The sequence below is a fragment of the Genypterus blacodes genome, unplaced genomic scaffold (assembly GCF_046128005.1).
Source record: "Genypterus blacodes isolate CSIRO-AG114 ecotype Tasmania unplaced genomic scaffold, CSIRO-AGI_Gbla_v1 ptg000260l_1, whole genome shotgun sequence".
Lineage (NCBI taxonomy): Eukaryota > Metazoa > Chordata > Actinopteri > Ophidiiformes > Ophidiidae > Genypterus > Genypterus blacodes.
In genome coordinates, this window is record NW_027467053.1 from 492,277 (window position 1) to 564,365 (window position 72,089).

At 43.9% G+C, this 72,089-nt stretch overlaps 3 protein-coding genes and 2 pseudogenes across 3 annotated transcripts in view; all 5 read right to left on the reverse strand.

Annotated features, from left to right (window-relative positions):
* Nucleotides 1-2,120: 2,120 nt before the first annotated feature.
* Nucleotides 2,121-6,063, reverse strand: LOC143017028 (ankyrin repeat domain-containing protein 46-like). The gene is made up of 4 exons (XM_076171638.1): nt 5,782-6,063; nt 5,082-5,258; nt 3,621-3,779; nt 2,121-2,699 (listed from the first exon to the last, which is right to left on the reverse strand). Exons 1-4 carry the CDS (start codon nt 5,817-5,819, stop codon nt 2,483-2,485), a joined length of 591 nt encoding a protein of 196 aa, XP_076027753.1. The 5' UTR covers nt 5,820-6,063; the 3' UTR covers nt 2,121-2,482.
* Nucleotides 6,064-14,573: 8,510 nt separating this feature from the next.
* On the reverse strand, nt 14,574-16,475 carry LOC143017035 (ankyrin repeat domain-containing protein 46-like; annotated as a pseudogene).
* Nucleotides 16,476-21,737: 5,262 nt separating this feature from the next.
* LOC143017040 (ankyrin repeat domain-containing protein 46-like) lies at nt 21,738-23,586 on the reverse strand. The gene is made up of 3 exons (XM_076171644.1): nt 23,276-23,586; nt 22,838-22,996; nt 21,738-21,954 (listed from the first exon to the last, which is right to left on the reverse strand). The coding sequence occupies exons 1-3, from the start codon at nt 23,584-23,586 to the stop codon at nt 21,738-21,740; spliced, it is 687 nt and encodes a 228-aa protein (XP_076027759.1).
* Nucleotides 23,587-28,487: 4,901 nt separating this feature from the next.
* On the reverse strand, nt 28,488-30,499 carry LOC143017036 (ankyrin repeat domain-containing protein 46-like; annotated as a pseudogene).
* Nucleotides 30,500-71,892: 41,393 nt separating this feature from the next.
* Nucleotides 71,893-72,089, reverse strand: part of LOC143017024 (ankyrin repeat domain-containing protein 46-like) — a 315-nt gene continuing 118 nt past the window's right edge. Inside the window, exon 1 of the mRNA XM_076171632.1 lies at nt 71,893-72,089. This exon is cut by the window's right edge and continues 118 nt beyond it. Coding sequence (XP_076027747.1) covers nt 71,893-72,089 — 197 coding nt within the window.

Here is a 72,089-nt window from a genome sequence, read left to right on the forward strand (position 1 = left end):
CCGGACACTGCGTGGCATCCCGACGCCGATGGCTCGATTTCATGACGGAATTTGGGAGCCAGAGGACGGATTTAAAGACAAGGTCGCTCCAGGCTCTGCTGTCGCCCTCAAGTTCACGACTTTTAACGATAACGGGGTGTACGAGTTGTGGTGCGGGGCTGGCCACATCCTCAGCCGCTTCCAGCTGGAGGTCGTGGCGCCTGTGGAAGTGACAGCGTCTGTTGGTCAAAGCGTCAACCTCCCATGTTACCACCATACTGTGGGTCAAACTTCTGCGGGGTTTATACGATGGAAAAGGAACGACGAGCTTGTGTTTGAGCTTGATCTCAAGTCTGGGGGGCGCGGGTACGGGGCTGGGTTTAACAGGAGCGTGTCTGTGGATGGTGCCGCACACGGGGACTTGTCTCTGGAGGTGTTTCGGACTAAGCAGGAGGATCAAGGCGTGTTCTTCTGCTATCGTGAGGAGGCGAGGGAGGAACACAGGGTCGCTGCCGTGCGGCTGACGGTCACCGCGAACCCCGAACCGACCAACTTAACCGTTTCGGTCCCGGTAAGTGCCGTCCGCACCGGAACACAACACTTATGCAGTGGGCAGGGGCGTGCGGTTAGGGGAGGCAGAGCAAAACTAATGATAATATAATCAAATAATATTACTATTTTATTTGGGACTCCTAAGTATCAAACGTACAGTGTTTATACTCATAACCTGATTTTCTTCTTTTCTTGTCCTCGGTAGCCAACACAGTGCAGCACTGAACAGACACCGACGTGGGCCATCATCATCATCGTCATCCTCACCATCATCACCCTCACCCTCACAGCAGCATTAGTTTATCTGTGGTGGCGTCGCAGAGGCGCATCTGGAGCCGAGAGCGGAGGATCTCCTACCACAACCCCCCTCAACAGCATTGAGCAGGGCTCCTCTAGACCTCCTGACCCCCTTTCAAACGGCCACATATATTGAGCCACCTGATGATTGTGTGGGTTTCTCATGCTTTAATCTGATGTCAGGGCGATAAAGAGCCCACATGTTCATTATGTAAACCAGCAGGGAGCTTTTATACACATTAGCCTTAACATGAGTGTATTTTCTTTTATTTAATAAATATAAATCTATACAAAACAAGAATTTCTCTTTATGGCACTTTCTCTTGTTGCTCTCTGGGCCAGATGATTGCTTGTGTGTTGTTGTATTCAAATCTCATTTATGTCTCTTTGGATACAAAATAAATGCACATTTCTCTATAACTGTGTTGGTCTTTACTTCTTCTCCCCCTTTACCACCGTTTACTCTTCCTTCCATCCATCCATCTACAACTCTATGATGTTGAGGGTCACAGGCTCTGCAGGGAGAGGAGATGTAGATCCTAACGTTATACAACACAGAACGAGTGAGGCTCTGTTCTAACACAGGCAATGCAAAGCAGACGGAAGATTAGAAACATACACAGGTGTGATTTTATTTATTTTCCACTTGAAATGAGGATTTACTTCAAATGAGTTACACACAAAATCAACAGGGAATCTACAGTTACAAGGTTTACAGTTGCATTTTAATAGAATGAATATACAACAAAGTAAGTAAGAAGCATTAACCTGCTGCCATAATCCTGCACTTCAATTTCAGCGCCTACATGTGACGTATACAAAGTAAACACAAAGCGGCATGCTTGTGGCAGGAACGTCTCATGAAATGTAACCGCTGTACTCTGCATGTAGCCGGCGACACTCCGACCTTCCTGCACCTCTTCAGTGAATCCCTGTCCAGTTATCGCAGCGCTATAGTTTCCGGTGTGAGATGTTTGTTAGAATAAAAGCAGAGGGGCTGCAGCATCTCAATAAGACGTGTGTGAAGAAAAGAATACTAAACCAGTTAAGTAGTTTGATAAATAATACAGTTCATAGAGATCAGACAGGGAAAAAAACAAAGATATAAAACATATTGGCAATTTACAACTTGTAACAGAACACATGAGAAAGGAATGAAAGGTGGTGTACAGGGACAGAGACGTGTGAGCGTCTGAGCCAGCGTCACTCTGTGGTTTACATGCTGCTCTCTCAGTCTACCTGCTGTGTTGCATGTGGAGGTGGTGGTGAAATAAAAGATGTACAGTGCCATGATCCAGGTCTGTTCATCGCAGAGAGCATAGTTTGATCTGTGCCCATTCTAAATGCATAAACCTCAGGTAGGTAGGTTAGAAAAACTACATTTCTCTTCCTAATTGCAGTGTAATTGAGATGTTTGGAGTGTAAATGTTTTGAGTCTTTCCTGGCTTCTGACCTTCAGGGCAGGATTACACAAATAAAAGTTATTTTTAATTGAAAGTTTTCCGCTCAAGAAATTGCGACCTTTTCATCGACTAGACCTGGAAAAGTTCCAGACTGCAAATAATGAAAAATGTGATTTTGGCGGTCAGACTTTTGCTCGTTTGTTCCTCTGCATGGCTCCTCTGCTGCTCTGCTCTGGCCTCCCTGCCCTCCCTCAGTGCACCAACTCCAGCTGGCTGGTGGAGAAAGGCAGGACTCCGCTCACGTAGTAGGCGATGCCCAGGGAGAGGAGGGCGATGACCACCAGCAGCAGCAGGACCCGCCAGAAGCCCAGGTCCTCCACAAACTCCTGCCAGGTGGTCCTGAAGCTGGACAGGACACCCTCGCTGCTCTGCAGGTTGGGGTTTAGCAAAGAGTGGCTCTCCATCGCACTGAGACACAGGCACACAATTATAGGGGCAATCAGTCAAATATCTACCTGATAAGATAACATGAAATCCTCCTCTGTGTCTCTGAATGTGTGTGTGTGTGTGTGTGTGTGTGTGTGTGTGTGTGTGTGTGTGTGTGTGTGTGTGTGTGTGTGTGTGTGTGTGTGTGTGTGTGTGTTTCTGTACATTCCATTTTTAACAGACACCAGTAAATCCTCTGTAACGTTGGTACATTGTGGCGTTTAACCACACCTGAGTCAATATTTACAAAAAAGTCTACACCTCCAAATTAAAATTGCACTTCCTGAGAGAAATCATGGAAGATCTCAGAAAAAGATTGTTTCCTGAAAAATAGAAAACTCTTTGCCGAGTCTTTGCCTTTATTGAAAGGTGAACTGTAGAGACGGCGCACATCAGCCCCACTCTCTCCTAACTGCGTCCGGTGCATGTAACCCTCTGACTCTCACAGAATTGATGAACAGACTGAATGCAGGTGAAGAACAGATGAAATTACAAGAGTTACAGGGAATGTGAAAGGAAATTGTGATAGTGATGTGACAGAAAAGGTCAAATAGGAAAGGTATAGTATTAGTAAAATAGTAAAGAGTGTTGGATACATCAACATTTTGCAAATATTCACACAAAAGACTCTTATTCAGCTGGTTTGGGTGGAGAATCAGCCATGTGGATAAATGTTACTAATAATGTTAAACACAAGAAGCTCTCAGACACTTTTATTTTGTCAAATTAGCTCTCAGAGGAAAAAAGGTTGGAGACCACTGACAAAGGGGAAACTCGTAACCACAGCTGCATTATTGTACCAGACTGCACTCATGCTTTCACGCACACACACAGCACTGTCGTCATGTTTGCAGCCATTATAAATCATCAGGCTGCTGTCGGGGGTCAGGTTAAAGCTCTCACCTTTCACTCTGGGCCATCTGCATGGTCTCCAGTTTGGAGTGGGGTCCCCTGTTGAAGCCTTTCACTTCCTGTTCCTCCAGCCCCTCCAGCAGGCGGATGGCATCCTTGTTGACGCCGCGTCTCTTTGCCAGCACCAAGGGAGTCGATCCGTTGTGATTGCTGTGATGCAGGAAGAGCAGAAGCACCAACAGTTACAGTTAATGCTGGAGAGAACTGCACTGTGGACAAGTAAGAGCAAAAACAATCGGCTCTGCTTTTACCTGAGCGCTTCAACTTGGAGCGGTGAAGTTGACTTCAAGTTGAACATCAGTGTATAAATGAGGATCAGTAATAACTAGGGCTGCACCCAACGATTATTTTAACAATTAATCTACAGATTATTTTTTCGATTAGTCGATTAATCTATAGATTATATTTATTACACATATCACAATTATTTTCCCCAAAATAAATGTCTAATTAATATTTCAATATTTTCTTCAATCATCTTCTCTTGGAAACAAGCAAATGTCAAAGGATTGCAATGCATTATTCCACAACTAGCCACCTTTTGACTGATAATCTCCGTTTTACAAACCAACACATTGCTTCCAACACATTGCTTATTCAATTCAAGTAAGAGTGATCGAGCGCAATCTGCATTCAACAACAAAAATACATGAGACGCACACGTCAGTTTGCGCTGCAATCAGACAGATAAACAGTTATTTTATTACTTTGAAAGGAATTCTGTAATGTAGTTTTGATTTTATGTTCAGAAAAAGGCTGCTTTAAAGACCAAAACGTAATGTTAATGTCAAATCTAAATTTTGCCATTCAAACATGTTTATTTGTAATTGTTATGCTAAACTGTTACCATGGAAACATTTCAATGCATATTTACACTTTGCATTTTCATCAAATTTACATCACATAATACAAAGTACACACTAGTGCAGAATAGAACAGCGCAGAACGCGCTTGCAATGTGTAGACAAATACAAGCTCAAAGCAAACAACACTTAGTAGTTGTAGCTGGGGTCTGGGACATTGTGAAAAGTTATTTGAATGAAACTTCTGCAAAACTCTCTGCTCAAAGCAACACCACCTCCTGCCTATAAACATTTGTGTCATGGTCTGATACACACACAGTGCACTGTAGATATATACTGTATACATGACTATTACCATACAACATGCTGAACCCATCACCACAAGCCTCAAATGACTGCACATGAGAATTTCATGGTAAAGGGAGTAATAACATTTATGAAAGTGTACTTCAGACCAGATGTGACATAATAGCGTCATAAGTATTTCCATTGACTTCATACTTTTTCTCCATCGGATTAATGAAGTGTTTTTGTGTACATTTTTCAGGTCATATACATGTGTTGTTTACACCACCCACCCCTACAGTGACCCATATCTTTGACGATCTTTTGTGTGTGTGTGTGTGTGTGTGTGTGTGTGTGTGTGTACCTGTACTGAGAGTTGTGCGCCCAGACCCCAGTGCCCACCGAGGCCCCGATGATGACCAGGAGCTTCCACAGCCATATTGGGGCAAATACGGCCCAGTAGCTCCACTGGATGACCCCATCCAGCCTCAAGGACAGCAGCACAGAGAACAGCAGCAGACACGAGTCGATCAGGAACTTACTGCGAACGGAGGAGAATGTTTACTCACAATGGTGTGTGTGCTAACGGACACAAGGTGGTCAAATTGGTCAACTGTTTGTACATTAAGCAACTTTACAAAGTGATTATTAAAGAAAAGAAGGGCATTTGTTAAGAAGTGAGAACTAAACTGACTACTGCTTCGACGGCTAACTCCGTTTTCAACCTGCCTGCCGATCGGCGCTAACGTTAGCGTCTATACCATGGCTGCCCGTAAAATTTACCAGCTAAATGTACAAATACCCCACACCGACTACGGAAATGTATCGCTTTATGTTGATGTTAACTCGACTACCGCCAACGTAAACACGACTGGGGCTAGCAAACACCTATGCTAAATCTGCTAGCATCTTTAGCTAGCTTCACCAGCTGACTAGCATTGACGTTCTTGACTTCAAAATGGTTGTTTTCGATAATCTGAGGAACGTAGCACCGCGTAAAACATACTGACTAAACTGAACCCCACACATTTAACACAAAACAAACGTATCCGCGCAAAGCTTACCTGGGGTTGAAGTCCTGAAAGAGGCCTCTCAGATTCATGGCGTAAACCCAGGCTCGTTAGCTGGTTAGCTCTTTAGCGTCTGCATTGGCTCGTCTGCTGAGTCATGTTAGCTACACATCGCGGCTCTATGGCGCTTTTAGGGTCTCTGTGCTCGGTTTACTGCCCCAATAACCCCGTTTGTTTTGGCAGTGTGGTCGAGGCAAACCGTACGAGTGATGCTTGGAGCTTGGGGCGGACACTTCCTCATGGATCACACGGGGATGATTGGACAACCAGTCGGGTTGTTATTGGCCCAGTCTGACCTCACTCAGCGGGGACACAAGGGGGAGAAGAACGGAGTGATCAAATGGAAAAGGGAGAGAAAAAGCGAAGAAATTCAGTTTTTCTAACCTTATCCTCCATCACAAAAATTTAACATGTTTGTGTATATCATAGCATATTTGTAAAAAGCTTATTTCTATATACCTTGGCATGACATAGATGTTGATCACACGGTCACACGTTTGATTCTCACCCTAGCCAGTAATCCGCCGTGATTATTTTACCTGTTTCAATCTCTGTCTTGATTACCTACCTTAACATTTCTTTAAATATTTAGACACATCTCAATTCAACTCATTCAATACAAATGAAAGTATATACAATCGGCGAGAAAAATACAAGAGCATACCTTTATTAAAATGAAGTGTATAATGCAATTGATTAAAGTTCGTTGGATGGAAAAGCTAGAGTATCAGCTCTGTGTAGAAGAAGGGTGAATTTGGTGCCGTGTGTTGGGACTATGGGGGGTGGAGTACTTTCAAGCATGCCTTGGGGCGGTGTGTTTAAACTTCGTGTGGTGTGTTTCAGTGTTACTAAATATTCTGTTGAAGTGTTAGTAGCATAGAAGTAGTTTTATCCACATTTAGATGTAGTTTACCTTCTGTTATGTCGTTATCATTTTTGTAATAGCTGGTGGCACCGTGAAAGAGAATGTGGGTGTGTATCGTCTGATTGCCCCGGCACATAGTTCCACTTCCATGTGGATGCATGACTAAAACATAATGAGGGGTAAGAATTGCGTCACCGTGGCATGTTTAACTGCATCGTTACGTGCTGACAACGTCGGTGGATGTTCACCCAATCTCGCACCTGGCAGTCTTCTGTGTAGATACAATGGCAACGGTTCGTTTTCGTGTAAACAAATGATATTGTGTAGTGTGATCTCTGTATTGAAAATGTCCTCTAGTACCCGGCCTCTTGTATTGCTCCTATGCACTTACATTGAGTATGCGTCCGCTGAATTCGTGCAGGTGATGTTAGTAGATGGCTTTACCTTTCCGGGATTGAAAATCTGCCCCCACCGCGCAGAAACCACGCTGGTTCACCGGTCACCGGGTGATGTCCAGACGCTGATGGCTCGACATCATGACGGGGTCTAGGAGCCAGAACACGGGTTCAAAGACAAGGTCGCTCCAGGCTCTGCTGTCGTCCTCAAGGTCACGACTTTTAACGATAACGGGGTTTACGAGTTGAGGTGCGGGGCTGGCCACACCCTCAGCTTCCACCAGCTGGAGGTCGTAGCCCCTGTGGAAGTTACAGCGTCTGTTGGGCAAAGCGTCAAACTCCCATGTTACCTCGATACTGTGGGTCAAACTTCCTTCCTTGTCATCCTCATCATCATCACCTTCACCCTCACAGCAGTATTAGTTTATCTATGGTGGCGTCGCAGAGGTGCATCTGGATCTGAGAGCGGAGGATCTCCTACGACAACCCCCCTCAACAGCATTGAGCAGGGCTCCTCCAGACCTCCTGACCCCCTTTCAAACGGCCACATATATTGAGCCACCTGATGATTGTGTGGGTTTCTCATGCTTTAATCTGATGTCAGGGCGATAAAGAGCCCACATGTTCATTATGTAAACCAGCAGGGAGCTTTTATACACATTAGCCTTAACATGAGTGTATTTTTTTCTATTTTATAAATATAAATCTATACAAAACAAGAATTTCTCTTTACGGCACTTTCTCTTGTTGCTCTCTGGGCCAGATGATTGCTTGTGTGTTGTTGTATTCAAATCTCATTTATGTCTCTTTGGATACAAAATAAATGCACATTTCTCTATAACTGTGTTGGTCTTTACTTCTTCTCCCCCTCTACCACTGTTTACTCTTCCATCCATCTACAACTCTATGATGTCGTGGGTCACAGGCTCTGCAGGGAGAGGAGATGTAGATCCTAACGTTATACAACACAGAACGAGTGAGGCTCTATTCTAACACAGCCAAAGCAAAGCAGACGGAAGATTAGAAACATACACAGGTGTGATTTTATTTATTTTCCACTTGAAATGAGGATTTACTGCAAATGAGTTATACACAAAATCAACAGAGAATCTACAGTTACAAGGTTTACAGTTGCATTTTAATAGAATGAATATACAACAAGGTAAGTAAGAAGCATTAACCTGCTGCCATAATCCTGCACTTCAATTTCAGCGCCTACATGTGACGTATACAAAGTAAACACAAAGCGGCATGCTTGTGGCAGGAACGTCTCATCAAATGTAACCGCTGTACTCTGCATGTAGCCGGCGACACTCCGACATTCCTGCACCTCTTCAGTGAATCCCTGTCCAGTTATCGCAGCGCTATAGTTTCCGGTGTGAGATGTTCGTTAGAATGAAAGCAGAGGGGCTGCAGCATCTCAATAAGACGTGTGTGAAGAAAGAATACTAAACCAGTTAAGTAGTTTGACAAATAATACAGTTAATAGAGATCAGACAGGGGAAAAACAAAGATATAAAACATATTGGCAATTGTAACAGAACACATGAGAAAGGAATGAAAGGTGGTGTACAGGGACAGAGACGTGTGAGCGTCTGAGCCAGCGTCACTCTGTGGTTTACATGCTGCTCTCTCAGTCTACCTGCTGTGTTGCATGTGGAGGTGGTGGTGAAATAAAAGATGTACAGTGCCATGATCCAGGTCTGTTCATCGCAGAGAGCATAGTTTGATCTGTGCCCATTCTAAATGCATAAACCTCAGGTAGGTAGGTTAGAAAAACTACATTTCTCTTCCCAATTGCAGTGTAATTGAATTGTTTGGAGTGTAAATGTTCTGGGTCTTTCCTGGCTTCTGACCTTCAGGGCAGGATTATACATAAATAAAAGTTCTTTTTAATTGAAAGTTTTCCACTAAAGAAATTGCGACCTTTTCATCGACTAGACCTGGAAAAGTTCCAGACTGCAAATAATGAAAAATGTGATTTTGGCGGTCAGACTTTTGCTCGTTTGTTCCTCTGCACGGCTCCTCTGCTGCTCTGCTCTGGGCCATCTGCATGGTCTCCAGTTTGGAGTGGGGTCCCCTGTTGAAGCCTTTCACTTCCTGTTCCTCCAGCCCCTCCAGCAGGCGGATGGCATCCTTGTTGACGCCGCGTCTCTTTGCCAGCACCAAGGGAGTCGATCCGTTGTGATTGCTGTGATGCAGGAAGAGCAGAAGCACCAACAGTTACAGTTAATGCTGGAGAGAACTGCACTGTGGACAAGTAAGAGCAAAAACAATCGGCTCTGCTTTTACCTGAGCGCTTCAACTTGGAGCGGTGAAGTTGACTTCAAGTTGAACATCAGTGTATAAATGAGGATCAGTAATAACTAGGGCTGCACCCAACGATTATTTTAACAATTAATCTACAGATTATTTTTTCGATTAGTCGATTAATCTATAGATTATATTTATTACACATATCACAATTATTTTCCCCAAAATAAATGTCTAATTAATATTTCAATATTTTCTTCAATCATCTTCTCTTGGAAACAAGCAAATGTCAAAGGATTGCAATGCATTATTCCACAACTAGCCACCTTTTGACTGATAATCTCCGTTTTACAAACCAACACATTGCTTCCAACACATTGCTTATTCAATTCAAGTAAGAGTGATCGAGCGCAATCTGCATTCAACAACAAAAATACATGAGACGCACACGTCAGTTTGCGCTGCAATCAGACAGATAAACAGTTATTTTATTACTTTGAAAGGAATTCTGTAATGTAGTTTTGATTTTATGTTCAGAAAAAGGCTGCTTTAAAGACCAAAACGTAATGTTAATGTCAAATCTAAATTTTGCCATTCAAACATGTTTATTTGTAATTGTTATGCTAAACTGTTACCATGGAAACATTTCAATGCATATTTACACTTTGCATTTTCATCAAATTTACATCACATAATACAAAGTACACACTAGTGCAGAATAGAACAGCGCAGAACGCGCTTGCAATGTGTAGACAAATACAAGCTCAAAGCAAACAACACTTAGTAGTTGTAGCTGGGGTCTGGGACATTGTGAAAAGTTATTTGAATGAAACTTCTGCAAAACTCTCTGCTCAAAGCAACACCACCTCCTGCCTATAAACATTTGTGTCATGGTCTGATACACACACAGTGCACTGTAGATATATACTGTATACATGACTATTACCATACAACATGCTGAACCCATCACCACAAGCCTCAAATGACTGCACATGAGAATTTCATGGTAAAGGGAGTAATAACATTTATGAAAGTGTACTTCAGACCAGATGTGACATAATAGCGTCATAAGTATTTCCATTGACTTCATACTTTTTCTCCATCGGATTAATGAAGTGTTTTTGTGTACATTTTTCAGGTCATATACATGTGTTGTTTACACCACCCACCCCTACAGTGACCCATATCTTTGACGATCTTTTGTGTGTGTGTGTGTGTGTGTGTGTGTGTGTGTGTGTGTACCTGTACTGAGAGTTGTGCGCCCAGACCCCAGTGCCCACCGAGGCCCCGATGATGACCAGGAGCTTCCACAGCCATATTGGGGCAAATACGGCCCAGTAGCGCCACTGGATGACCCCATCCAGCCTCAAGGACAGCAGCACAGAGAACAGCAGCAGACACGAGTCGATCAGGAACTTACTGCGAACGGAGGAGAATGTTTACTCACAATGGTGTGTGTGCTAACGGACACAAGGTGGTCAAATTGGTCAACTGTTTGAACATTAAGCAACTTTACAAAGTGATTATTAAAGAAAAGAAGGGCATTTGTTAAGAAGTGAGAACTAAACTGACTACTGCTTCGACGGCTAACTCCGTTTTCAACCTGCCTGCCGATCGGCGCTAACGTTAGCGTCTATACCATGGCTGCCCGTAAAAATTACCAGCTAAATGTACAAATACCCCACACCGACTACGGAAATGTATCGCTTTATGTTGATGTTAACTCGACTACCGCCAACGTAAACACGACTGGGGCTAGCAAACACCTATGCTAAATCTGCTAGCATCTTTAGCTAGCTTCACCAGCTGACTAGCATTGACGTTCTTGACTTCAAAATGGTTGTTTTCGATAATCTGAGGAACGTAGCACCGCGTAAAACATACTGACTAAACTGAACCCCACACATTTAACACAAAACAAACGTATCCGCGCAAAGCTTACCTGGGGTTGAAGTCCTGAAAGAGGCCTCTCAGATTCATGGCGTAAACCCAGGCTCGTTAGCTGGTTAGCTCTTTAGCGTCTGCATTGGCTCGTCTGCTGAGTCATGTTAGCTACACATCGCGGCTCTATGGCGCTTTTAGGGTCTCTGTGCTCGGTTTACTGCCCCAATAACCCCGTTTGTTTTGGCAGTGTGGTCGAGGCAAACCGTACGAGTGATGCTTGGAGCTTGGGGCGGACACTTCCTCATGGATCACACGGGGATGATTGGACAACCAGTCGGGTTGTTATTGGCCCAGTCTGACCTCACTCAGCGGGGACACAAGGGGGAGAAGAACGGAGTGATCAAATGGAAAAGGGAGAGAAAAAGCGAAGAAATTCAGTTTTTCTAACCTTATCCTCCATCACAAAAATTTAACATGTTTGTGTATATCATAGCATATTTGTAAAAAGCTTATTTCTATATACCTTGGCATGACATAGATGTTGATCACACGGTCACACGTTTGATTCTCACCCTAGCCAGTAATCCGCCGTGATTATTTTACCTGTTTCAATCTCTGTCTTGATTACCTACCTTAACATTTCTTTAAATATTTAGACACATCTCAATTCAACTCATTCAATACAAATGAAAGTATATACAATCGGCGAGAAAAATACAAGAGCATACCTTTATTAAAATGAAGTGTATAATGCAATTGATTAAAGTTCGTTGGATGGAAAAGCTAGAGTATCAGCTCTGTGTAGAAGAAGGGTGAATTTGGTGCCGTGTGTTGGGACTATGGGGGGTGGAGTACTTTCAAGCATGCCTTGGGGCGGTGTGTTTAAACTTCGTGTGGTGTGTTTCAGTGTTACTAAATATTCTGTTGAAGTGTTAGTAGCATAGAAGTAGTTTTATCCACATTTAGATGTAGTTTACCTTCTGTTATGTCGTTATCATTTTTGTAATAGCTGGTGGCACCGTGAAAGAGAATGTGGGTGTGTATCGTCTGATTGCCCCGGCACATAGTTCCACTTCCATGTGGATGCATGACTAAAACATAATGAGGGGTAAGAATTGCGTCACCGTGGCATGTTTAACTGCATCGCTACGTGCTGACAACGTCGCTGTCGGTGGATGTTCACCCAATCTCGCACCTGGCAGTCTTCTGTGTAGATACAATGGCAACGGTTCGTTTTCGTGTAAACAAATGATATTGTGTAGTGTGATCTCTGTATTGAAAATGTCCTCTAGTACCCGGCCTCTTGTATTGCTCCTATGCACTTACATTGAGTATGCGTCCGCTGAATTCGTGCAGGTGATGTTAGTAGATGGCTTTACCTTTCCGGGATTGAAAATCTGCCCCCACCGCGCAGAAACCACGCTGGTTCACCGGTCACCGGGTGATGTCCAGACGCTGATGGCTCGACATCATGACGGGGTCTAGGAGCCAGAACACGGGTTCAAAGACAAGGTCGCTCCAGGCTCTGCTGTCGTCCTCAAGGTCACGACTTTTAACGATAACGGGGTTTACGAGTTGAGGTGCGGGGCTGGCCACATCCTCAGCTTCCACCAGCTGGAGGTCGTAGCCCCTGTGGAAGTTACAGCGTCTGTTGGGCAAAGCGTCAAACTCCCATGTTACCTCGATACTGTGGGTCAAACTTCCTTCCTTGTCATCCTCATCATCATCACCTTCACCCTCACAGCAGTATTAGTTTATCTATGGTGGCGTCGCAGAGGTGCATCTGGATCTGAGAGCGGAGGATCTCCTACGACAACCCCCCTCAACAGCATTGAGCAGGGCTCCTCCAGACCTCCTGACCCCCTTTCAAACGGCCACATATATTGAGCCACCTGATGATTGTGTGGGTTTCTCATGCTTTAATCTGATGTCAGGGCGATAAAGAGCCCACATGTTCATTATGTAAACCAGCAGGGAGCTTTTATACACATTAGCCTTAACATGAGTGTATTTTTTTCTATTTTATAAATATAAATCTATACAAAACAAGAATTTCTCTTTACGGCACTTTCTCTTGTTGCTCTCTGGGCCAGATGATTGCTTGTGTGTTGTTGTATTCAAATCTCATTTATGTCTCTTTGGATACAAAATAAATGCACATTTCTCTATAACTGTGTTGGTCTTTACTTCTTCTCCCCCTCTACCACTGTTTACTCTTCCATCCATCTACAACTCTATGATGTCGTGGGTCACAGGCTCTGCAGGGAGAGGAGATGTAGATCCTAACGTTATACAACACAGAACGAGTGAGGCTCTATTCTAACACAGCCAAAGCAAAGCAGACGGAAGATTAGAAACATACACAGGTGTGATTTTATTTATTTTCCACTTGAAATGAGGATTTACTGCAAATGAGTTATACACAAAATCAACAGAGAATCTACAGTTACAAGGTTTACAGTTGCATTTTAATAGAATGAATATACAACAAGGTAAGTAAGAAGCATTAACCTGCTGCCATAATCCTGCACTTCAATTTCAGCGCCTACATGTGACGTATACAAAGTAAACACAAAGCGGCATGCTTGTGGCAGGAACGTCTCATCAAATGTAACCGCTGTACTCTGCATGTAGCCGGCGACACTCCGACATTCCTGCACCTCTTCAGTGAATCCCTGTCCAGTTATCGCAGCGCTATAGTTTCCGGTGTGAGATGTTCGTTAGAATAAAAGCAGAGGGGCTGCAGCATCTCAATAAGACGTGTGTGAAGAAAGAATACTAAACCAGTTAAGTAGTTTGACAAATAATACAGTTAATAGAGATCAGACAGGGGAAAAACAAAGATATAAAACATATTGGCAATTGTAACAGAACACATGAGAAAGGAATGAAAGGTGGTGTACAGGGACAGAGACGTGTGAGCGTCTGAGCCAGCGTCACTCTGTGGTTTACATGCTGCTCTCTCAGTCTACCTGCTGTGTTGCATGTGGAGGTGGTGGTGAAATAAAAGATGTACAGTGCCATGATCCAGGTCTGTTCATCGCAGAGAGCATAGTTTGATCTGTGCCCATTCTAAATGCATAAACCTCAGGTAGGTAGGTTAGAAAAACTACATTTCTCTTCCCAATTGCAGTGTAATTGAATTGTTTGGAGTGTAAATGTTCTGGGTCTTTCCTGGCTTCTGACCTTCAGGGCAGGATTATACATAAATAAAAGTTCTTTTTAATTGAAAGTTTTCCACTAAAGAAATTGCGACCTTTTCATCGACTAGACCTGGAAAAGTTCCAGACTGCAAATAATGAAAAATGTGATTTTGGCGGTCAGACTTTTGCTCGTTTGTTCCTCTGCACGGCTCCTCTGCTGCTCTGCTCTGGCCTCCCCGCCCTCCCTCAGTGCACCAACTCCAGCTGGCTGGTGGAGAAAGGCAGGACTCCGCTCACGTAGTAGGCGATGCCCAGGGAGAGGAGGGCGACGACCACCAGCAGCAGCAGGACCCGCCAGAAGCCCAGGTCCTCCACAAACTCCTGCCAGGTGGTCCTGAAGCTGGACAGGACACCCTCGCTAATCTGCAGGTTGGGTTTAGCAAAGAGTGGCTCTCCATCGCACTGAGACACGGGGACACAATTATAGGGGCAATCAGTCAAATATCTACCTGATAACATCACATGAAATGCTCCTCTGTGTCTCTGAATGTGTGTGTGTGTGTGTGTGTGTGTGTGTGTGTGTGTGTGTGTGTGTGTGTGTGTGTGTGTGTGTGTGTGTGTGTGTGTGTGTTTGTGTGTGTGTTTCTGTACATTCCATTTTTAACAGACACCAGTAAATCCTCTGTAACCTTGGTACATTGTGGCGATTAACCACACCTGAGTCAATATTTACAAAAAGTCTACACCTCCAAATTAAAATTGCACTTCCTGAGAGAAATCATGGAAGATCTCAGAAAAAGATTGTTTCCTGAAAAATAAAAAACTCTTTGCTGATCCTTTGCCTTTATTGAAAGGTGAACTGTAGAGACGGCACACTTCAGCTCCACTCTCTCCTAACTGCTTCCTGTGCATGTAACCCTCTGACAACTCACTGAATTGATGAACAGACTGAATGCAGGTGAAGAACAGATGGAATTCCAAGAGTTACAGGGCATGTGAAAGGAAATTGTGACAGTGATGTGACAGAAAAGGTCAAATAGGAAAGGTATAGTATTAGTAAAATAGTAAAGAGTTGGATACATCAACATTTTGCAAATGTTCACACAAAAGACTCTTATTCAGCTGGTTTGGGTGGATTATCAGCCATGTGGATAAATGTTACTAATAATGTTAAACACAAGAAGCTCTCAGACACTTTTATTTTCTCAAATTAGCTCTCAGAGGAAAAAAGGTTGGAGACCATTGACAAAGGGGAAACTCGTAACCACAGCTGCATTATTGTACCAGACTGCACTCATGCTTTCACGCACACACACAGGCACTGTCGTCATGTTTGCAGCCATTATAATTCATCAGGCTGCTGTCGGGGTCAGGTTAAAGCTCTCACCTTTCACTCTGGGCCATCTGCATGGTCTCCAGTTTGGAGTGGGGTCCCCTGTTGAAGCCTTTCACTTCCTGCTCCTCCAGCCCCTCCAGCAGGCGGATGGCATCCTTGTTGACGCCGCGTCTCTTTGCCAGCACCAAGGGAGTCGATCCGTTATGATTGCTGTGATGCAGGAAGAGCAGAAGCACCAACAGTTACAGTTCATGCTGGAGAGTCAGAAGTTTAAGATGGGAGCCCCCTCAGCTGCTCTTCTTTCTTCAGACCTTTGTAGCACATCCTGGTACAAATTCAACTCCAACCACAAAATACAACTCCTGTCAGGCATGTGAACCAGTATTCTGGAGTTGAACGCAGACAGGAGTAAGCAATCTTGGTATTTGAGATGAACTGAGCAAATCTCACCCTAGATTCTGTAACGCACATTGAATCATCTGAATAAGTCTCTCTCTTACCAGATATCAATTTTCAGCCCGTTGGACACCAGGAACTGTATAGTATCCACATGTCCACACAGATGCAGCGCTGTGTTCCCTTGGTAGTCGGTCGCCAACAGATCCGCCCCAAACTTGTGCAGGAGTCGGCATATGTCCACGTTCCCGCGGGCGGCGGCTAGGTGCAGGCAGGTGCGGCCCCGGTTGTCGCGGATGTTGGGGTCACATCCCGTCTCCAGGAGCCTCTTGGCAAAGGGCAGGTCTCCATCAATGCACGACTGCAGCAAAGGCACGCTGGTCTGCGACGAGTCGTTGATGAAGACATAGGACATGTCCGAGTGGGTATCAGAAAATTCCAGCGTACCTGCATTGCGGAGAAAAAGCAGGAGATGTTTAGTTTAATAAAGTATAATAAATACATCTAAATAAAGTTGGATCATTTAAAGGCCCTGTGTTGGAGCAGTGAGGACATGTTGACAGATTGTCCTACAGAAAGAAAGGGAACAAGAACAAGGAGAAGGAAGATTTTCATACTAAACATGTCACACATAATAACAAATGTGACAGCAGTCAGTGAACGCAGCAGGCTGAGAGAAGGGTTGATGTCACATGGACATGGACAGTGGTCAACTACGCCCTCTAGTGGCAAATGTCGGAGCCTCTACCAGGGAAGGAATCCGTATGCGTTTAGAATTTTTCAGCAATTTGCAATGCAACCTCATTGCTGAGGTTGTTTGCGACAACTACAACTACAGCAATGCAATCAACCCCAAACAAACAAACAAACAATTCAAAGCATCAGGAAAGTTACTTTAGTTTTGCATTCTAGTTTAATCTGTAGTACTTTACTCTTCCTTCCTCCATCCATCTACAACTCTATGATGTTGAGGGTCACAGGCTCTGCAGGGAGAGGAGATGTAGATCCTAACGTTATACAACACAGAACGAGTGAGGCTCTATTCTAACGCAAAGCAAAGCAGACGGAAGATTAGAATCATACACAGGTGTGATTTTATTTATTTTCTACTTGAAATTAGAAGTTTGCGACGTAGCAACTACAGCAATGCAATCGACCCCAGCACAACAAACAAAACAATTCCTTAGTCTCCAGTCATGACAACACACTCACTGCGTTGTATGATTCTACAACATGTCTTCTTTATTTATGTGTCTGCTCAGCTCGCAGAGCGTGTGTAATAAGAAGGTGTTTCTACATCCTGGGTTGGAAGATCGACCAGTGCCCTGATGGTATGTGAGCCAGCGTCACTCTGTGGTTTACATGCTGCTCTCTCAGTCTACCTGCTGTGTTGCATGTGGAGGTGGTGGTGAAATAAAAGATGTACAGTGCCATGATCCAGGTCTGTTCATCGCAGAGAGCATAGTTTGATTTGTGCCCATTCTAAATGCATAAACCTCAGGTAGGTAGGTTAGAAAAAGTATCAAATTTGCAGTTATATACTGATTTCCTGATTTTCGTCTTTTCACGTCCTCGGTAGCCAACACCATACAGCACCGAAAAGACACCGACGTGGGCCATCATCATCATCATCGTCATCGTCATTCTCACCCCCCACCCTCACAGCAGTATTATTCTTTTGCCTAACTATGTTGAATGCACTTATTGGAAGTAGCTTTGGATAAAAGCGTCTGCTAAATGACTGTAATGTAATGTATTAGTTTATCTGTTGTGGCCTCGCAGAGGCGCACGTGGAGCCGAGAGCGAAGGATTTGCATTCTTGAACGCGGCACCGTGGAAAACAGAGAAATAGTTAAAACGCAAGTTAGAAAATACAAGTTCTCATAGAACCACCACGTCACACGCCTTCCATAGCAGAGAGGCTGGCGCTAGTATTTGCACCATTGAGTCTTCCACTCTTGTTCCAGTCTGATATTTGCTTAAAATGTCACAGATCACGCTGAACCAAACCTCCATACTGGGAAATTCATTCCGATTAAAAGTCTAAAACCGGTGAGGCAATAACTCTTTTAGATACAGTCAGTATAAGAGGAAAAGAAGAAGAAACACTTTTATTAATCCCCGGGGGGAAATTCTTCTACTGACTCAGTTATATGCTTTACACTACTGTTGTACACAGACAGTTGAAACACACACACACACACACACATGTAAACATCCCCATGCAGCAATTTTGTGAAGAGATACTGAGTGAGGGGGGCAGCCCCTTGTAGGCGCCCGGGAGCAATTTGGGGGGTTAGGTGCGTCGGCATCCCTCCAGCCACCAGCCCATCGTCCGTTTTTTTGTCGTGGTCCTCCTGAGACTTGGACCGGCGACCCTTCGGCTACCACCCAAGTGACTGTAGACTGAGCCACTGCCACCCTCCTTATATAAGGATCAAGTCATTAGTCATAGGCTGCTTGCATGTCATTATCTGGGTATGTTGCCAATATTAAAGGAGAAGATGTACACATACATATTAGAACAAGGAAGAGCACAAGCAAGAGTTTAAGTTTTGTGTGGTGTGTTTCAGTGTTACTAAATATTCTGTTCAAGTGTTAGTAGTATAGTAGTGATTAATGTTATTCACATTTAGATTTAGTTTACCTTCAGTTATGTTGTTGTCATTGTTGTACTAGCTGGTGGCACCGTGATTGACAATGTGGGGGCGAAACAAGTGACTCGCTCGGTGACGTGCAGGGTGTGACAACTAGCGAAATTGTATGCTACCAATGAAGCCACACTGGGACGTATCATGACGTATTGTGGGCGGAAGACGAGTAAGGTGTAGGGAGGGGCTTCTGCTCTATAGAAGCCGGCACACAACTTTTCCAACACACTTCTCATTTGAGGAGTGCCGATTGTGCGACTGCCGATCTTGGAGGAGTGCCGATTTTCGAAGTGTACCTATTGTGCGACTGCAGATCTTCGAGGAGTGCCGATTGTGCGCTGATCTTCGAAGAGTGACGATTGTGCGACTCCCGATCTTCGAGGAGTGCCGATTGACGGACTGCCGATATTCTCTCGACGGCAACTTGAGACTTTCTCAGCTAGTGTAAACCATGATAACGCCTACTCTGCTCTGTGTGGCACTACAACATCTCTTCCTTTCTTACGCTTCTGCTCAGTTCGCGGCGCGTGTGTTAGCAGGAGATGGTTTTACCTTCCCGGGCTGGAGAATCGGCCCGTGCCCCGATGGTGCGGACACCACGCTGGTCCACCGGACACTGCGTGACATCCCGACGCCGATGGCTCGATTTCATGACGGAATTTGGGAGCCAGAGGACGGGTTTAAAGACAAGGTCGCTCCAGGCTCTGCTGTCGCCCTCAACTTCACGACTTTTAACGATAACGGGGTGTACGAGTTGTGGTGCGGGGCTGGCTACATCCTCAGCCGCTTCCAGCTGGAGGTCGTGGCGCCTGTGGAAGTGACAGCGTCTGATGGACAAAGCGTTAAACTCCCATGTTACCTCGATACTGTGGGTCAAACTTCTGCGGGGTTTATACGATGGAAAAGGAACGACGAGCTTGTGTTTGAGCTTGATCTCAAGTCTGGGGGGCGCGGGTACGGGGCTGGGTTTAACAGGAGCGTGTCTGTGGATGGTGCCGCACACGGGGACTTGTCTCTGGAGGTGTTTCGGGCCAAGCAGGAGGATCAAGGCGTGTTCTTCTGCTATCGTGAGGAGGCGAGGGAGGAACACAGGGACGGTCACCGCGAACCCCGAACCCACCAACTTAACCGTTTCGGTCCCGGTAAGTGCCGTCCGCACCGGAACACAACACTTATGCAGTGGGCAGAGGCGTGCGGTTAGGGGAGGCAGAGCTTCCGCATGGTAACCAGAGGGTTGCCGGTTCAAGTCCCTGCCGAAGTGCCCCTGAGCAAGGCACCGAACCCTCAATTGCTCCCCCCTCTGCGAAGGGTGGTAGTGTAATGCAATTTAAGTCGCTTTGGATAAAAGCGTCTGCCAAATGATCGTAATATAATGTTTGGGACTCCTAAGCATCAAACGTGCAGTGTTTATACTGATAACCTGATTTTCTTCTTTTCTTGTCCTCGGTAGCCAACACAGTGCAGCACTGAACAGACACCGACGTGGGCCATCATCTTCATCGTCAACCTCACCATCATCACCCTCACCCTCACATTAGTATTAGTTTATCTGTTGTGGCGTCGCAGAGGTGCACCTGGAGCCGAGAGCGAAGGATCTCCTTTTATACACATTAGCCTTAACATGAGTGTATTTTCTTCCATTTTATAAATATAAATCTATACAAAACAAGAATTTCTCTTTATGGCACTTTCTCTTGTTGCTCTCTGGGCCAGATGATTGCTTGTGTGTTGTTGTATTCAAATCTCATTTATGTCTCTTTGGATACAAAATAAATGCACATTTCTCTATAACTGTGTTGGTCTTTACTTCTTCTCCCCCTTTACCACCGTTTACTCTTCCTTCCTTCCTTCCATCTACACCTCTATGATGTTGAGGGTCACAGGCTCTGCAGGGAGAGGAGATGTAGATCCTAACGTTATACAACACAGAACGAGTGAGGCTCTATTCTAACACAGGCAAAGCAAAGCAGACGGAAGATTAGAATCATACACAGGTGTGATTTTGTTTATTTTACACTTGAAATGAGGATTTAATTCAAATGAGTTGCACACAAAATCAACAGGGAATCTACAGTTACAAGGTTTACAGTTGCATTTTAATAGAATGAATATACAACAAAGTAAGTAAGAAACATTAACCTGCTGCCATAATCCTGCACCTCAATTTCAGCGCCTACATGTGACGTATACAAAGTAAACACAAAGCGGCATGCTTGTGGCAGGAACGTCTCATGAGATGTAACCGCTGTACTCTGCTTGTAGCCGGCGACACTCCGACATTCCTGCACCTCTTCAGTGAATCCCTGTCCAGTTATCGCAGCGCTATAGTTTCCGGTGTGAGATGTTTGTTAGAATAAAAGCAGAGGGGCTGCAGCATCTCAATAAGACGTGTGTGAAGAAAATAATACTAAACCAGTTAAGTAGTTTGATAAATAATACAGTTAATAGAGATCAGGCAGGGGAAAAAACACAAAGATATAAAACATATTGGCAATTTACAACTTGTAACAGAACACATGAGAAAGGAATGAAAAGTGGTGTACAGGGACAGAGACGTGTGAGCGTCTGAGCCAGCGTCACTCTGTGGTTTACATGCTGCTCTCTCAGTCTACCTGCTGTGTTGCATGTGGAGGTGGTGGTGAAATAAAAGATGTACAGTGCCATGATCCAGGTCTGTTCATCGCAGAGAGCATAGTTTGATCTGTGCCCATTCTAAATGCATCAACCTCAGGTAGGTAGGTTAGAGAGACTACATTTCTCTTCCTAATTGCAGTGTAATTGAAATGTTTGGAGTGTAAATGTTCTGGGTCTTTCCTGGCTTCTGACCTTCAGGGCAGGATTATACATACATAAAAGTTCTTTTTAATTGAAAGTTTTCCACTCAAAAATTGCGACCTTTTCATCGACTAGACCTGGAAAAGTTCCAGACTGCAAATAATGAAAAATGTGATTTTGTCGGTCAGACTTTGCTTGTTTGTTCCTCTGCACGGCTCCTCTGCTGCTCTGCTCTGGCCTCCCCGCCCTCCCTCAGTGCACCAACTCCAGCTGGCTGGTGGAGAAAGGCAGGACTCCGCTCACGTAGTAGGCGATGCCCAGGGAGAGGAGGGCGACGACCACCAGCAGCAGCAGGACCCGCCAGAAGCCCAGGTCCTCCACAAACTCCTGCCAGGTGGTCCTGAAGCTGAACAGGACAACCTCGCTGCTCTGCAGGTTATGGTTTAGCAAAGAGTGGCTCTCCATCGCACTGAGACACAGGGACACAATTATAGGGCCAATCAGTCAAAAATCTACCTGATAACATCACATGAAATGCTCCTCTGTGTCTCTGAATGTGTGTGTGTGTGTGTGTGTGTGTGTGTGTGTGTGTGTGTGTGTGTGTGTGTGTGTGTGTGTGTGTGTGTGTGTGTGTTTCTGTACATTCCATTTTTAACAGACACCAGTAAATCCTCTGTAACGTTGGTACATTGTGGCGTTTAACCACACCTGAGTCAATATTTACAAAAAGTCTACACCTCCAAATTAAAATTGCACTTCCTGAGAGAAATCATGGAAGATCTCAGAAAAAGATTGTTTCCTGAAAAATAGAAAACTCTTTGCTGATCCCGAATCAGCGCATATCAGCACCAATCCCACCTAACTGCTTCCTGTGCATGTAACCCTCTGTCAACTCACAGAATTGATGAACAGACTGAATGCAGGTGAAGAACAGATGGAATTCCAAGAGTTACAGGGAATGTGAAAGGAAATTGTGACAGTGATGTGACAGAAAAGGTCAAACAGAAAAGGTATAGTATTAGTAAAATAGTAAAGAGTGTTGGATACATCAACATTTTGCAAATGTTCACACAAAAGACTCTTATTCAGCTGGTTTGGGTGGAGAATCAGCCATGTGGATAAATGTTACTAATAATGTTAAACACAAGAAGCTCTCAGACACTTTTATTTTGTCAAATAGCTCTCAGAGGAAAAAAGGTTGGAGACCACTGACAAAGGGGAAACTCGTAACCACAGCTGCATTATTGTACCAGACTGCACTCATGCTTTCACGCGCACACACAGCACTGTCGTCATGTTTGCAGCCATTATAATTCATCAGGTTGCTGTGGGGGTCAGGTTAAAGCTCTCACCTTTCACTCTGGGCCATCTGCATGGTCTCCAGTTTGGAGTGGGGTCCCCTGTTGAAGCCTTTCACTTCCTGCTCCTCCAGCCCCTCCAGCAGGCGGATGGCATCCTTGTTGACGCCGCGTCTCTTTGCCAGCACCAAGGGAGTCGATCCGTTATGATTGCTGTGATGCAGGAAGAGCAGAAGCACCGTTAACAGTTACAGTTAATGCTGGAGAGTCAGAAGTTTAAGAGCTGCTCTTCTTTCTTCAGACCTTTGTAGCACATCCTCGTACAAATTCAACTCCAACCACAGAATACAACTCCTGTCAGGCATGTGAACCAGTATTCTGGAGTTGAACGAAGACAGGAGTGAGCAATCTTGGTATTTGAGATGAACTGAGCAAATCTCACCCTAGATTCTGTAACGCACATTGAATCATCTGAACAAGTCTCTCTCTTACCAGATATCAATTTTCAGCCCGTTGGACACCAGGAACTGTATAGTATCCACCTGTCCACACAGATGCAGCGCTGTGTTGCCGTGGTAGTCGGTCGCCAACAGATCCGCCCCAAACTTGTGCAGGAGTCGGCATATGTCCACGTTCCCGCGGACGGCGGCTAGGTGCAGGCCGGTGCGGCCCCGGTTGTCGCGGATGTTGGGGTCACATCCCGTCTCCAGGAGCCTCTTGGCAAAGGGCAGGTCTCCATCAATGCACGACTGCAGCAAAGGCACGCTGGTCTGCGACAAGTCGTTGATAAGGACAAAGGCCATGTCCGAGTGGGTATCAGAAAATTCCATACTAAACATGTCACACATAATAACAAATGTGACAGCAGTCAGTGAACGCAGCAGCCTGAGAGAAGGGTTGATGTCACATGGACATGGACAGTGGTCAACTACGCCCTCTAGTGTCGAATCTCGGAGCCTCTACCAGGGAAGGAATCCGTATTCGTTTAGACTTTTTCAGCAATTTGCAATGCAACCCCATTGCTGAGGTTGTTTGCGACGTAGCAACTACAGCAATGCAATCAACCCCAAACAAACAAACAATTCAAAGCATCAGGAAAGTTACTTTAGTTTTGCATTCTAGTTTAATCTGTAGTACTTTACTCTTCCTTCCTCCATCCATCTACACCTCTATGATGTCGAGGGTCACAGGCTCTGCAGGGAGAGGAGATGTAGATCCTAACGTTATACAATACAGAACGAGTGAGGCTCTTTATGTAACACACTTCCAAGGACTTCCCAGCATGCCTTGGGGTGGTGTTTTTCAGTTTTGTGTGGTGTGTTTCAGTGTTACTAAACATTCTGTTCAAGTGTAAGTAGTATAGTAGTAATGAAGGGTATTCACATTTAGATTTAGTTTACTTTCTGTTGTGTTGTTTGTTTGTTGTAATAGCTGGTGGCACTTTGAGGGAGAATGTGTGTGCTGTGAATCAGCTCACGCCTGCTATATGAAAAAGTCAACACAGTACTTACCAATATGTGGCCTACCTATGTAGAACAACATCTTGAAGATGAAAGCTGAATCAGCGAGGGGTGTCGTCAAATAACTCAGTTTATCAGAAACCCAATTACCACCTTATGATCAAACAGGGCACGGTGCTGGCAGCTACTAACCTACAGCCTAGAAATCTTTTTTCATTCGGCCCCAATGATGAAGCTCTCTACTGAACATGCCACAGACAACGCTGCTACTTGCGTTACTCTTATGTCTCTACGCTATCCTGTAAAAACTGTATTTACCCTATGATATCATTGCAATTCCAATCTACTTGGAGTCCTTCCTTCTTTCTCTCCAACTCTCTTCTCTTTTCCCCTCTGCATGTGTGCATATACAGTCAATGAATCCATTATAATTCATCAGGTTGCTATGGGGGTCAGGTTAAAGCTCTTACCTTTCACTCTAGGCCATCTGCATGGTCTCCAGTTTGGAGTGGGGTCCCCTGTTGAAGCCTTTCACTTCCTGCTCCTCCAGCCCCTCCAGCAGGCGGATGGCATCCTTGTTGACGCCGCGTCTCTTTGCCAGCACCAAGGGAGTCGATCCGTTGTGATTGCTGTGATGCAGGAAGAGCAGAAGCCCCAACAGTTACAGTTAATGCTGGAGAGAACTGCACTGTGGACAAGTAAGAGCAAAAACAATCGGCTCCGCTTTTACCTGAGCGCTTCAACTTGGAGCGGTGAAGTTGACTTCAAGTTGAACATCAGTGTATAAATGAGGATCAGTAACTAAACTACAGATTATTTTTTCGATTAGTCGATTAATCTATAGATTATATTTATTACACATATCACAATTATTTTCCCCAAAATAAATGTTTAATTAATATTTCAATATTTTCTTCAATCATCTTCTCTTGAAAACAAGCAAATGTCAAAGGATTGCAATGCATTATTCCACAACTTTCCACCTTTTGACTGATAATCTCTGTTTTACAAACCAACCCATTGCTTATTCAATTCAAGTAAGAGTGATCGAGCGCAATCTGCATTCAACAACAAAAATACGTGAGACGCACAAGTCAGTTTGCGCTGCAATCAGACAGTCTGCGTTTGCAATGTGTAGACAAATACAAGCTCAGAACAAAAAATACTTCGTAGTTGTAGCTGGGGTCTGGGACATCATGAAAAGTTATTTGATTGAAATCCCTGCAAAACTCTCTGCTCAAAGCAACACCACATCCTGCCTATAAATAGAGATGTTCGTTAGAATAAAAGTGGAGGGGCTGCAGCATCTCAATAAGATGTGTGTGAAGAAAAGAATACTAAACCAGTTAAGTAGTTTGATTCTTCTACGAGGCGTTGACCCTGCTGAACTCCACTCCATTGCCCCACTCAACTCCACTGGACTCCATCCTCCCTCTAGCATCATCTTGCACTCAACTGCAATTTGCACAACTTTCTGTTTGCACTGATCATTTCCATTTCATTTCTGTACTGCACTAAGACTCTTTGCACTATTTATTTACATATTTATTAATTTATAATTATGGTTAGTATATATAGTATATAGAATGTATATAGTTTATTCTGTATAAAGTCTGTATATATTCTTTATTCTGTATATATAATAGTACACTTTTGCACTTTCTGGTTGGATGCTGCTGCATTTCATTGGCTTGTACCTGTACTTGCTCATTGACAATAAAGTTGAATCTAATCTAATCTAATCTAAAAAAATAAAGTGATGAATGGTATTAACATGTAGATTTAGTTTACTTTCTGTTATGTTGTTATCGCTGTAATAGCTCGTGGCACCGTGAAAGAGGATGTGGGTGTGAAACAAATCATATGAATAACTGTGTAAAACAGGAACACTGCAGTAGTGACAGGTTCCACCATGATTCATTTGACTGTATGGCTGGGGAAGTACAAGGTGGGGAATTGAGAGATCTATGTGCTCATACACTGCTGGCTGCGCAAGGCACCGAATCTTCAATTGCTCCCCCCCCTCTGCGAAGGGTGTTAATGTAATGTAAGTTTGGATAAATGCGTCTGCCAAAATGCCATGTAATGTAAACCCCTCCCCCCACCTTTGGCATGACTGTATTTTCTTCTACTTTAAAAGTATAAATATACACTCAATAAATATTTCTCCTATTGACACTTTCTCTTGTTGGGCGCTGGACCAGATGTTTACTTGTGTGTTGTTGTATTCAAATCTCAATTATGTCTCTTTGGATGAAAGTGTCTGTTACATGTTACTTTCCATTTGCATCCGCCAACACTCAACGCTGTACTTTGGAAACACAATGAATGCACATTTCTCTATAACTGTGTTGGTCTTTACTTCTTCTCACCCTTCACCATCGTTTACTCTTCCTTCCTTCCATCCACCTACACCTCTATGATGTTGAGGGTCACAGGCTCTGCAGGGAGAGGAGATGTAGATCCTAACGTTATACAACACAGAACGAGTGAGGCTCTATTCTAACACAGGCAAAGCAAAGCAGACAGAAGATTAGAATCATACACAGGTGTGATTTTATTTATTTTCTACTTGAACTTGGGAGTTTGCCACGTAGCAACTACAGCAATGCAATCAACCCCAGCCCAACAAACCATCAATTCAAAGCTTCAGGAAAGCTACTTTAATTTTGTTGCATTCTAGTTTAATCTGTTGTACTTTACTCTTCAAACTTCTGCGGGGTTTATACGATGGAAAAGGAACGACGAGCTTGCGTTTGAGCTTGATCTCAAGTCTGGGGGGCACGGGTACGGGGCTGGGTTTAACAGGAGCGTGTCTGTGGATGGTGCCGCACACGGGGACTTGTCTCTAGAGGTGTTTCGGACTAAGCAGGAGGATCAAGGCGTGTTCTTCTGCTATCGTGGGGAGGCGAGGGAGGAACACAGGGTCGCTGCCGTGCGGCTGACGGTCACCGCGAACCCCGAACCGACCAACTGCACCGTTTCGGTCCCTGTAAGTCCCGTCCGCACCGGAACACAACACTTATGCAGTGGGCAGGGGCGTGCGGTTAGGGGAGGCAGAGCAAAACTAATAATTATATAATCAATAATATTAATCAATAAAATTAATAATTAAATAATCAAATAATATTACTATTTCAAAGAGGCCTTTGTTTGGGACTCCTAAGTATCAAACGTGCAGTGTTCATACAGATAACCTGATTTTCTTCTTTTCTTGTCCTCGGTAGCCAACACAGTGCAGCACTGAACAGACACCGACGTGGGCCATCATCATCATCGTCATCCTCACCATCATCACCCTCACAGCAGTATTAGTTTCTCTGTGGTGGCGTCGCAGAGGCGCACCTGGAGCCGAGAGCGAAGGATCTCCTACGACAACCTGCATCAACGGCATTGAGCAGGGCTCCTCCTCCTCCCCCTTCTCCTCCTCCTCTCCTGACCCCCTTTCAAACGGCCACATATATTGAGCCACCTGATGACTGTGTTGGTGTCTCATGCTTTAATCTGATGTCAGGGAGATAAAGAGCCCACATGCTCATTATGTAAACCAGCAGGGAGCTCTTATACACATGAGCCTTAACATGACTGTATTTTCTTCTGTTTTCTACATATATCACAGGATATCTCTATATGCCAGAGCTTTGATTTGCACTTTTATGGAATAAATCTGATGTGGAGGTGACATTAACTCTTGTTGCCCTCTGGACCAGATGTTTGCTTGTGTGTTGTTGTATTCAAATCTCATATTTGTATGAGATATGTCTCTTTGGATAAGTGTGTCTGCTAAATGACTAAATGTAAACAGAACCTTACATCTGCAACTACCAACACTGATGCGTGTCTTCAAACACTGTACTTCAGATACACAATAAATGCACTTTTCTATATAATATAACTGTATCTAGTTACTTTTTCTCACCCCATCGAAGATTGGAATCATACACAGGTGTGATTTTGTTTATTACCACTTGGAAAAAGGATTTACTTCAAATGAGTTACAGTTACACAGAAAATCAACAGGGAATCTACAGTAACAAGGTTTACAGTTTCATTTTAATAGAATGAATATACAACAAAGTAAGTAAGAAGCATTAACCTGCTGCCATAATCCTGCACTTCAATTTCAGCGCCTACATGTGACGTATACAAAGTAAACACAAAGCGGCATGCTTGTGGCAGGAATTGAAATGTTTGGAGTGTAAATGTTCTGGGTCTTTCCTGGCTTCTGACCTTCAGGGCAGGATTATACATAAATAAAAGTTCTTTTTAATTGAAAGTTTTCCACTCAAGAAATTGCGACCTTTTCATCGACTAGACCTGGAAAAGTTCCAGACTGCAAATAATGAAAAATGTGATTTTGTCTGTCAGAGTTTGCTCGTTTGTTCCTCTGCACGGCTCCTCTGCTGCTCTGCTCTGGCCTCCCCGCCCTCCCTCAGTGCACCAACTCCAGCTGGCTGGTGGAGAAAGGCAGGACTCCGCTCACGTAGTAGGCGATGCCCAGGGAGAGGAGGGCGATGACCACCAGCAGCAGCAGGACCCGCCAGAAGCCCAGGTCCTCCACAAACTCCTGCCAGGTGGTCCTGAAGCTGGACAGGACACCCTCGCTGCTCTGCAGGTTGGGGTTTAGCAAAGAGTGGCTCTCCATCGCACTGAGACACGGGGACACAATTATAGGGGCAATCAGTCAAATATCTACCTGACAAGATAACATGAAATGCTCCTCTGTGTCTCTGAATGTGTGTGTGTGTGTGTGTGTGTGTGTGTGTGTGTGTGTGTTTGTTTGTTTGTTTGTTTGTTTGTTTGTTTGTTTGTTTGTTTGTTTGTTTGTTTGTTTGTGTGTGTGTGTGTGTGTAACAGACACCAGTAAATCCTCTGTAACCTTGGTACATTGTGGCGTTTAACCACACCTGAGTCAATATTTACAAAAAGTCTACACCTCCAAATTAAAATTGCACTTCCTGAGAGAAATCATGGAAGATCCTGAAAAATAAAAAACTCTTTGCTGATCCTTTGCCTTTATTGAAAGGTGAACTGTAGAGACGGCGCACATCAGCTCCACTCTCTCCTAACTGCTTCCTGTGCATGTAACCCTCTGACAACTCACAGAATTGATGAACAGACTGAATGCAGGTGAAGAACAGATGGAATTCCAAGAGTTACAGGGAATGTGAACGGAAATTATGATAGTGATGTGACAGAAAAGGTCAAATAGGAAAGGTATAGTATTAGTAAAATAGTAAAGAGTGTTGGATACATCAACATTTTGCAAATGTTCACACAAAAGACTCTTATTCAGCTGGTTTGGGTGGAGAATCAGCCATGTGGATAAATGTTACTAATAATGTTAAACACAAGAAGCTCTCAGAGGAAAAAAGGTTGGAGACCACTGACAAAGGGGAAACTCGTAACCACAGCTGCATTATTGTACCAGACTGCACTCATGCTTTCACGCACACACACAGCCCTGTCGTCATGTTTGCAGCCATCATCAGGCTGCTGTCGGGGTCAGGTTAAAGCTCTCACCTTTCACTCTGGGCCATCTGCATGGTCTCCAGTTTGGAGTGGGGTCCCCTGTTGAAGCCTTTCACTTCCTGCTCCTCCAGCCCCTCCAGCAGGCGGATGACATCCTTGTTGACGCCGCGTCTCTTTGCCAGCACCAAGGGAGTCGATCCGTTATGATTGCTGTGATGCAGGAAGAGCAGAAGCACCAACAGTTACAATTAATGCTGGAGAGTCAGAAGTTTAAGAACTGCTCTTCTTTCTTCAGACCTTTGTAGCACATCCTGCTACAAATTCAACTCCAACCACAAAATACAACTCCTGTCAGGCATGTGAACCAGTATTCTGGAGTTGAACGCAGACAGGAGTAAGCAATCTTGGTATTTGAGATGAACTGAGCAAATCTCACCCTAGATTCTGTAACGCACATTGAATCATCTGAATAAGTCTCTCTCTTACAAGATATAAATTTTCAGCCCGTTGGACACCAGGAACTGTATAGTATCCACATGTCCACACAGATGCAGCGCCAACAGTCGGCCAACAGATCCGCCCCAAACTTGTGCAGGAGTCGGCATATGTCCACGTTCCCGCGGGCGGCGGCTAGGTGCAGGCCGGTGCGGCCCCGGTTGTCGCGGATGTTGGGGTCACATCCCGTCTCAAGGAGCCTCTTGGCAAAGGGCAGGTCTCCATCAATGCACGACTGCAGCAAAGGCACGCTGGTCTGCGAGGAGTCGTTGATGAAGACATTGGACATGTCTGAGTGGGTATCAGAAAATTCCAGCGTACCTGCATTGCGGAGAAAAAGCAGGAGATGTATAGTTTAATAAAGTATAATAAATACATCTAAATAAAGTTGGATCATTTAAAGGCCCTGTGTTGGAGCAGTGAGGACATGTTGACAGTTTGTCCTACAGAAAGAAAGGGGACAAGAACAAGGAGAAGGAAGATTTTCATACTAAACATGTCACACATAATAACAAATGTGACAGCAGTCAGTGAACGCAGCAGGCTGAGAGAAGGGTTGATGTCACATGGACATGGACAGTGGTCCACTACGCCCTCTGGTGTCGAATGTCGGAGCCTCTACCAGGGAAGGAATCCGTATTCGTTTAGACTTTTTCAGCAATTTGCAATGCAACCCCATTGCTGAGGTTGTTTGCGATGTAGCAACTACAGCAATGCAATCAACCCCAAACAAACAATTCAAAGCTTCAGGAAAGTTACTTTAGTTTTGTTGCATTCTAGTTTAATCTGTAGTACTTTACTCTTCCTTCCTCCATCCATCTACACCTCTATGATGTCGAGGGTCACAGGCTCTGCAGGGAGAGGAGATGTAGATCCTAATCTACGTTATACAACACAGAACGAGTGAGGCTCCATTCTAACACACTTCCAAGGACTTCCCAGCATGCCTTGGGGTGGTGTTTTTCAGTTTTGTGTGGTGTGTTTCAGTGTTACTAAACATTCTGTTCAAGTGTAAGTAGTATAGTAGTAACGAATGGTATTCACATTTAGATTTAGTTTACTTTCTGTTGTGTTGTTTGTTTGTTGTAATAGCTGGTGGCACTTTGAGGGAAAATGTGTGTGCTGTGAATCAGCTTATGCCTGCTACATGACAGAAGTGAAGATAGTATTCACCAATATACAGCCTACCCATGTAGGATGATATACTAAAGATGAAAGCTAAATCAGCGAGGCGTGTCGTCAAATAACTCAGTTTATCAGAAACCCAATTACCACCTTATAATCAAACAGGGCACGGTGCTGGCATCACTAACCTACAGCCTAGAAATCTTTGTTCATTCGGCTCAATGATGAAGCTCTCTACTGAACATGCCACAGACAACGCTGCTACTTGCATTACTCTTATGTCTGTACGCTATCCTGTAAAAACTGTATTTACCCTATGACATCATTGCAATTCCAATCTACTTGTAGTCTACTTCCGGGTCTTCGTTTAAAGTTTAACAACAAGTGATAACACAACCTTTCTTTTTTCTCTTCATCTCTCTTCTCTTTCCCCTCTTTATATATAAAAAAATATCTCCAATATATCCTACAAATGTTTGCGCAAGGTCATGTACAATGTTTGCCTCAATAAAAACAAATTGCAACAACATGTTGCATGTGTGCACATACGGTAAATGAATCCATTATAATTCATCAGGTTGCTATGGGGGTCAGGTTAAAGCTCTTACCTTTCACTCTAGGCCATCTGCATGGTCTCCAGTTTGGAGTGGGGTCCCCTGTTGAAGCCTTTCACTTCCTGCTCCTCCAGCCCCTCCAGCAGGCGGATGGCATCCTTGTTGACGCCGCGTCTCTTTGCCAGCACCAAGGGAGTCGATCCGTTGTGATTGCTGTGATGCAGGAAGAGCAGAAGCACCAACAGTTACAGTTAATGCTGGAGAGAACTGCACTGTGGACAAGTAAGAGCAAAAACAATCGGCTCTGCTTTTACCTGAGCGCTTCAACTTGGAGCGGTGAAGTTGACTTCAAGTTGAACATCAGTGTATAAATGAGGATCAGTAATAACTAGGGCTGCACCCAACGATTATTTTAACAATTAATCTACAGATTATTTTTTCGATTAGTCGATTAATCTATAGATTATATTTATTACACATATCACAATTATTTTCCCCAAAATAAATGTCTAATTAATATTTCAATATTTTCTTCAATCATCTTCTCTTGAAAACAAGCAAATGTCAAAGGATTGCAATGCATTATTCCACAACTAGCCACCTTTTGACTGATAATCTCCGTTTTACAAACCAACACATTGCTTATTCAATTCAAGTAAGACTGATCGAGCGCAATCTGCATTCAACAACAAAAATACATGAGACGCACACGTCAGTTTGCGCTGCAATCAGACAGTCTGCGTTTGCAATGTGTAGACAAATACAAGCTCAGAACAAAAAATACTTAGTAGTTGTAGCTGGGGTCGGGGACATCATGAAAAGTTATTTGATTGAAATCTCTGCAAAACTCTCTGCTCAAAGCAACACCACATCCTGCCTATAAATAGAGATGTTCGTTAGAATAAAAGCGGAGGGGCTGCAGCATCTCAATAAGACGTGTGTGAAGAAAGAATACTAAACCAGTTAAGTAGTTTGATAAATAATACAGTTAATAGAGATCAGACATGATTACCATTGATCGAGCTATGTGTCTAACAGTCCGTTCGTCGCCCTTCCGCCCTGAAAAGAGACTTATTGCGCCACAAGCAGCGGTGTCGCTGCGTTTGCTTGTCACAATCTGACTGATTGAGCGGGACTTCTCTAGACCTCCTGACTCCCTTTCAGATGGTCACATACACTGAACAACCTGGTGATTAAATGGGTTTCTCTTGCTTCAATTTGATATCAGGGAGATTATCACACTGTACTTCAGCTACACAATGAATGCACTTTTCGTTAATATAACTATGTCTAGTTACTCTTTCTCACCCTTTACCATCGTTTACTCTTCCTTCCTCCATCCATTTACACCTCTATGATGTTGAGGGTCACAGGCTCTGCGGGGAGAGGAGATGTAGATCCTAATCTACGTTATTACAACACAGAACGAGTGAGGCTCTATTCTAACACACTTCCAAGGACTTCCTAGCATGCCTTGGGACGGTGTGGTTAGGTTTTGTGTGGTGTGTTTCAGTGTTACTAAATATTCTGTTCAAGTGTTAGTAGTACCGTAGTCATGAAGGGTATTAACATTTAGATTTAGTTTTCTTTCTGTTATGTTGTTGTTATCGCTGTAATAGCTGGTGGCACAGTGAAAGAGAATGTAGGTGTGAAACAACTCCCTTGTGCAACTCCACCTTGTTAAGGGAAAGTCCTGACATATCGTAGATGAGTGTGAGTCGGGGCAACCCTTCACTGCAGCAGCTGGCGCACTTTCTAATGTCGCACCCCAACTGCCTACCCCATTTCCCCCCACCTTCCTTGTCATGACTGTTTATTCTTCCACGTGTAGATATAGATTCATACCCAATAAAAATCCCATTCTTAGAACTTTCTCTTTGCCCTCTCCGGACCAGATGTTTGCCTGTGTGTTGTTGTATTCAAAACTCATTTATGTCTCTTTGGATGAAAGTATCTGTCAAATGTGAACGTTACTTTACATTTGCAACCACCAACACTGATACCCATTACATTACATTACATTATGGTCATTTAGCAGACGCTTTTATCCAAACCGACTTACAATAAGTGTGTTCAACAAAGGTAGATCAAAGAACTTCAGGTCACAAGAAATCATAAGCGCATTTCCTTCCTAAACCAACAGCTAAGAGCATAACTAGAGCTAGAGTAGAAGTGCAATAAGTTAGGTACTATGATGAATGAGAAAAAAGGACAAATTAGAAATGAAAGATTAGAAAACAAGAGCATCAGAAGAGCTAGACAGAGTAGGTGATGTCCTAAGAGGGAGGATCCGGGTAGTTGACCATAGCCTGGAGGTATGAAGGAGCAAATCAATCACTCAATGCTGTACTTTGGATACACAATGAATGCACATTTCTCTATAACTGTGTTGGTCTTTACTTCTTCTCCCCCTTTACCACCGTTTACTCTTCCTTCCATCCATCCATCTACACCTCTATGATGTTGAGGGTCACAGGCTCTGCAGGGAGAGGAGATGTAGATCCTAACGTTATACAACACAGAACGAGTGAGGCTCTATTCTAACGCAAAGCAAAGCAGACGGAAGATTAGAATCATACACAGGTGTGATTTTATTTATTTTCTACTTGAAATTAGATGTTTGCGACGTAGCAACTACAGCAATGCAATCAACCCCAGCCCAACAAACAAACAATTCAAAGCTACTTTAATTGTGTTGCATTCTAGTTTAATCTGTAGTACTTTACTCTTCCTTCCTCCATCCATCTACACCTCTATGATGTCGTGGGTCACAGGCTCTGCAGGGAGAGGAGATGTAGATCCTAAAAGGTTATACAACACAGAACGAGTGAGACTCTATTCTAACACACTTCCAAGGACCTCCTAGCATGCCTGGGGACGGTGTGGTTAAGTTTTGTGTGGTGTGTTTCAGTGTTACTAAATATTCTGTTCATGTGTTAGTAGTAGTAGTAATGAATGGCATTCACATTTAGATTTTGCTTACTTTCTGTTATGTTGTTGTTATGGTCGATGGAACGGAGATGTCCACGCCTAGAAAAACCGTCGCTGTGACACGTGCATGCTGCAGTACTTCCCCTTCCCTCCGTTGTTTCTGACCGAGCGGACAACTACACAAGCGCTCTGTCTCCTTACCTTCTCTTCTTTCGAATCAGACATGTAAATTCTACAACATGTCTTCTTTATTTACGCATCTGCTCAGCTCGCGGAGCATGTGTTATTAGGAGATGGTTCTACGTTCCGGGTTGGAAGAGCAACCAGTGCCCTGATGGTATGTGAGCCAGCGTCACTCTGTGGTTTACATGCTGCTCTCTCAGTCTACCTGCTGTGTTGCATGTGGAGGTGGTGGTGAAATAAAAGATGTACAGTGCCATGATCCAGGTCTGTTCATCGCAGAGAGCATAGTTTGATTAGTGCCCATTCTAAATGCATAAACCATAGGTAGGTAGGTTAGAAAAAGTATCAAATTTGCAGTTTTTATACTGATTTCCTGATTTTCGTCTTTTCATGTCCTCGGTAGCCAACACCATACAGCACCGAACAGACACCGACGTGGGCCATAATCATCATCATCGTCATCGTCATCGTCATCGTCATCGTCATCCTCACCCTCACCCTCAGCCCCACCCTCACAGCAGTATTATTCTTTTGCCTACCTATGTTGAACGCACTTATTGGAAGTAGCTTTGGATAAAAGCGTCTGCTAAATGACTGTAATGTAATGTATTAGTTTATCTGTTGTGGCCTCGCAGAGTCGCACGTGGAGCCGAGAGCGAAGGATTTGCATTCTTGAACGCGGCACCGTGGAAAACCGAGAAATAGTTAAAACGCAAGTTAGAAAAAACAAGTGCTCATAGAACCACCACGTCACACGCCTTCGATAGCAGAGAGGCTGGCGCTAGTATTTGCACCATTGAGTCTTCCACTCTTGTTCCAGTCTGATATTTGCTTAAAATGTCACAGATCACGCTGAACCAAACCTCCATACTGGGAAATTCATTCCGATTAAAAGTCTTAAACGGGTGAGGCAATAACTCTTTTAGATACAGTCAGTATAAGAGGAAAAGAAGAAGAAACACTTTTATTAATCCCCGGGGGGAAATTCTTCTACTCACTCAGTTATATGCTTTACATTACTGTTGTGCACAGACAGTTGAAACACACACACACATGTAAACATCCCCATGCAGCAATTTTGTGAAGAGATGCTGAGTGAGGGGGGCAGCCCCTTGTAGGCGCCCGGGAGTAATTTGGGGGGTTCTCTCATCTCCTGGGCACCTCGGCGGTGCCCAGGAGATGAGAGAACCCCCCTCGGCGGTGCCCAGGAGATACGCCGGCATCCCTCCAGCCACCAGCCCATCGTCCGTTTTTTTTTGTCGTGGTCCTCCTGAGACTTGGACCGGCGACCCTTCGGCTACCACCCAAGTGACTCTGTAGACTGAGCCACTGCCACCCTCCTTATATAAGGATCAAATCATTAGTCATAGGCTGCTTGCATGTTATTATCTGGATATGTTGCCAATATTAAAGGAGACGATGTACACATACATATTAGAACAAGGAAGAGCACAAGCAAGAGTTTAAGTTTTGTGTGGTGTGTTTCAGTGTTACTAAATATTCTGTTCAAGTGTTAGTAGTATAGTAGTGATTAATGTTATTCACATTTAGATTTAGTTTACCTTCAGTTATGTTGTTGTCATTGTTGTACTAGCTGGTGGCACCGTGAATGACAATGTGGGTGCGAAACATCTGATTCATGCGGTGAACTTTTCTATGTTAATGGAGGTAATGTTGCATGTTCTGAAATGTTGCGCAGTGATGTCCCTTTGCGCGTGGCAGAAGAAGGCTTCATAGGAAACCACAAACTGTTAACTGCAGCGCAGAAAGCTGTCAATTGTGCACCCAGACGTAGTCACCTAGACATACTCAGTCTGTGATTACATACTTCGTCGTTTATCGCCAAAAATGTTGGCGTTCACGCTGCTCTGTGTGATAGTATTTTATCTCTGCTGTACTCAGGCGTCTGCACAGTTCTCGGCGCGTGTGATATTGGGAGATGGTTGCACCTTCCCGGGTTGGAAGATCGACTCGTGCCCGGATGTTGCGGACACCAGGCTGGTCCACCGGACACTGCCTGCCATACCGACACCGATGGCTCGACTTCATGACGGGATTTGGGAGCCAGAAAACGGGTTCAAAGACAAGGTCGCTCCAGGCTCTGCTGTCGCCCTCAAGTTCACGACTTTTAACGAAAACGGGTTGTACGAGTTGAGGTGCGGGGCTGGCTACATCCTCAGCCGCTTCCAGCTGGAGGTCGTGGCGCCTGTGGAAGTGACAGCGTCTGATGGACAAAGCGTCAAACTACCATGTTACCTCGAGACTGTGGGTCATACTTCTGCGGGGTTTATACGATGGAAAAGGAACGACGAGCTTGTGTTTGAGCTTGATCTCAAGTCTGGGGGAATGTATATAGTCTGTATTCTGTATATATAATAGTACACTTTTGCACTTTCTGGTTGGATGCTACTGCATAGCTTGTACCTGTATTTGCTCATTGACAATAAAGTTGAATCTAATCTAATCTAATCTAAAAAAAATAAAGTGATGAATGGTATTAACATGGAGATTTAGTTTACTTTCTGTTATGTTGTTATCGCTGTAATAGCTCGTGGCACCGTGAAAGAGGATGTGGGTGTGAAACAAATGATATGAATAACTGTGCAAGACAGGAAATTGCAGTCTACACTGCAGAAGCGACAGGTTCCACCATGATTCATTTGACTGTATGGCTGGGGAAGTACAAGGCGGGGGATTGAGAGATCTATGTGCTCATACACTGCTGGCTACGCAAGGCACCGAACCTTCAATTGCTCCCCCCTCTGCGAAGGGTGTTAATGTAATGTAAGTCGCTTTGGATAAATGCGTCTGCCAAAAATGTAATGTAATGTAATGTAAACCCCCCCCCCCCCCCCCCCCCCCCCCCACACCTTTGGCATGACTGTATTTTCTTCTACTTTAAAAGTATAAATATACACTCGATAAATATTTCTCCTATTGACACTTTCTCTTGTTGGGCACTGGACCAGATGTTTACTTGTGTGTTGCTGTATTCAAATCTTAATTATGTCTCTTTGGGTGAAAGTGTCTGTTAAATGTTACTTTCCATTTGCATCCCCCAACACTCAACGCTGTACTTTGGAAACACAATGAATGCACATTTCTCTATAACTGTGTTGGTCTTTACTTCTTCTCACCCTTCACCATCGTTTACTCTTCCTTCCTTCCATCCACCTACAACTCTATGATGTTGAGGGTCACAGGCTCTGCAGGGAGAGGAGATGTAGATCCTAACGTTATACAACACAGAACGAGTGAGACTCTATTCTAACACAGGCAAAGCAAAGCAGACAGAAGATTAGAATCATACACAGGTGTGATTTTATTTATTTTCTACTTGAACTTGGGAGTTTGCCACGTAGCAACTACAGCAATGCAATCAACCCCAGCCCAACAAACCATCAATTCAAAGCTTCAGGAAAGCTACTTTAATTTTGTTGCATTCTAGTTTAATCTGTAGTACTTTACTCTTCAAACTTCTGCGGGGTTTATACGATGGAAAAGGAACGACGAGCTTGTGTTTGAGCTTGATCTCAAGTCTGGGGGGCGCGGGTACGGGGCTGGGTTTGACAGGAGCGTGTCTGTGGATGGTGCCGCACACGGGGACTTGTCTCTGGAGGTGTTTCGGACTAAGCAGGAGGATCAAGGCGTGTTCTTCTGCTATCGTGGGGAGGCGAGGGAGGAACACAGGGTCGCTGCCGTGCGGCTGACAGTCACCGCGAACCCCGAACCGACCAACTGCACCGTTTCGGTCCCTGTAAGTCCCGTCCGCACCGGAACACAACACTTATGCAGTGGGCAGGGGCGTGCGGTTAGGGGGGGCAGAGCCATACTAATGATAATATAATCAAATAATATTACTATTTGTTCACTTTGTATAACACATTAGGTCTGGCTGATGCAGGTGGTTGTACTTTCATTTGTAATGAATGAGTAAGAATTTTGGAATAGCGACAGCAAACTTGACACATAGGGTGCAGAAGAAGAGCCGCTATAAATCTTACGTTCTTCTTTGGCCTAATATATCTTACATGTGTGTGTACACATGTTGATATGAGATATGAAACATATCCAGTTAATAATGTGCAAGCAGCCAAATAAATGGTGAATTGAAACTCCTATATTGAATTCATATATTGAGATTAATCTATAAATCTGACTTTGAAAGAGTCATTGGCCTCACCAGCCACGAACCACACTGCATGTCACTGTAGCTCTGCTGTTAGTGTTTTAGTTCTAGTTTAGCTAGCAGCATGGATCTGATCATCGCTGTCCAGGACTCCTAGGTATCAAACTTGCAGGTTTTATGCACACGCCATCGATAGCAGAGACGCTGGCGCTAGTATTTGCACCATTGAGTCTTCCACTCTTGTTCCAGTCTGATATTTGCTTAAAATGTCACAGATCACGCTGAACCAAACCTCCATACTGGGAAATTCATTCCGATTAAAAGTCTAAAACGGGGGAGGCAATAACTCTTTTAGATACAGTCAGTATAAGAGGAAAAGAAGAAGAAACACTTTTATTAATCCCGGGGGGGAAATTCTTCTACTCACTCAGTTATATGCTTTACACTACTGTTGTACACAGACAGTTGAAACACACACACACACATGTAAACATCCCCATGCAGCAATTTTGTGAAGAGATGCTGAGTGAGGGGGGCAGCCCCTTGTAGGCGCCCGGGACCAATTTGGGGGGTTAGGTGCCTTGCTCAAGGGCACCTCGGCGGTGCCCAGGAGATGCGCCGACATCCCTCCAGCCACCAGCCCATCGTCTGTTTTTTTTTGTCGTGGTCCTCCTGAGGCTTGGACCGGCGACCCTTCGGCTACCACCCAAGTGACTCTGTAGACTGAGCCACTGCCACCCTCCTTATATAAGGATCAAATCATTAGTCATAGGCTGCTTGCATGTTATTATCTGGATATGTTGCCAATATTAAAGGAGACGATGTACACATACATATTAGAACAAGGAAGAGCACAAGCAAGAGTTTAAGTTTTGTGTGGTGTGTTTCAGTGTTACTAAATATTCTGTTCAAGTGTTAGTAGTATAGTAGTGATTAATGTTATTCACATTTAGATTTAGTTTACCTTCAGTTATGTTGTTGTCATTGTTGTACTAGCTGGTGGCACCGTGAATGACAATGTGGGTGCGAAACAACTGAGTCGTGCGGTGAACTTAAGTATGTTGCAGGAAATGGAACATGTGAAAGCGAAACTGCACACAAGAACAACCAGACATAGATCGCGACATACTCAGTATGTGCACACATTGCCTCTACGTCATTTGTCGCCGAGCATGTTGGCAATCACGCTGCTCTGTGATATAGTATTATACCACTGCTGTACTCAAGCGTCTGCTCAGATTGCGGCCCGTGTGATTTTGGGAGACGGTTACACCTTCCCGGGTTGGAAGATCGACTCGTGCCCGGATGGTGCGGACACCACGCTGGTCCACCGGACACTGCGTGCCATACCGACACCGATGGCTCGACTTCATGACGGGATTTGGGAGCCAGAGAACGGGTTCAAAGACAAGGTCGCTCCAGGCTCTGCTGTCGCCCTCAAGTTCACGACTTTTAACGATAACGGGGTGTACGAGTTGAGGTGCGGGGCTGGCTACATCCTCAGCCGCTTCCAGCTGGAGGTCGTGGCGCCTGTGGAAGTGACAGCGTCTGTTGGTCAAAGCGTTAAACTCCCATGTTACCTCGATACTGTGGGTCAAACTTCTGCGGGGTTTATACGATGGAAAAGGAACGATGAGCTTGTGTTTGAGCTTGATCTCAAGTCTGGGGGGCGCGGGTACGGGGCTGGGTTTAACAGGAGCGTGTCTGTGGATGGTGCCGCACACGGGGACTTGTCTCTGGAGGTGTTTCGGACTAAGCCGGAGGATCAAGGCGTGTTCTTCTGCTATCGTGGGGAGGCGAGGGAGGAACACAGGGTCGGTGCCGTGCGGCTGACGGTCACCGCGAACCCCGAACCGACCAACTTAACCATTTCGGTCCCGGTAAGTGCCGTCCGCACCGGAACACAACACTTATGCAGTCGGCAGAGGCGTGCGGTTAGGGGAGGCAGAGCCAAACTAATAATAATATAATCAAATAATACTAATATTTGTTTGGAGGCAGTAGCTCAGTGGGTAGAGCTTCCGCTTGGTAACCGGAGGGTTGCCGGTTCGAGTCCCTGCCGAGGTGCCCCTGAGCAAGGCAAAGAATCCTCAATTGCTCCCCCTCTGCGAAGGGTGGTAGTGTAATGCAATTTAAGTCACTTTGGATAAAAGCGTCTGCCAAATAATCGTAATATAATGTTTGGGACTCCTAAGTATCAAACATGCAGTGTTTATACAGATAACCTGATTTTCTTCTTTTCTTGTCCTCGGTAGCCAACACAGTGCAGCACTGAACAGACACCTACGTGGGCCAGCATCATCATCGTCATCCTCACCATCATCACCCTCACCCTCACAGCAGTATTAGTTTATCCGTGGTGGCGTCGCAGAGGCGCACCTGGAGCCGAGAGCGGAGGATCTCCTACCACAACCCCCCTCAACAGCATTGAGCAGGGCTCCTCTAGACCTCCTGACCCCCTTTCAAACGGCCACATATATTGAGCCACCTGATGGTTGTGTGAGTTTCTCATGCTTTAATCTGATGTCAGGGCGATAAAGAGCCCACATGTTCATTATGTAAACCAGCAGGGAGCTTTTATACACATGAGCCTTAACATGAGTGTATTTTTTTCTATTTTATAAATATAAATCTATACAAAACAAGAATTTCTCTTCACGGCACTTTCTCTTGTTGCTGTCTGGGCCAGATGATTGCTTGTTGTATTCAAATCTCATTTATGTCTCTTTGGATACAAAATAAATGCACATTTCTCTATAACTGTGTGGGTCTAGTTACTTTTTTCACCCTTTACCACCGTTTTCTCTTCCTTCCATCCATCCATCCATCTACACCTCTATGATGTTGAGGGTCACAGGCTCTGCAGGGAGAGGAGATGTAGATCCTAACGTTATACAACACAGAACGAGTGAGGCTCTATTCTAACACAGGCAAAGCAAAGCAGACAGAAGATTAGAATCATACACAGGTGTGATTTTATTTATTTTCCACTTGAAATAAGGATTTACTTCAAATGAGTTGCACACAAAATCAACAGGGAATCTACAGTTACAAGGTTTACAGTTGCATTTTAATAGAATGAATATACAACAAAGTAAGTAAGAAGCATTAACCTGCTGCCATAATCCTGCACTTCAATTTCAGCGCCTACATGTGACGTATACAAAGTAAACACAAAGCGGCATGCTTGTGGCAGGAACGTCTCATGAAATGTAACCGCTGTACTCTGCATGTAGCCGGCGACACTCCGACATTCCTGCACCTCTTCAGTGAATCCCTGTCCAGTTATCGCAGCGCTATAGTTTCCGTTGTGAGATGTTTGTTAGAATAAAAGCAGAGGGGCTGCAGCATCTCAATAAGACGTGTGTGAAGAAAAGAATACTAAACCAGTTAAGTAGTTTGATAATAATACAGTTAATAGAGATCAGGCAGGGGAAAAAACAAAGATATAAAACATATTGGCATATGTAACAGAACACATGAGAAAGGAATGAAAGGTGGTGTACAGGGACAGAGACGTGTGAGCGTCTGAGCCAGCGTCACTCTGTGGTTTACATGCTGCTCTCTCAGTCTACCTGCTGTGTTGCATGTGGAGGTGGTGGTGAATAAAAGATGTACAGTTCTATTCAAGTGTTAGTAGTATAGTAGTTATACATGTTATTCACATTTAAATTTATTTTACCTCTGTGTGTGTGTGTGTGTGTGTGTGTGTCTACATCTGATCAATGAAGTGAACATTTATTGTGCAAACAACAACTTTGAAAAGTTCATCAAAAAAAGAGAACAGAACATGAAATATGAACAAATCTGAATCAGCAATGTCCAGGCTTTGAATATGTTTGAGAGAAACAGATAGATTGAGAGAGGGAGTGTGTGTGTGTGTGTGTGTGTGTGTGTGTGTGTGTGTGTGTGTGTGTGTGTGTGTGTGTGTGTGTGTGTGTGTGTGTGTGTGTGTGTGTGTGTGTGTGTGTGTGTGTGTGTGTGTGTGTATGGCAGCAGCAGCAGCTGTACATGGGCCCATACACACCTGCTAGGATGAGAAGTCCCATGTGGGCTTTTGTCTCTTGGGGCATCCACATCACTCCATCCAAACACTGAATGCCTCCCGTGTAGATTTGTCATTTGTTCAATGAGCTGGGTCATGTCAGGAGTAAAGAAAAGGTCAAAAGATGATGCCACATGGTGAATCCTGGATATGGCATATCTTGTGGGCGCTGGCATCGTGCCGGTGGGTGCCTGGATGGAACGCAGCATCTCGGCATGGGATGGAGACCAGACTTGCCCATTATTTGCTGTCCACCCAGTGGTAGGATGATCAGGATCCTCTGTGTCCTCTCCACTTATCATCGTTACTCTTCCTCCATCAGTGGAAGAAGCGTCCACCATTATCACCTTGCTGTTTCCTGATGATCCAATGCAACAGTTTCCTAAGTCCATCATGCACGGGTAGTGAATTTGTCATTAAATCCACAAAGGCGTGACGCAGCTATATGATGATTCGCCCCCACATTCTCTTTCAAAGTGCCACCAGCTGTTGCAACAACATTAACATTAAATATGTTATGAACAGAATATTTAGTCAATTATCACCACTTTTCTTCATAATGAAATGCTGACATTAGAGAATATATGGTTTTATAAAGGAGTGGCAGAGAGATCAGAAATGTGGTTTCAATGGAAGTCAATGGTGCCATTTCTGCCTCGAGGGTGTCCAGTGTGAGTATTTGATACTACATAAAAAATACTAATGCAATCAAATCAATTTCACTACTAATCTTTGACACAGCCAAGACTCTAATCACCACCAAAGCCCCATCCATTTACCATTTAGTTTATGGAAAATAATGACCTTTTGTGTTTTTTTGTCATAAATAATGACACCTTCAAGTAGTTAAACAGGCATTGAAAGGGTTAAAATCCCGAAAATTATTGAATGTTTGGTAGTTTTGAGCAGCTCAGAAGTTGCTTAAGAGATTTATGAAAAAAAGTAGAAAAAAATATTGATGTATGATGATATTATAGCAGTTTTTATGTGTGTGGCTTGTTTTGCCACGCAATTTTTAATGCAATTGATGAAAGTTCGTTGGATGGAATGGCTAGAGTAACAGCTCTGTGTAGAAGAAGGGTGAATTTGGTGCCTTGTGTTGGGACTATGGGGGAGTACTTCCTAGGATGCCTTGGGGCGTTGTGTTTAAGCTTTGTGTGGTTTGTTTCAGTGTTATTAAATATTCTGTTCAAGTGTTAGTAGTATAGTAGTGATTAATGTTATTCACATTTAGATTTAGTTTACTTTCTGCTATCTTGTCGTCATTGTTGCAATAGCTGGTGGCACCGTGAAAGAGAATGTTGGGGCGAATCATCAGATACCTACGTCAACAGTTATTTGTAGAGTGAATACGTCAAGAATGTAACTGAAGATGGAATCGTTACAGCTATACATCTGTGTACTTGGTCTGGCATATAGAACAATGCTGACCCCGCTGCGTATATACCGAGATCCGACTAGAGCAGGGTGAAGTGATCACAGACTATGGCCACACCCTTGTGATGAACAGTTTCCATTGCTGTGAAGGGTCAGTAGCACTGGTTAAAAATCACATCGCATGCCTGCCAACTAAACTGAAACTCAACATACGGACACAGTCTCACACTCACTCTCTCAATCTATCTGTTTCATTCATACATATTCTAAACCTTGACATTGCTGGTTCAAAGATGTTCATATTTCATGTTCTGTTGTGTTCTCTTTTGCTGATGAAGTTTTCAAAGTTGTTGTTGTTTGCACAATAAATGTTCACATTTATGATCAGATGTTGACACACACACACACACACACACACACACACACACACACACACACACACACACACACACACACACACACACACACACACACACACACACACACACACAAAGCCTAGGTGCATAAACAAAGTAGCAGTTGTTTTTGTTTTTTAGCACAACAAAGGCAGGAGGCTCCTCTTCACAGATACAGAGAATGTTGGGGCAAATCATCAGATACCTGCGTCAAACAGGCTGAGACAATTGATCTACTCTGGGAAGGATATAGGTGAAAAAACGCTGGTTGCTGCTGTACTTCTGGGCACCAAGGCTGACAGTTAAGTCAATATTGACTTTGCTGCGCACAGATCATACAAGATGATTGTGGACAATGGCCACACCCTTGCGAAAAACAGCAAACATTGCTGTGAAGGGTCAGTGGCACTGGGAAGGAGTCACACTGCATGTTACTATTGGTGGCTTATGTATTGTTGTTATCACATCTCATTTATGACTCTTTCAATAAAAGTGTCTGCTAAGTGTAAAAGGAAATGTTACCTCACATATGCAAAATAAATGCACAATTCTATAATATAACTGTATTGGTCCAGTCTTTATTCTCACCCTTACCATCGTTTGCTCACCCTTCCTCCCATCCATCTACAACTCTATGATGTTGAGGGTCACAGGCTCTAAAGGGAGAGGAGATGTAGATCCTAACGTTATCCAACACAGAACGAGTGAGGCTCTATTCTAACACAGGCAAAGCAAAGCAGACGGAAGATTAGAATCATGGCTATGTACATATACATATTAGAACAAGGAAGAGCGTTATACTTATAGCGGCTCTTCCTCTGCACCCTCCGTGTGTCTCAAGTTTGCCATCGCAATTCCTCAATTCATACTCATTCAATATAAATGAGTGAGTATATCCAATCCGTGAGAAAAATACAAGAGCACATCTTTTTTAAAGGAATTTGTGTGTATAATGCAATTGATTAAAGTTCATTGGATGAAAAAGCTAGAGTATCAGCTCTGTGTAAGAAGGGTGAGTTTGGTGCCTTGTGTTTAAGTTTTGTGTGGTGTGTCTCAGAGTTACAAAATATTCTGTTCAAGTGTTAGTAATATAGTAGTTATACATGTTATTCACATTTAGATGTATTTTCCCTTCAGTTATGTTGTTGTCATTGTTGTAAAAGTTGGTTGCACTGTGAAAGAGAATGTGGGTGCGAAACAACTGAGTCGCGCGGCGTAACGAAATTTGTCTATTGTGGTTGACAGATAATAAACATGGGGAAAGGATCATGGGGGAACGCCCCCCGGCATGGTTCATAGAGGCATGCACCTCTGTGAGCACGTCGTGGCTGAACGTGTTTTCGCACGCAGCCTCTCTTTGATACATCCGCCCCCTTACGTGAAGGACCAATCAATTAGACACACTCGCACTGTGTCTACTTGACGTTCTCATCATTCATTTTCAGCCATGCCAACGCTCAAGCTGCCTCGTGTGATACTACAATACCTCTTCCTTAATTACGCGACTGCTCAGTTCGCGGCGCGGGTCATATTAGGGGATGGTTGTAGGAGATGGTTGTACCTTCCCGGATTCGAAGCTCATCCCGTGCCCGGATGGCGCGGAAAAACGCTGGTCCACCGGACACTGCGTGACATCCCGACGCCGATGGCTCGACTTCATGACGGGATCTGGGAGCCAGAACACGGGTACAAAGACAAGGTCGCTCCAGGCTCTGCTGTCGCCCTCAATTTCACGACTTTTAACGATAACGGGGTGTACGAGTTGTGGTGCGGGGCTGGCTACATCCTCAGCCGCTTCCAGCTGGAGGTCGTGGCGCCTGTGGAAGTGACAGCGTCTGTTGGGCAAAGCGTTAAACTTCCATGTTACCACGAAACTGTGGGTCAAACTTCTGCGGGGTTTATACGATGGAAAAGGAACGACGAGCTTGTGTTTGAGCTTGATCTCAAGTCTGGGGGGCGCGGGTACGGGGCTGGGTTTAACAGGAGCGTGTCTGTGGATGGTGCCGCACACGGGGACTTGTCTCTGGAGGTGTTTCGGACTAAGCAGGAGGATCAAGGCGTGTTCTTCTGCTATCGTGGGGAGGCGAAGGAGGAACACAGGGTCGCTGCCGTGCGGCTGACGGTCACCGCGAACCCCGAACCGACCAACTTAACCGTTTCGGTCCCAGTAAGTGCCGTCCGCACCGGAACACAACACTTATGCAGTGGGCAGGGGCGTGCGGTTAGGGGAGGCAGAGCCAAATTAATAATTATGTAATCAAATATCTAGATCTGCTGGTGTTGCAGTTCTAGTTTGGATCGCAGCATGAATCTGATCATCGCTGTCCGGAACTCATAAGTATCAAACTTGCAGTTTTTAAACTGACTTCCTTATTTTTTTGTCCTCGGTAGCCAACACAGTGCAGCACTGAACAGACACCGACGTGGGCCATCATCGTCATCGTCATCGTCATCCTCACCATCACCATCACCACAGCAGTAATAGTTTCTCTGTGGTGGCGTCGCAGAGGCGCGCCTGGAGCTGAGAGCGAAGGATCTCCTGCTTCAACAGCATTGAGCAGGGCTCCTCTAGACCTCCTGACCCCCTTTCAAACGGCCACATATATTGAGCCACCTGATGATTGTGTGGGTTTCTCATGCTTTAATCTGATGTCAGGGAGATAAAGAGCCCACATGCTCATTTTGTAAACCAGCAGGGACTTGCTGTATGACTGTATTACCTTCTAATTTCTCTTTTTGGCACTTTCTCTTGTTGCCCTCTGGACCAGATGTTTGCTTGTGTGTTGTTGTATTTAAATCTCATATTTGTATGCGATATGTCTCTTTGGATAAGAGTGTCTGCTAAATGACTACATGTAAATGTAAACATAACCTTACATCTGCAACTACCAACACTGATACGTGTCTTCAAACACTGTACTTCAAATACACAATAAATGCACTTTTATATAATATAACTGTTACTTTTTTCACCCTTTACCATCGTTTACTCTTCCCCCCTTCCATCCATCTACACCTCTATTCTAACACCGGCAAAGCAAAGCCGACGGAAGATTAGAATAATAATAATAGAATGAATATTCAACAAAGTAAGTAAGAAGCATTAACCTGCTGTCATAATCCTGCACTTCAATTTCAGCGCCTACATGTGACGTATACAAAGTAAACACAAAGCAGCATGCTTGAGGCAGGAACGTCTCATAAGATGTAACCGCTGTACTCTGCATGTAGCAGGCGACACTCTGACATTCCTGCACCTCTTCAGTGAATCCCTGTCCAGTTATCGCAGCGCTATAGTTTCCGGTGTGAGATTTTCGTTAGAATAAAAGCGGAGGGGCTGCAGCATCTCAATAAGATGTGTGTGAAGAAAGAATACTAAACCAGTTAAGTAGTTTGATTCTTCTACGAGGCGGTGACCCTGCTGAACTCCACTCCATTGCCCCACTCAACTCCACTCAACTCCATCCTCCCTCTAGCATCATCTAGCACTCAACTGCAATTTGCACAACTTTCTGTTTGCACTGATCATTTCCATTTCACTTCCGTACTGCACTAAGACCTCTTGCACTATTTATTGACATATTTATTAATTTATAGTTATGGTAAGTATATAGAATGTATATAGTTTATTCTGTATATAGTCTGTATATATTCTGTATTCTGTATATATAATAGTACACTCTAGTGCACTTTCTGGTTGGATGCTACTGCATTTCATTGGCTTGTACCTGTACTTGCTCATTGACAATAAAGTTGAATCTAATCTAATCTAATCTAAAAAAATTAAGTAATGAATGGTATTAACATGTAGATTAAGTTTACTTTCTGTTATGTTGTTATCGCTGTAACAGCAGGTGGCACCGTGAAGGAGGATGTGAGTGTGAAACAATTCATATGAGTAACTGTGCCAAAAGGTGGGTGTTGGTCTCAATGATTGTGGGCAGTCTGCAACACAAGTTAAATCACTGATTGGGGAAGTCCAAAATGGGAAATTCAGAGGTCTGCATGCTCATGCACTGCTGACTCTTTTCATCTGCCTACTAACCCTATTCCTCCCCCACCTTTGGTATGACTGTATTTTCTTCTACTTCCAAAGTATAAATATACACTCAATAAAAAATTCTCCTATTGACACTTTCTCTTGTTGGGCGCTGGACCAGATGTTTACTTGTGTGTTGCTGTATTCAAGTCTCAATTATGTCTCTTTGAATGAAAGTGTCTGTTAAATGTTACTTTCCATTCGCATCCGCCAACACTCAACGCTGTACTTTGGAAACACAATGAATGCACATTTCTCTATAACTGTGTTGGTCTTTACTTCTTCTCACCCTTCACCATCGTTTACTCTTCCTTCCTTCCATCCTTCTACACCTCTATGATGTTGAGGGTCACAGGCTCTGCAGGGAGAGGAGATGTAGATCCTAACGTTATACAACACAGAACGAGTGAGGCTCTATTCTAACACAGGCAAAGCAAAGCAGACAGAAGGTTAGAATCATACACAGGTGTGATTTTATTTATTTTCTACTTGAACTTGGGAGTTTGCGACGTAGCAACTACAGCAATGCAATCAACCCCAGCCCAACAAACCATTAATTCAAAGCTTCAGGAAAGCTACTTTAATTGTGTTGCGTTCTAGTTTAATCTGTAGAACTTTACTCTTCAAACTTCTGCGGGGTTTATACGATGGAAAAGGAACGACGAGCTTGTGTTTGAGCTTGATCTCAAGTCTGGGGGAATGTATATAGAATGTATATATTCTGTATTCTGTATATATAATAGTACACTTTTGCACTTTCTGGTTGGATGCTACTGCATTTCATTGGCTTGTACCTGTACTTGCTCATTGACAATAAAGTTGAATCTAATCTAATCTAATCTAAAAAAATAAAGTGATGAATGGTATTAACATGGAGATTTAGTTTACTTTCTGTTATGTTGTTATCGCTGTAATAGCTGGTGGCAGCGTGAGAGAGGATGTGAGTGTGAAACAAGTCATATAACGCTGATCGGCTGCATTGGACACGTTAGAGCCGTAGTAAAGACAGGCTCCACCGTGAGTCAATCAACTGTATGGCTGGGGAAACCCAAAATGTGGAAATACCCTACATCGTCACAGAAGCACGATTAATTTGGGATCTGTTCACTTCAAAGAGCCGTTCAAAAAACTGGCTCATTTGGCTCCTTTCTATATTTTCACTTTTTAAGAAGCCAGTCTGGGGTTAATTCCTATTATCCTGTAAATAAGAAAGAAGGGAGGAATGATGGGCTGAGATTTGGATCAGAATAATTTCTAACTTAGATTTCCCACAAATATTTGAATTTGAATTATTCTATAGTATAGATTATAGCTTCATTTGACATGTGTGGACAAGATTTTTTAAGTCTGATTGACAGTGAGATGACAATTTACTCATTGTATAAAGTGTGTGTACGCGCGTAAACCTACTTTGACTTATTTTACTTATCCAACACCTTAATACTTACAAATACATACAAAAAGCCCAAAGCAAGCTACAAAGAAGTTGCAAAAGCTTTTAGTGCAAAAAATTCAAGAACATTACAATACAGATTTCAAGAATAATACAAAAAAAAAACCCAATACAAACAATATTATATAACACAGGCTTATAATAAAGGTGCACATTTTAAAGAAAACAATAACTAATATAAATGACAAAATATTTGAATACAAAACTCTAAAACAATACTTCAAGTGTTATCAAAACATATAAAACTGCAATAAATTGAGAAAAAATGTGTATACACGCTCCTGGAAATACTGGTACAAACTGTACAATAGACTAAAACCATAACCATAACTCAAATAACAACATCAACTGTAGACAAAATAAAAAATAAATAAAATAAATAATAAAGCAGCAATAATAAACCATGCTTTAAGGCCTCTCTTTCTTGTCCCTTGGCAAATTTGCATTGAGGAAGGTAAGTGCCCTTACTTTTTCGGGCTTGAGGCGACTTCTCCTCTCTGTAATTATTTGTCCTGTTCTAGAGAAAATTCTCTCGGATGGAACTGATGTAGCCACCACACAAAGCTTCTTAGCCATGAGTTGGCTAAGCCAACTCATGCAAACATTTGCATATTAAATAAGCACTCCTCGCAGGTGAGGCGTGGAGAGCGTGGACAGTGGAGGGAGGAGCTTTTGTAAGCATCTGTTTGCTAGAGGCGTGATCGCAGGGAGAGAGAAAAAAAATGAACGAAAAAAGAACGGCTCCCAACCAATCGCGACCTGGCTCTCATCGTTCATGTTAATGAGCCGTTCAAAAGAACTGGATCGTTCGCGAACGTCACATCTCTAATCCGAATTGAGCAGAGTGAAATGATTGTAGACAATGGCCATACCCTTGTGATAAACAGTTTACATTGCTGTGAAGGGTCAGTGGCACTGCTTATGAATCACATCGCATGCTTGTCAACTAAAGTGAAACTGAACACACGCACACAGTCTCACACTCGCTCTCTCAATCTATCTGTTTCTCTCAAACATATTCAAAGCCCTGTCATTGCTGGTTCAAAGGTGTTCATATTTCATGTTCTGTTGTGTTCTCTTTTGCTGATGAAGTTTTCAAAGTTGTTGTTGTTTGCACAATAAATGTTCAAATTAATGATCAGATGTTGACACACACACACACACACACACACACACACACACACACACACACACACACACACACACACAAAGCCTAGGTGCATAAACAAAGTAGCAGTTGTTTTTGATTTTTAGCACAACAAAGGCAGGAGGCTCCTCTTCACAGATACAGAGAATGTTGGGGCAAATCATCAGATACCTGCGTCAAACAGGCTGAGACAATTGATCTACTCTGGGAAGGATATAGGTGAAAAAACGCTGGTTGCTGCTGTACTTCTGGGCACCAAGGCTGACAGTTAAGTCAATATTGACTTTGCTGCGCACAGATCATACAAGACTAACGGGATCGAAGCTGAGCAGAGTGAAATGATTGTGGACAATGGCCACACCCTTGCGAAAAACAGCAAACATTGCTGTGAAGGGTCAGTGGCACTGGGAAGAAATCACATCGCATGTAACTATTGGTGGCTTATATATTGTTGTTATCACATCTCATTTATGACTCTTTCAATAAAAGTGTCTGCTAAGTGTAAAAGGAAATGTTATCCTACATATGCAACTGCTGACACTGCTACACAACATTGTATTTCGGATACAAAATAAATGCACAATTCTATAATATAACTGTATTGGTCTAGTCTTTTTTCTAACCCTTATCATCGTTTACTCTTCCTTCCTCCCATCCATCTACAACTCTATGATGTTGAGGGTCACAGGCTCTGCAGGGAGAGGAGATGTAGATCCTAACGTTATACAACACAGAACGAGTGAGGCTCTATTCTAACACAGGCAAAGCAAAGCAGACGGAGGATTGGAATCATACACAGGTGTGATTTTGTTTATTTTCCACTTGAAATAAGGATTTACTTCAAATGAGTTACACACAAAATCAACAGGGAATCTACAGTTACAAGGTTTACAGTTGCATTTTAATAGAATGAATATACAACAAAGTAAGTAAGAAGCATTAACCTGCTGCCATAATCCTGCACTTCAATTTCAGCGCCTACATGTGACGTATACAAAGTAAACACAAAGCGGCATGCTTGTGGCAGGAACGTCTCATGAAATGTAACCGCTGTACTCTGCATGTAGCCGGCGACACTCCGACATTCCTGCACCTCTTCAGTGAATCCCTGTCCAGTTATCGCAGCGCTATAGTTTCCGGTGTGAGATGTTTGTTAGAATAAAAGCGGAGGGGCTGCAGCATCTCAATAAGACGTGTGTGAAGAAAGAATACTAAACCAGCTAAGTAGTTTGACAAATAATACAGTAAATAGAGATCAGACAGGGTAAAAACACAAAGATATAAAACATATTGGCAATTTACAACTTGTAACAGAACACATGAGAAAGGAATGAAAGGTGGTGTACAGGGACAGAGACGTGTGAGCGTCTGAGCCAGCGTCACTCTGTGGTTTACATGCTGCTCTCTCAGTCTACCTGCTGTGTTGCATGTGGAGGTGGTGGTGAAATAAAAGATGTACAGTGCCATGATCCAGGTCTGTTCATCGCAGAGAGCATAGTTTGATTTGTGCCGATTCTAAATGCATAAACCTCAGGTAGGAAGGTTAGAAAAAGTATCAAATTGCAGTTTTTATCCTGATTTCCGTCTTTTCGACGTGGGCCATCATCATCGTCATCGTCATCGTCCTCGTCCTCCTCACCCTCACCCTCACAGCAGTATTATCCTTTTGCCTACCTATGTTGAAAGCACTTATTGGAAGTCGCTTTGGATAAAAGCGTCTGCTAAATGACTGTAATGTAATGTATTAGTTTATCTGTTGTGGCCTCGCAGAGTCGCACGTGGAGCCGAGAGCGAAGGATTTGCATTCTTGAACGCGGCACCGTGGAAAACAGAGAAATAGTTAAAACGCAAGTAAGAAAATACAAGTTCTCATAGAACCACCACGTCACACGCCTTCGATAGCAGAGAGGCTGGCGCTAGTATTTGCACCATTGAGTCTTCCGCTCTTGTTCCAGTCTGATATTTGCTTAAAATGTCACAGATCACGCTGAACCAAACCTCCATACTGGGAAATTCACTCCGATTAAAAGTCTAAAACGGGTGAGGCAATAACTCTTTTAGATACAGTCAGTATAAGAGGAAAAGAAGAAGAAACACTTTTATTAATCCCCGGGGGGAAATTCTTCTACTCACTCAGTTATATGCTTTACATTACTGTTGTACACAGACAGTTGAAACACACACACACACATGTAAACATCCCCATGCAGCAATTTTGTGAAGAGATGCTGAGTGAGGGGGGCAGCCCCTTGTAGGCGCCCGGGAGCAATTTGGGGGGTTAGGTGCCTTGCTCAAGGGCACCTCGGCGGTGCCCAGGAGATGCGCCGGCATCCCTCCAGCCACCAGCCCATCGTCCGTTTTTTTTTGTCGTGGTCCTCCTGAGACTTGGACCGGCGACCCTTCGGCTACCACCCAAGTGACTCTGTAGACTGAGCCACTGCCACCCTCCTTATATAAGGATCAAGTCATTAGTCATAGGCTGCTTGCATGTTATTATCTGGATATGTTGCCAATATTAAAGGAGACGATGTACACATACTTATTAGAACAAGGAAGAGCACAAGCAAGAGTTTAAGTTTTGTGTGGTGTGTTTCAGTGTTACTAAATATTCTGTTCAAGTGTTAGTAGTATAGTAGTGATTAATGTTATTCACATTTAGATTTAGTTTACCTTCAGTTATGTTGTTGTCATTGTGGTACTAGCTGGTGGCACCGTGAATGACAATCTGTGTGCGAAACAGGTGTTTCGTGCGGTGCACTGCTGTTCGCAAACAGTAAGTTGTGTATATACCGCAACGAAACCACTCTTCTATAACGTTTCACTACGCGAGAAAAATAGCTTCCGCTCAAACCGCCACATGCTGCCATCCTTTAACAGAAAACTGCTAACAGTGCACCCACAGACCCTCAGCCTCTTCGTCGTTTACTGCCCAACATGATGACGTTCACGCTGCTCTGTGTTATAGTATTATACCTCTGCTGTACTCAGGCGTCTGCTCAGTTTGCGGCGCGTGTGATATTGGGAGACGGTTGCACCTTCCCGGGTTGGAAGATCGACTCGTGTCCGGATGGTGCGGAAACCACGCTGGTCCACCGGACACTGCGTGCCATACTGACACCGATGGCTCGACTTCATGACGGGATTTGGGAGCCAGAGAACGGGTTCAAAGACAAGGTCGCTCCAGGCTCTGCTCTCGCCCTCAAGTTCACGACTTTTAACGATAACGGGGTGTACGAGTTGTGGTGCGGGGCTGGCTACATCCTCAGCCGCTTCCAGCTGGAGGTCGTGGCGCCTGTGGAAGTGACAGCGTCTGATGGACAAAGCGTCAAACTCCCATGTTACCACGATACTGTGGGTCAAACTTCTGCGGGGTTTATACGATGGAAAAGGAACGACGAACTTGTGTTTGAGCTTGATCTCAAGTCTGGGGGGCGCGGGTACGGGGCTGGGTTTAACAGGAGCGTGTCTGTGGATGGTGCCGCACACGGGGACTTGTCTCTGGAGGTGTTTCGGACTAAGCAGGAGGATCATGGCGTGTTCTTCTGCTATCGTGGGGAGGCGAGGGAGGAACACAGGGTTGCTGCCGTGCGGCTGACGGTCACCGCGAACCCCGAACCGACCAACTTAACCGTTTCGGTCCCGGTAAGTGCCGTCCGCACCGGAACACAACACTTATGCAGTGGGCAGGGGCGTGCGGTTAGGGGAGGCAGGGCCAAACTAATAATAATATAATCAAATAATATTACTATTTGTTCACAACACATTAGGTCTGGCTGATGCAGGTGGTTGTACTTTCATTTGTGTTGAATGAGTAAGAATTGTGGAATAGCGACGGGAAACTTGACACACAGAGGGTGCAGAAGAAGAGCCGCTATAAATCTAACGTTCTTCTTTGGCCTAATATATCTTATATGTGTGTGTACACATGTTGATATGAGATCTGAAACATATCCAGTTAGCAGCCAAATAAATGGTGAATTGAAACTCCTATATTGAATTCATATATTAAGATAAATCTATAAATCTATAAATCTGACTTTGAAAGAGTCATTGGCCTCACCAGCCACAAACCACAGCTCACTAGATCTGCTGGTGTTGCAGTTCTAGTTTGGATCACAGTATGAATCTGATCATCGCTGTCCGGGACTCCTGAGTGTCAAACTTGCAGTTTTTAAACTGATTTCCTTCTTTTCTTGTCCTCGGTAGCTAACACAGTGCAGCACTGAACAGACACCGACGTGGGCCATCATCGTCATCGTCATCCTCACCATCACCATCACCACAGCAGTAATAGTTTCTCTGTGGTGGCGTCGCAGAGGCGCACCTTGAGCTGAGAGGAAAGGATCTCCTGCCTCAACAGCATTGAGCAGGGCTCCTCTCGACCTCCTGACCCCCTTTCAAACGGCCACATATATTGAGCCACCTGATGATTGTGTGGGTTTCTCATGCTTTAATCTGATGTCAGGGAGATAAAGAGCCCACATGCTCATTTTGTAAACCAGCAGGGACTTGCTGTATGACTGTATTACCTTCTAATTTCTCTTTACGGCACTTTCTCTTGTTGCCCTCTGGAACAGATGTTTGCTTGTGTGTTGTTGTATTTAAATCTCATATTTGTATGCGATATGTCTCTTTGGATAAGAGTGTCTGCTAAATGACTACATGTAAATGTAAACATAACCTTACATCTGCAACTACCAACACTGATACGTGTCTTCAAACACTGTACTTCAAATACACAATAAATGCACTTTTATATAATATAACTGTTACTTTTTTCACCCTTTACCATCGTTTACTCTTCCTTCAATCCATCTACACCTCTATGATGTTGAGGGTCACAGGCTCTGCAGGGAGAGGAGATGTAGATCCTAACGTTATACAACACAGATCGAGTGAGGCTCTATTCTAACACAGGCAAAGCAAAGCAGCCGGAAGATTAGAACAATAATAATAGAATGAATATATAACAAAGTTAGTAAGAAGCATTAACCTGCTGCCATAATCCTGCACTTCAATTTCAGCGCCTACATGTGACGTATACAAAGTAAACACAAAGCAGCATGCTTGTGGCAGGAACGTCTCATGAGATGTAACCGCTGTACTCTGCATGTAGCCGGCGACACTCCGACATTCCTGCACCTCTTCAGTGAATCCCTGTCCAGTTATCGCAGCGCTATAGTTTCCGGTGTGAGATGTTTGTTAGAATAAAAGCGGAGGGGCTGCAGCATCTCAATAAGACGTGTGTGAAGAAAATAATACTAAACCAGTTAAGTAGTTTGATAATAATACAGTTAATAGAGATCAGGCAGGGGAAAAAACAAAGATATAAAACATATTGGCAATTGTAACAGAACACATGAGAGGAATGAAAGGTGGTGTACAGGGACAGAGACGTGTGAGCGTCTGAGCCAGCGTCACTCTGTGGTTTACATGCTGCTCTCTCAGTCTACCTGCTGTGTTGCATGTGGAGGTGGTGGTGAATAAAAGAGGTACAGTTCTATTCAAGTGTTAGTAGTATAGTAGTTATACATGTTATTCACATTTAAATTTATTTTACCTTCAGTTATGTTGTTGTCATTGTTGTAAGAGCTGGTTGCAGTGTGAACGGGATGTGGGTGCGAAACAACTGAGTCGTGCGGCGCAACATGGGTTTTCCCCATTGTTTGATAGATAAGTTCTTTGCGTGTGTGTGCCGGAGGTGTCTGTGTGTGTGTGTGTCTACATCTGATCATTAAAGTGAACATTTATTGTGCAAACAACAACTTTGAAAAGTTCATCCAAAAAAGAGAACAGAACATGAAATATGAACAAATCTTAACCAGCAATGTCCAGGCTTTGAATATGTTTGAGAGAAACAGATAGATTGAGAGAGGGAGTGTGTGTGTGTGTGTGTGTGTGTGTGTGTGTATGTGTGTGTGTGTGTGTGTGTGTGTGTGTGTGTGTGTGTGTGTGTGTGTGTGTGTGTGTGTGTGTGTATGGCAGCAGCAGCAGCTGTACATGGGCCCATACACACCTGCTAGGATGAGAAGTCCCATGTGGGCTTTTGTCTCTTGGGGCATCCACATCACTCCATCCAAACACTGAATGCCTCCCGTGTAGATTTGTCATTTGTTCAATGAGCTGGGTCATGTCAGGAGTAAAGAAAAGGTCAAAAGATGATGCCACATGGTGAATCCTGGATATGGCATATCTTGTGGGCGCTGGCATCGTGCCGGTGGGTGCCTGGATGGAACGCAGCATCTCGGCATGGGATGGAGACCAGACTTGCCCATTGTTTGCTGTCCACCCAGTGGTAGGATGAGCAGGGTCCTCTGTGTCCTCTCCACTTATCATCGTTTACTCTTCCTCCATCAAGAGTGTCCACCTTTATCACCTTGCTGTTTCCTGATGATCCAATGCAGCAGTTTCCTAAGTCCATCATGCACGGGTAGTGAATTTGTCATTAAATCCACAAAGGCGTGACGCAGCTATATGATGATTCGCCCCCACATTCTCTTTCAAAGTGCCACCAGCTGTTGCAACAATGAGAACAAAATAACAGAAAGTCAACTTAGTCTGCATGAGAATAACATTAATCACTGTTATGAACAGAATAGTTAGTCAATTATCACCACTTTTCTTCATAATGAAAAGCTGACATTAGAGAATATATGGTTTTATAAAGGAGTGGCAGAGAGATCAGAAAATGTGGTTTCAATGGAAGTCAATGGTGCCATTTCTGCCTCGAGGGTGTCCAGTGTGAGTATTTGATACTACATAAAAAATACTAATGCAATCAAATCAATTTTACTACTAATCTTTGACACAGCCAAGACTCTAATCACCACCAAAGCCCCATCCATTTACCATTTAGTTTATGGAAAATAATGACCTTTTGTGTTTTTTTTGTCATAAATAATGACATCCTTCAAGTAGTTAAACAGGCATTGAAAGGGTTAAAATCCCGAAAATTATTGAATGTTTGGTAGTTTTGAGCAGCTCAGAAGTTGCTTAACAGATTTATGAAAAAAAAGTAGAAAAAAATATTGATGTATGATGATATTATAGCAGTTTTTATGTGTGTGGCTTTTTTTGCCACGCAATTTTTAATGCAATTGATCAAAGTTCGTTGGATGGAATGGCTAGAGTAACAGCTCTGTGTAGAAGAAGGGTGAATTTGGTGCCTTGTGTTGGGACTATGGGGGAGTACTTCCTAGGATGCCTTGGGGCGTTGTGTTTAAGCTTTGTGTGGTGTGTTTCAGTGTTATTAAATATTCTGTTCAAGTGTTAGTAGTATAGTAGTGATTAATGTTATTCACATTTAGATTTAGTTGACTTTCCGCTATCTTGTCGTCATTGTTGCAATAGCTGGTGGCACCGTGAAAGAGAATGTTGGGGCGAATCATCAGATACCTGCGTCAGACCTGCCCACGATGGACTTTGGAAAAAATGGAAAGAAAAAATCGCTGGTTGCTGCTGTACTTCTGTACGCTAAGTCTGACACATAAGTCAATATTGATTTCGTTGCATACAAGACTAACAGGATCCGAATCGAGCAGAGTGAAATGATTGTAGACAATGGCCACACCCTTGTGATAAACAGTTTACATTGCTGTGAAGGGTCAGTGGCACTGCTTATGAATCACATCGCATGCTTGTCAACTAAAGTGAAACTGAACACACGCACACAGTCTCACACTCGCTCTCTCAATCTATCTGTTTCTCTCAAACATATTCAAAGCCCTGTCATTGCTGGTTCAAAGGTGTTCATATTTCATGTTCTGTTGTGTTCTCTTTTGCTGATGAAGTTTTCAAAGTTGTTGTTGTTTGCACAATAAATGTTCAAATTAATGATCAGATGTTGACACACACACACACACACACACACACACACACACACACACACACAAACACACACACACACACACACACACACACACACACACACACACACACACACACACACAGCCTAGGTGCATAAACAAAGTAGCAGTTGTTTTTGATTTTTAGCACAACAAAGGCAGGAGGCTCCTCTTCACAGATACAGAGAATGTTGGGGCAAATCATCAGATACCTGCGTCAAACAGGCTGAGACAATCAATTGATCTACTCTGGGAAGGATATAGGTGAAAAAAGGCTGGTTGCTGCTGTACTTCTGGGCACCAAGGCTGACAGTTAAGTCAATATTGACTTTGCTGCGCACAGATCATACAAGACTAACGGGATGCAAGCTGAGCAGAGTGAAATGATTGTGGACAATGGCCACACCCTTGCGAAAAACAGCAAACATTGCTGTGAAGGGTCAGTGGCACTGGGAAGGAGTCACACTGCATGTTACTATTGGTGGCTAATGTGTTGCTGTTATCACATCTCATTTATGACTCTTTCACTAAAAGTGTCTGCTATGTGTAAAAGGAAATGTTACCTAACATATGCAACTGCTGACACTGCTACACAACATTGTATTTTGGATATGAAATAAATGCACAATTCTAGAATATAACTGTATTGGTCTAGTCTTTTTTCTAACCCTTATCATCGTTTACTCTTCCTTCCTCCCATCCATCCACAACTCTATGATGTTGAGGGTCACAGGCTCTGCAGGGAGAGGAGATGTAGATTCTAACGTTATACAACACAGAACGAGTGAGGCTCTATTCTAACACAGGCAAAGCAAAGCAGACGGAAGATTGGAATCATACACAGGTGTGATTTTGTTTATTTTCCACTTGAAATGAGGATTTACTGCAAATGAGTTACACACAAAATCAACAGGGAATTTACAGTTACAAGGTTTACAGTTGCATTTTAATAGAATGAATATTCAACAAAGTAAGTAAGAAGCATTAACCTGCTGCCATAATCCTGCACTTCAATTTCAGCGCCTACATGTGACGTATCCAAAGTAAACACAAAGCGGCATGCTTGTGGCAGGAACGTCTCATGAAATGTAACCGCTGTAGTCTGCATGTAGCCGGCGACACTCCGACATTCCTGCACCTCTTCAGTGAATCCCTGTCCAGTTATCGCAGCGCTATAGTTTCCGGTGTGAGATGTTTGTTAGAATAAAAGCAGAGGGGCTGCAGCATCTCAATAAGACGTGTGTGAAGAAAGAATACTAAACCAGTTAAGTAGTTTGATTCTTCTACGAGGCGTTGACCCTGCTGAACTCCACTCCATTGCCCCACTCAACTCCACTCAACTCCATCCTCCCTCTAGCATCATCTTGCACTCAACTTCAATTTGCACAACTTTCTGTTTGCACTGATCATTTCCATTTCATTTCCGTACTGCACTAAGACTCCTTGCACTATTTATTTACATAGTTATTATTTTATAATTATGGTTAGTATATATAGTATATAGAATGTATATAGTTTATTCTGTATATAGTCTGTATATATTCTGTATTCTGTATATATAATAGTATACTTTTGCACTTTCTGGTTGGATGCTACTGCATTTCATTGGCTTGTACCTGTACTTGCTCATTGACAATAAAGTTGAATCTAATCTAATCTAATCTAAAAAAATAAAGTGATGAATGGTATTAACATGGAGATTTAGTTTACTTTCTGTTATGTTGTTATCGCTGTAATAGCTGGTGGCACCGTGAAAGAGGATGTGGGTGTGAAACAAATCATATGAATAACTGTGTAAGACAATGGGTCACAGTCAAGAACAGCAGTAGTGACGGGTTCCACCATGATTCATTTGATTACATGGCTGGGAAATTACAAGGTGGGGGATTGAGAGATGCATGTGCTCATGCACTGCTGGCTCTGCAACGCACCAAACCCTGAATCGCTCCCCCCCGCGAAGGGTTCTAATGTAATGTAAGTCGTTTGGATAAAAGCATCTGCCTAAATGCTTGAATGTAATGTATTGTAACCCCCCCCCCCCCCTTTGGCATGACTGTATTTTCTTCTACTTTAAAAGTATAAATATACACTCAATAAAAAATTCTCCTATTGACACTTTCTCTTGTTGGGCGCTGGACCAGATGTTTACTTGTGTGTTGCTGTATCCAAATCTCAATTAGTCTCAAGTACAAATTCAACTCCAACCACAAAATACAACTCCTGTCAGGCATGTGAACCAGTATTCTGGAGTTGAACGAAGACAGGAGTGAGCAATCTTGGTATTTGAGATGAACGGAGCAAATCTCACCCTAGATTCTGTAACGCACATTGAATCATCTGAACAAGTCTCTCTCTTACCAGATATCAATTTTCAGCCCGTTGGACACCAGGAACTGTATAGTATCCACATGTCCACACAGATGCAGCGCTGTGTTCCCTTGGTAGTCGGTCGCCAACAGATCTGCCCCAAACTTGTGCAGGAGCAAAGGCACGCTGGTCTGCGACGAGTCGTTGATGAAGACATAGGACATGTCTGAGTGGGTATCAGAAAATTCCAGCGTACCTGCATTGCGGAGAAAAAGCAGGAGATGTTTAGTTTAATAAAGTATAATAAATACATCTAAATAAAGTTGGATCACTTAAAGGCCCTGTGTTGGAGCAGTGAGGACATGTTGACAGTTTGTCCTACAGAAAGAAAGGGAACAAGAACAAGGAGAAGGAAGATTTTCATACTAAACATGTCACACATAATAACAAATGTGACAGCAGTCAGTGAACGCAGCAGGCTGAGAGAAGGGTTGATGTCACATGGACATGGACAGTGGTCAACTACGCCCTCTAGTGTCGAATGTCGGAACCTCTACCAGGGAAGGAATCCGTATTCGTTTAGACTTTTTCAGCAATTTGCAATGCAACCCCATTGCTGAGGTTGTTTGCGACGTAGCAACTACAGCAATGCAATCAACCCCAAACAAACAATTCAAAGCATCAGGAAAGTTACTTTAGTTTTGCATTCTAGTTTAATCTGTAGTACTTTACTCTTCCTTCCTTCCACCATCTACAACTCTATGATGTTGAGGGTCACAGGCTCTGCAGGGAGAGGAGATGTAGATCCTAACGTTATACAACACAGAACGAGTGAGGCTCTATTCTAACGCAAAGCAAAGCAGACAGAAGATTAGAATCATAGACAGGTGTGATTTTATTTATTTTCTACTTGAAATTAGAAGTTTGCGATGTAGCAACTACAGCAATGCAATCAACCCCAGCCCAACAAACAAACAATTCAAAGCTACTTTAATTGTGTTGCATTCTAGTTAAATCTGTAGTACTTTACTCTTCCTCCCTCCCCCATCTACACCTCTATGATGTGGTGGGTCACAGGCTCTGCAGGGAGAGGAGATGTAGATCCTATACGTTATACAACACAGAACGAGTGAGACTCTATTCTAACACACTTCCAAGGACCTCCTAGCATGCCCGGGGACGTCGTGGTTAAGTTTTGTGTGGTGTGTTTCAGTGTTACTAAATATTCTGTTCATGTGTTAGTAGTAGTAGTAATGAATGGCATTCACATTTCGATTTTGCTTACTTTCTGTTATGTTGTTGTTATGGTCGATGGAACGGAGATGTCCACGCCTAGAAAAACCGTCGCTGTGACACGTGCATGCTGCAGTACTTCCCCTTCCCTCCGTTGTTTCTGACCGAGCGGACAACTACACAAGCGCTCTGTCTCCTTACCTTCTCTTCTTTCGAATCAGACATGTAAATTCTACAACATGTCTTCTTTATTTACGCATCTGCTCAGCTCGCGGAGCATGTGTTATTAGGAGATGGTTCTACGTTCCGGGTTGGAAGAGCAACCAGTGCCCTGATGGTATGTGAGCCAGCGTCACTCTGTGGTTTACATGCTGCTCTCTCAGTCTACCTGCTGTCGTGAGGAGGCGAGGGAGGAACACAGGGTCGCTGCCGTGCGGCTGACGGTCACCGCCAACCCCGAACCGACCAACTTAACCGTTTCGGTGCCGGTAAGTGCCGTCCGCACCGGAACACAACACTTATGCAGTGGGCAGAGGGGTGCGGTAACCGGAGGGTTGCCGGTTCGAGTCCCTGCCGAGGTGCCCCTGAGCAAGGCACCGAACCCTCAACTGCTCCCCCCTCTGCAGGGATGGTAGTGTAATGCAATTTAAGTTGCTTTGGATAAAAGCTTCTGCCAAATGATCGTAATATAATGTTTGGGACTCCTAAGTATCAAACGTGCAGTGTTTATACTGATTTCCTGATTTCTTCTTTTCTTGTCCTCGGTAGCCAACACAGTGCAGCACTGAACAGACACCGACGTGGGCCATCATCATCATCGTCATCCTCGCCATCATCACCCTCACCCTAACAGCAGTATTAGTTTATCTGTGGTGGCGTCGCAGAGGCGCACCTGGAGCCGAGAGCGAAGGATCTCCTACTACAACCCCCCTCAACAGCATTGAGCAGGGCTCCTCTAGACCTCCTGACCCCCTTTCAAACGGCCACATATATTGAGCCACCTGATGATTGTGTGGGTTTCTCATGCTTTAATCTGATGTCAGGGCGATAAAGAGCCCACATGTTCATTAAGTAAACCAGCAGCGAGCTTTTATACACATTAGCCTTAACATGAGTGTATTTTCTTCTATTTTATAAATATAAATCTATACAAACCAAGAATTTCTCTTTACGGCACTTTCTCTTGTTGCTCTCTGGGCCAGATGATTGCTTGTGTGTTGTTGTATTCAAATCTCATTTATGTCTCTTTGGATACAAAATAAATGCACATTTCTCTATAACTGTGTTGGTCTTTACTTCTTCTCCCCCTTTACCACTCTTCCTTCCAGCCTTCTACACCTCTATGATGTTGAGGGTCACAGGCTCTGCAGGGAGAGGAGATGTAGGAGGTAGTGGCTCAGTGGGTAGAGCTTCCGCTTGGGAGCCGGAGGGTCGCCGGAGGGTCGCCGGTTCGTGTCCCTGCTGAAGTGCCCCTGAGCACATACACACACACACACAAAGCCTAGGTGCAAGGCTCCCCCCTCTGCGAAGGGTGGTAATGTAATGTAAGTCGCTTTGGATAAAAGCATCTGCCAAATGATCGTAATGTAATGCAATGTAGATCCTAACATTATACAACACAGAACGAGTGAGATTCTATTCTAACACACTTCCAAGGACCTCCCAGCATGCCTTGGGACGGTGTGGTTAAGTTTTGTGTGGTGTGTTCAGTGTTACTAAATATTCTGTTCATGTGTTAGTAGTAGTAGTAATGAATGGCATTCACATTTAGATTTTGCTTACTTTCTGTTATGTTGTTGTTATTGTTGTAATAGCTGATGGCACCGTGAAAGAGAATGTGTGTGCGAAACGACTGACTCATGCATCTCGAGTAAAGTCATTGTTCAGTGGTAGAAAGAATAGAAGAACATACACTCAGACGGACAGGCCCCGAGATATGTTCATGCTGCAGTACTTCCCCTTCCCACCCCTGCCTTCACTTGAGTGGGCAATTGCGTAAGGGCTCTGCCCCTTACCTCTCTTTGTTAGTCTCAGGACATATCGACCACGCGCTGTTTGTATGATTCTCTAACATGTTTTCTTAATCATGCGCCTGCTCTGCTCGCGGAGCGTGTGTTATTAGGAGATGGTTCTACGTCCTGGGTTGGAAAATAGACCGGTGCTCTGATGGTATGTGAGCCAGCGTCACTCTGTGGTTTACATGCTGCTCTCTCAGTCTACCTGCTGTGTTGCATGTGGAGGTGGTGGTGAAATAAAAGATGTACAGTGCCATGATCCAGGTCTGTTCATCGCAGAGAGCATAGTTTGATCTGTGCCCATTCTAAATGCATAAACCTCAGGTAGGTAGGTTAGAGAGACTACAGTTCTCTTCCTAATTGCAGTGTAATTGAAATGTTTGGAGTGTAAATGTTCTGGGTCTTTCCTGGCTTCTGACCTTCAGGGCAGGATTATACATAAATAAAAGTTCTTTTTAATTGAAAGTTTTCCACTCAAGAAATTGCGACCTTTTCATCGACCAAACCTGGAAAAGTTCCAGACTGAAAAAAATAAAAAAATGTGATTTTGTCTGCGCGCTTGGAAAAAATGTAAATGAAAAATCGCTGGTTACTGCTGTACTTCTGTGCGCTAAGGCTGTCGTATAAGTTAATACTGACTTCGCTGCATACAAGATCAACGGGATCCGAAATTGAGCAGAGTGAAATGATTGTAGACAATGGCCACACCCTTGTGATAAACAGTTTACATTGCTGTGAAAGGTCAGTGGCACTGGTTATGAATCACATCGCATGCTTGTCAACTAAAGTGAAACTGAACACACGCACACAGTCTCACACTCGCTCTCTCAATCTAGTTGTTTCTCTCAAACATATTCAAAGCCCTGTCATTGCTGGTTCAAAGGTGTTCATATTTCATGTTCTGTCGTGTTCTCTTTTGCTGATGAAGTTTTCAAAGTTGTTGTTGTTTGCACAATAAATGTTCAAATTAATGATCAGATGTTGACACACACACACACACACACACACACACACACACACACACACACACACACACACACACACACACACACACACACACACACACACACACACACACACACACATACACACACACACACAAAGCCTAGGTGCATAAACAAAGCAGCAGTTGTTTTTGATTTTTAGCACAACAAAGGCAGGAGGCTCCTCTTCACAGATACAGAGAATGTTGGGGCGAATCATCAGATACCTGCGTCAAACAGGCTGAGACAATCAATTGATCTACTCTGGGAAGGATATAGGTGAAAAAACGCTGGTTGCTGCTGTACTTCTGGGCACCAAGGCTGACAGTTAAGTCAATATTGACTTTGCTGCGCACAGATCATACAAGACTAACGGGATCCAAGCTGAGCAGAGTGAAATGATTGTGGACAATGGCCACACCCTTGCGAAAAACAGCAAACATTGCTGTGAAGGGTCAGTGGCACTGGGAAGAAGTCACACTGCATGTTACTATTGGTGGTTTATGTGTTGTTGTTATCACATCTCATTTATGACTCTTTCAATAAAAGTGTCTGCTATGTGTAAAAGGAAATGTTACCTTACATATGCAACTGCTGACACTGCTACACAACATTGTATTTTGGATACGAAATAAATGCACAATTCTATAATATAACTGTATTGGTCTAGTCTTTTTTCTAACCCTTATCATCGTTTACTCTTCCTTCCTCCCATCCATCCACAACTCTATGATGTTGAGGGTCACAGGCTCTGCAGGGAGAGGAGATGTAGATCCTAACGTTATACAACACAGAACGAGTGAGGCTCTATTCTAACACAGGCAAAGAAAAACAGACGGAAGATTGGAATCATACACAGGTGTGATTTTGTTTATTTTCCACTTGAAATGAGGATTTACTGCAAATGAGTTACACACAAAATCAACAGGGAATTTACAGTTACAAGGTTTACAGTTGCATTTTAATAGAATGAATATACAACAAAGTAAGTAAGAAGCATTAACCTGCTGCCATAATCCTGCACTTCAATTTCAGCGCCTACATGTGACGTATCCAAAGTAAACACAAAGCGGCATGCTTGTGGCAGGAACGTCTCATGAAATGTAACCGCTGTACTCTGCATGTAGCCGGCGACACTCCGACATTCCTGCACCTCTTCAGCGAATCCCTGTCCAGTTATCGCAGCGCTATAGTTTCTGGTGTGAGATGTTCGTTAGAATAAAAGCGGAGGGGCTGCAGCATCTCAATAAGACGTGTGTGAAGAAAAGAATACTAAACCAGTTAAGTAGTTTGATTCTTCTACGAGGCGGTGACCCTGCTGAACTCCACTCCATTGCCCCACTCAACTCCATCCTCCCTCTAGCATCATCTTGCACTCAACTGCAATTTGCACAACTTTCTGTTTGCACTGAACATTTCCATTTCATTTCCGTACTGCACTAAGACTCCTTGCACTATTTATTTACATATTTAGTAATTTATAATTATGGTAAGTATATATAGTATATAGAATGTATATAGTTTATTCTGTATATAGTCTGTATATATTCTGTATTCTGTATATATAATAGTACTTAATTGCACTTTCTGGTTCGATGCTACTGCATTTCATTGGCTTGTACCTGTACTTGCTCATTGACAATAAAGTTGAATCTAATCTAATCTAATCTAAAAAAATAAAGTGATGAATGGTATTAACATGTAGATTTAGTTTACTTTCTGTTATATTGTTTTCGCTTTAATAGCTGGCGGCACCGTGAAAGAGGATGTGGGTGTGAAACATTCTATATGAGTCTGATCGGACGCGTATGGCACGTTAGAATCGAAATAGAGGCAGGGTCCATTTTAAGTCATTCAACTGAGTGGCTGGAGTACTTAAAATTTTACCAATACAGGAAATACCCTACGTCGTCGTGGAAGCACAAGCCAGCTTCGGATGTTGTAACAGCTGATGGCACCGTGAAAGAGAATGTGTGGGCGAAACCACTGTTGCATGCGGTGATGCATGCCAGCAATGGATACTTTCCCCTCTGCTTCTTGGCGCAGCATTGGACATTCGCTCCGACTTTTGACCTTCCAACGGTTCTTTCCCCATCGTCTGAAAGCATTCGCTGTTTTATGCTTTCATAATACGTGAACCAAACCTGGCATGATGAACGATTTCTAAGGAACACAGTGGATTTCCCGTAAATGCATGACGCTGCAAATAGTCACTTCACTACACAATGAAGTTCTGTTCAAGAGGTCACATCTTTTGAACTTTTACATTTTGTACAGGATGCGGTAACTAGTTCGTGGCACTATAAATGACAAAGTCTGTGCCAAACAACTGACTCGTGCGGTGAAGTGTCGGCAGTATCTGTGGATAACGTAACGAAATCACTGCTCTACAACCTCTCACTACCCGTGAAAAATAGGTTCCGCTCAAACTGCGACAACCTGCCAGCCTCCCAACAGAAAATCGTGCACCCAGAGACCCGCAGCCTCTTCGTCGTTTACCGCCAGACATGATGACGTTCACGCTGCTCTGTGTGATAGTATTATACCTCTGCTGTACTCAGGCGTCTGCTCAGGTCGCGGCGCTTATGTTATTAGGAGATGGTTTTACCTTCCCGGGCTGTAGAATCGGCCCGTGCCCGGATGGTGCGGACACCACGCTGGTCCACCGGACACTGCGTGGCATCCCGACGCCGATGGCTCGATTTCATGACGGAATTTGGGAGCCAGAGGACGGATTTAAAGACAAGGTCGCTCCAGGCTCTGCTCTCGCCCTCAACGTCACGACTTTTAACGATAACGGGGTGTACGAGTTGTGGTGCGGGGCTGGCTACATCCTCAGCCGCTTCCAGCTGGAGGTCGTAGCCCCTGTGGAAGTGACAGCGTCTGATGGACGAAGCGTCAAACTCCCATGTTACCACGATACTGTGGGTCAAACTTCTGCGGGGTTTATACGATGGAAAAGGAACGACGAGCTTGTGTTTGAGCTTGATCTCAAGTCTGGGGGGCGCGGGTACGGGGCTGGGTTTAACAGGAGCGTGTCTGTGGATGGTGCCGCACACGGGGACTTGTCTCTGGAGGTGTTTCGGACTTAGCAGGAGGATCAAGGCGTGTTCTTCTGCTATCGTGTGGAGGCGAGGGAGGAACACAGGATCGGTGCTGTGCGGCTGACGGTCACCGCGAACCCCGAACCGACCAACTGCACCGTTTCGGTCCCGGTAAGTCCCGTCCGCACCGGAACACAACACTTATGCAGTGGGCAGGGGCGTGCGGTTAGGGGAGGCAGGGCCAAACTACTAATAATATAATCAAATAATTATTACTACTTTGTTTGGGACTCCTAAGTATCAAACGTGCAGTGTTTATACTGATAACCTGATTTTCTTCTTCTCTTGTCCTCGGTAGCCAACACAGTGCAGCATTGAACAGACACCGACGTGGGCCATCATCATCATCGTCATCCTCACCATCATCACCCTCACCCTCACAGCAGTATTAGTTTATCTGTTGTGGCGTCGCAGAGGCGCAACTGGAGCCGAGATTTGAGGATCTCCTACTACAACCCCCCTCAACAGCATTGAGCAGGGCTCCTCTAGACCTCCTGACCCCCTTTCAAACGGCCACATATATTGAGCCACCTGATGATTGTGTGGGTTTCTCATGCTTTAATCTGATGTCAGGGCGATAAAGAGCCCACATGTTCATTATGTAAACCAGCAGGGAGCTTTTATACACATTAGCCTTAACATGAGTGTATTTTCTTCTATTTTATAAATATAAATCTATACAAAACAGGAATTTCTCTTTACGGCACTTTCTCTTGTTGCTCTCTGGGCCAGATGATTGCTTGTGTGTTGTTGTATTCAAATCTCATTTATGTCTCTTTGGATACAAAATAAATGCACATTTCTCTATAACTGTGTTGGTCTTTACTTCTTCTCCTCCTTTACCACCGTTTACTCTTCCATCCATCTACACCTCTATGATGTTGAGGGTCACAGGCTCTGCAGGGAGAGGAGATGTAGATCCTAACGTTATACAACACAGAACGAGTGAGGCTCTATTCTAACACAGGCAAAGCAAAGCAGACAGAAGATTAGAATCATACACAGGTGAAATAATAGGCTTGAAATAAGGATTTACTTCAAATGAGTTACACACAAAATCAACAGGGAATCTACAGTTACAAGGTTTACAGTTGCATTTTAATAGAATGAATATACAACAAAGTAAGTAAGAAGCATTAACCTGCTGCCATAATCCTGCACTTCAATTTCAGCGCCTACATGTGACGTATACAAAGTAAACACAAAGCGGCATGCTTGTGGCAGGAATTGAAATGTTTGGAGTGTAAATGTTCTGGGTCTTTCCTGGCTTCTGACCTTCAGGGCAGGATTATACATAAATAAAAGTTCTTTTTAATTGAAAGTTTTCCACTCAAAAATTGCGACCTTTTCATCGACTAGACCTGGAAATGTTCCAGACTGCAAATAATGAAAAATGTGATTTTGGCGGTCAGACTTTGCTCGTTTGTTCCTCTGCACGGCTCCTCTGCTGCTCTGCTCTGGCCTCCCCGCCCTCCCTCAGTGCACCAACTCCAGCTGGCTGGTGGAGAAAGGCAGGACTCCGCTCACGTAGTAGGCGATGCCCAGGGAGAGGAGGGCGATGACCACCAGCAGCAGCAGGACCCGCCAGAAGCCCAGGTCCTCCACAAACTCCTGCCAGGAGGTCCTGAAGCTGGACATGACACCCTCGCTGCTCTGCAGGTTGGGGTTTAGCAAAGAGTGGCTCTCCATCACACTGAGACACGGGGACACAATTAAAGGGGCAATCAGTCCAATATCTACCTGACAAGATAACATGAAATGCTTCTCTGTGTCTCTGAATATATGTGTGTGTGTGTACATTCCATTTTTAACAGACACCAGCAAATCCTCTGTAACCATGGTACATTGTACAGATTTGATGAACAGACTGAATGCAGGTGAAGAACTGATGAAATTTCAAGAGTTACAGGGAATGTGAAAGGAAATTGTGACAGTGATGACAGAAAAGGTCAAATATGAAAGGTATAGTATTAGTAAAATAGTAAAGAGTGTTGGATATATCAACACAAAAGACTCTTATTCAGCTGGTTTGGGTGGAGAATCAGCCATGTGGATAAATGTTACTAACGATGTTAAACACAAGAAGCTCTCAGAGGAAAAAAGGTTGGAGACAACTGACAAAGGGGAAAGTCGTAACCAGAGCTGCATTGTTGTACCAGACTGCACACACACACACACAAACAAACACTAGAAGCTAGACACTCAGCTATAAGATGCTGCACAGCTCAACTGACCACACTGGGTCGAGTCAAAGCAAAGATTAAAAGCAGAAGTAATAACTCAGTGAGAACTCATCTTTCAACACACACACACGCACACGCACAGTCACAGTCACACACACACACACACACACACACACAGACACACACACACACACACACACACACACAAAAAGCCTACGTGCATAAACAAAGTAGCAGTTTTTTTTGTTTCCCCTGTTGAAGCCTTTCACTTCCTGCTCCTCCAGCCCCTCCAGCAGGCGGATGGCATCCTTGTTGACGCCACGTCTCTTTGCCAGCACCAAGGGAGTCGATCCGTTATGATTGCTGTGATGCAGGAAGAGCAGAAGCACCAACAGTTACAGTTAATGCTGGAGAGTCAGAAGTTTAAGAACTGCTCTTCTTTCTTCAGACCTTTGTAGCACATCCTGCTACAAATTCAACTCCAACCACAAAATACAACTCCTGTCAGGCATGTGAACCAGTATTCTGTATTTGAACGAAGACCGGAGTGAGCAATCTTGGTATTTGAGATGAACTGAGCAAATCTCACCCTAGATTCTGTAACACACATTGAATCATCTGAACAAGTCTCTCTCTTACCAGATATCAATTTTCAGCCCGTTGGACACCAGGAACTGTATAGTATCCACATGTCCACACAGATGCAGCGCTGTGTTCCCTTGGTAGTCGGTCGCCAACAGATCCGCCCCAAACTTGTGCAGGAGTCGGCATACGTCCACGTTCCCGCGGGCGGCGGCTAGGTGCAGGCCGGTGCGGCCCCGGTTGTCGCGGA

Excerpts from the sequence above, each read along its gene's own strand:
- LOC143017040 (XM_076171644.1), bottom strand. The coding sequence starts at position 23,586 with ATGGCCTTTGTCCTTATCAACGACTTGTCGCAGACCAGCGTGCCTTTG. Across the intron at positions 22,997-23,275 it reads GGGCTGAAAATTGATATCTG|CAATCATAACGGATCGACTC; the intron begins GTAAGAGAGAGA and ends CCTGCATCACAG. Across the intron at positions 21,955-22,837 it reads CAGATGGCCCAGAGTGAAAG|TGCGATGGAGAGCCACTCTT; the intron begins GTGAGAGCTTTA and ends CCTGTGTCTCAG.
- LOC143017028 (XM_076171638.1), bottom strand. The coding sequence starts at position 5,819 with ATGAATCTGAGAGGCCTCTTTCAGGACTTCAACCCCAG. Across the intron at positions 5,259-5,781 it reads TTTCAGGACTTCAACCCCAG|TAAGTTCCTGATCGACTCGT; the intron begins GTAAGCTTTGCG and ends CTCCGTTCGCAG. Across the intron at positions 2,700-3,620 it reads CAGATGGCCCAGAGTGAAAG|TGCGATGGAGAGCCACTCTT; the intron begins GTGAGAGCTTTA and ends CCTGTGTCTCAG.